The sequence below is a fragment of the Somniosus microcephalus genome, chromosome 15, assembly GCF_052327205.1.
Source record: "Somniosus microcephalus isolate GS21.2 chromosome 15, FLI_Smic_1.0, whole genome shotgun sequence".
NCBI classification, from domain to species: domain Eukaryota; kingdom Metazoa; phylum Chordata; class Chondrichthyes; order Squaliformes; family Somniosidae; genus Somniosus; species Somniosus microcephalus.
Genome location: NC_141001.1, coordinates 122458062 through 122524118, shown reverse-complemented (window position 1 = coordinate 122524118; position 66057 = coordinate 122458062). Strand labels below are relative to the sequence as shown.

The window sequence follows — 66057 nt, the reverse complement described above, 5'->3', positions numbered from 1 at the left end:
TTGCTCCTGTACTCAAACCCTCTTGCTACGAAGGCCAACATACCATTTGCCTTAACCGCCTGCTGCACCTGCATGCTTACCTTCAACGACTGGTGCACAAGGACACCCAGGTCTCGTTGCACTTCCCCTTCTCCCAATCTATTGCCATTCAGATAATCTGCCTTCCTGTTTTTGACACCAAAGTGGATAACCTCGCATTTATCCACGTTATATTGCATCTGCCATGCTTCTGCCCAATCACCCAACCTGTCCAAATCATCCTGGAGTTTCTCAGCATCCTCCTCACAGCACACACGCCCATCCAGCTTTGTGTCGTCTGCAAACTTGGAGATATTACATCTAGTTCCCTTATCTAGATCATTAATATATATTGTGAATAGCTGGGGTCCAAGGACCGATCCCTGCGATACCCCACTAGTCACTGCCTGCCACTCGAAAAAAGACCCATTTATTCCAATTCTTTGCTTTCTATCTGCCAACCAGTTCTCTATCCAAGTCAATACATTGCCCCCAATCCCATGTGCCTTAACTTTACACCTTATCGAAAGCCTTTTGAAAGTCCAAATACACCACATCCACTGGTTCTCCCTCATCTATTTTACCAGTTACATCCTCAAAAAATTCAAGTAGATTAGTCAAGCACGATTTACCTTTTGTAAATCCATGTTGACTTTGTCCGATCCTGTCACTGTTTTCCAAGTGCTCTGCTATTACATCGTTTATAATTGACTCTAGCATTTTCCCCACTACCGATGTCAGGCTTACCGGTCTGTGATTCCCCGTTTTCTCTCTACCACCTTTTTTGAATAGTGGGGTAACATTAGCTACCCTCCAATCCATGGGTACTGTTCCAGCAAGCATAAGCGTGCGCCAGCAAATAAGGTCAGAGTAGGGAAAAATGATAAGACAAAATTAAAGGCTCTTTATCTGAATGCATGCAGCATTCATAACAAGATTGATGAGTTGTCGGCACAAATACAAATAAATGGGTATGATCTGATAGCCATTACAGAGACGTGGTTGCAAGGTGACCAAGGCTGGGAACTGAATATTAAGGGGTATTTGACATTTTGGAAGGATAGACAGAAAGGAAAAGGAGGTGGGGTAGCTCTGTTAATAAAGGATGAGATCAGTGCAGTAGTGAGAAATGATCTTGGCTCAGAAGAGCAAGATGTAGAATCAGTTTGGGTGGAGATAAGAAATAATAAGGGAAAGAAGTCACTGGTGGGCGTAGTCTACAGGCCCCCTAACAGTAGCTATACTGTGGGACAGAGTATAAATCAAGAAATAATGGGGGCTTGTAAGAAAGGTACTGTAATAATCATGGGCAATTTTAATCTTCATATAGATTGGACAAATCAAATTGGCAAAAGTAGCCTTGAGGATGAGTTTCATAGAGTGTATTTGGGATGGTTTCTTAGAACAATACGTTGTGGAACCAACTAGAGAACAGCCTGTTTTAAATCTGGTAATATGTAATGAGACAGGATTAATTAATGATCTCATAGTAAAGGATCCTCTAGGGAAGAGTGATCATAGCATGATAGAATTTTAAATTCAGTCTGAGGGTGAGAAACTTGGGTCTGAAACTAGTGTATTAAACTTAAAGGCATTTACCAGGGTATGAAGACAAAGTTGGCTAAAGTGGACTGGGAAAATAGATTAAAAGGTAAGATGGTAGATAAGCAGTGGCAGACTTTTAAGGAGATATTTCATAACTCCCAGCAAAGATATATTCCAGTGAGAAAGAAAGACTCTAAGAAAAGGATGAACCCATCCGTGGCTAACTAAGGAAGTAAAGGATGGTATCAAATTGAAAGAAAAGGCATACAATGATGCAAAGATTAGTGGTAGGCCAGAGAATTGGGAAATTTTTAGAAACCAGCAAAGGATGACTGAAAAAATAATAAAGAGGGAGAAAATAGATTGAGAGTAAACTAGCAAGAAATATAAAAACAGACAGTAAGAGCTTCTACAAGTATATAAAAAGGAAGAGAGTAGCTAAAGTAAACATTGGTCGCTTAGATGATGAGACTGGGGAATTAATAATGGGAAACAAGGAAATGGCAGAGACTTTGAACAAATATTTTGTATCTGTCTTCACGGTAGAAGACACTCAAAGCATCCCAATAATAGTGGAAAATCAAGGGGCAAAAGGGAGGGAGGAACTTAAAACAATCTCTATCACTAGAGAAAAAGGTACTAGGCAAACAAATGGGTCTAAAGGCTGACAAGTCCCCTGGACCTGATGGCCTGCATCCTAGGGTCTTAAAAGAAGTGGCTGCAGAGATAGTGGATGCATTGGTTGTAATCTTCCAAAATTCCCTGGACTCTGGAGAGGTCCCAGCGGATTGGAAAACCGCAAGTGTAATGCCCATATTCAAGAAAGGAGGGAGACAGTAAGCAAGAAACTATAGGCCAGTTAGCCAAACATCTTGTCATTGGGAAAATGCTGGAATCCATTACTAAGGGAGTAGTAGCAGGACATTTAGAGAATCATAATACAATCTATCCGAGTCAACATGGTTTATGAAAGGGAAATCATGTTTGACAAATTTATTAGAGTTCTTTGAGGATGTAATGCGCAGGGTGGATAAAGGGGAACCAGTGGATGTGGTGTATTTGGATTTCTAAAAAGCATTTGATAAGGTGCCACATAAAAGGTTACTACATAAGATAAGAGCTCATGGTGTTGGGGGTAATGTATTAGATTGGATAGAGGATTGGCTAACTAACAGAAAGCAGAGAGTCGGGATAAATGGGTCCTTTTCTGGTTGGCAAACGGTAACTAGTGGGGTGCCACAGAGATCGGTGCTGGGGCCTCAACTATTTACAATCTATATTAATGATTTGGATGAAGGGACCGAGTGTAATGTAGCCAAATTTGCTGACGATACAAAGATAGGTGAGAAAGCAAGTTGTGAGAGGACACAGAGTCTGCAAAGGGATAGAAACATAGAAGATAGGAGCAGGAGTAGGCCATTCGGCCCTTCGAGCCTGCTCCGCCATTCAACGAGATCATGGCTGATCATCCAAACCCTAGCACCTGGTCCCTACACCGACAGCCACCCCACCCAAGCCCTATCCCCGTAACCCCACGTATTTAATCCCCCCTAACACTAAGGGTCAATTTTTTTTATCATGGCCAATCAACCTAACCCGCACATCTTTGGACTGTGGGAGGAAACCGGAGCACCCGGAGAAAACCCACGCAAACACGGGGAGAATGTGCAAACTCCACACAGACAGTCACCCGAGGCCGGATTTGAACCCAGGTCCCTGGCGCTGTGAGGCAACAGTGCTAACCACTATGCCACCGTTAAGCGAGTGGGCAAAAATTTGGCAGATGGAGTATAATGTGGGAAAATGTGAGGTTGTCCACTTTGGTAGGAAGAATAAAAAAGCAAAATATGTTTTAAATGGAGAGAGACTACAGAATGCTGCGGTACAGAGGGATCTGGGGGTCCTCGTACATGAAACACAAAAAGTTAGCATGCAGGTACAGCGAGTAATTAGGAAGGCAAATGGAATGTTGGCCGTTATTGCAAGGGGGATGGAGTATAAAAGTACGGAAGTCTTACTACTGTACAGGGTGTTGGGCGTACAGTTTTAGTCTCCTTATTTAAGGAGGGATATACTTGCATTGGAGGCAGTTCAGAGAAGGTCACACAGTTCAATTCTGGGGTGGAAGGGGTTGTCTTATGAGGAAAGGTTGAGCAGGTTGGGCCTATACTCATTGGAGTTTAGAAGAATGAGAGGGGATCTTATTGAAACATAAGATTCTGAGGGGGCTCGACAAGGTAGATGCTGAGAGGATGTTTCCCCTCATGGGGGAATCTAGAATGAGGGGGAATAGTTTCAGAATAAGGGGTCGCCCTTTTAGAACTGAGATGAGGAGGAATTTCTTCTCTCAGAGGGTCGTAAATCTGTAGAATTCTCTGCCCCAGAGAGCCGTGGAGGCTGGGTCAGTGAATATATTGGAGGCTGAGTCGGTGAATATTTTCCAGGCTGAGATGGACATATATTTGAGCTACAGGGGAGTCGAGGGTTATGGGGAACAGGCAGAAAAGTGGCGTTGAGGTCAAGATCAGATCAGCCATGATCTTATTGAATGGCGGGGGCAGGCTTGAGGGGCTGAATGGCCGACTCCTACTCCTGCTTCTATTTATGTTAGAAGGCAGCTCACCACCACCTTCTCAAGGGCAATTAGGAATGGGCAATAAATGCTGGCTTTGCCAGCGACGCCCACATCCCAGGAACGAATTTTTAAAAACACACATTGCAGCACAGGGCACTCGATAATGTGACCACACCTACCCAACTTGGGGTCATCGTGGTTATGGTTTAATAATCTCAGATCTTAAGTTCTGATTCTGGGTCCCATGCCAGTGATTTGATGGGAGGGATCAGAAGAGTTTAATTTAAGTCTAGCAGTGAACGAATGAATAACATTAAGAATTAAGAAGCGGCCAGTGAGCTCATCGAACCTGCTGCACCAATTTTTTAGACTGAGTCTGAAGGTTGTGTGTTCAGGTCCCACTCCAGAGACTTGAGCACTTAATTCTGGCTGAGACTCCCAGTGCAGTACTGTCGGAGGTGCTGTACTGTCGGAGGTGCTGTACTGAGGGAGTGCTGCACTGTCGGAGGTGCTGTACTGAGGGAGCGCTGCACTGTCGGAGGTGCTGTACTGAGGCAGCGCTGCACTGTCGGAGGTGCTGTACTGAGGGAGCGCAGCACTGTCGGAGGTGCTGTACTGAGGGAGCGCTGCACTGTCGGAGGTGCTGCACTGAGGGAGTGCTGCACTGTCGGAGGTGCTGTACTGAGGGAGTGCTGCACTGTCGGAGGTGCTGTACTGAGGGAGCGCTGCACTGTCGGAGGGGCAGTACTGAGGGAGCGCTGCACTGTCGGAGGGGCAGTACTGAGGGAGCGCTGCACTGTCGGAGGTGCAATACGGAGGGAGCGCTGCACTGTCGGAGGTGCTGTACTGAGGGAGTGCTGCACTGTCGGAGGTGCTGTACTGAGGGAGTGCTGCACTGTTGGAGGTGCTGTACTGAGGGAGTGCTGCACGGTCAGAGGTGCAGTACTGAGGGAGTGCTGCACTGTCAGAGGTGCTGTACTGAGGGAGTGCTGCACTGTCGGAGGTGCTGTATTGAGGGAGTGCTGCACTGTCAGAGGTGCTGTACTGAGGGAGTGCTGCACTGTCGGAGGTGCCATCTTTCAGATGAGACATTAAACTGAGGCCCCGCCAGCCCTCTCAGGTAAACGTAAAAGATCCCGTGGCACTATTCGAAGAAGAGCAGGGGAGTTCTCCCCGGTGTCCTGACCAATATTTACTTCAACCAACACCAGTAAAACAGATGATCTGGTCATTATCACATTGCTGTTTGTGGCAACTTGCTGTGTGCATATTGGCTGCCGTGTTTCCTACATTCCAACAGTGACTATAAAGTGCTTTGGGACATCCTGAGGTTGTGAAAGATGTTGTAGAAATACAAGTCCCTTCATTTATTTTCCATGTTCTTTAATGCCCTTGCTTCACAAGTAAGGATCTCTCTCCCTTTTAACCATCTCATTTGATTCTCCATTTTGTCTGCCCGGGCAATGTGTCCCACCATCTCGAAGACGGTTGTCTGGATTCCCTTTTAACCAGTTTAGCTCCAATTCATAGAATCTGCCCCCCGTGTTGTGGATTCCCCTGCTCGAGGGAGGAATCATCCCTCGATCGACCCAGTCTCTGCCCTTCATTCCTCTAAACACCGCGACCAGCTCACCCCTTAACCGCCTCACCTCTAGTGAGTTTACCGTTCAATCCACTCAGCCTGCTTCTCATTCCAACCCTCTCTCCCCTAATTCACCGAGTAATGATCTGTCAGGATGGAACCTTACCCCAAGGCATTCTATTCCTAACCAGCAGTTTATGTTTCCAGCTCATTCTTACACGCATCTCAAGTGACACATGAATCATGTATCAGGGTCGCCAGGAACTGTGTGGGTTGGGCTCATCTTTCCAGGTCACAACTGCCTTCAGGATCTTCATTGATCAGTAGCCCGGACGACTACAAGCATGTCCCTGAGGGGATCGCCCAGCGCTACCCTGGCTGTTTGGACCTCTGCGAGAAAGCCGGTGCCCGAGTGTGGCTCCACGCGCAAGATAATCTCCGTGAGCGGCGGTACTTTGAACGGTAATGCCCTGCCTCACGCTTCCCCTTGGCCAGGGCAGCAGCAGGCAGGAGCAGGACACTTCCTGAGCAGCCCCATCTGCTGGCAGTCGAGCCTAGTGCAGGGCCGGGGGCTGAGAGGCGCAGCGCGCCCAGCGAGCGCTCTGTGCCCTGGGGGAAATCTCTCCCGCTTCCACCAACTGCAGGGAGATCTTGTCCGCAAAAGGAAGGTAAGTCTCCGCTTGCCTCTGCTGATCGAGGGATCCACATTGAGGTATTTTCGCTGGATTAGTGAGGGGTTCATGTTATTTAGAGACTTGGGAAACTGCTTTTATTTCCTAGACCTGAGAACATTAATTTAATGACCTTCTAAAGGCCTCCAAGATTATGATTGGTCCTGATGAGACAAATACTGAGACAGTGTATCCACTGGTCAGTGAGATAGTAAAAATTTTAAAGGGACCGCACACCTAAATAAAAATTAGAGGGAACATTGACAACAACAACAACAGCTGGCATTTATATAGAGCCTTTAACCTAGTAAAACGTCCCAAGGCACTTCACAGAAGCGTTCTCGAACAAAATTTGACGCCGAGCCACCGAAGGAGATGTTAGGACAGATGAACAGAAGCTTGGTCAAAGAGGAAGGTCTTAAAGGAGGAGAAAGGTGTTTAGGGAGGGAATTCAAGCTTAGGACCCAGGCAGCTGAAGGCACGGCCGCCAATGGTGGAGCGATTAAAATCAGGGATGCACAAGAGGCCGGAGTTGGAGGAGCGCAGAGATCTGGGAGGGTTGTGGGGCTGAAGGAGATTACGGAGATAGGGAGGGGGCGAGGCCGTGGAGAGATTTGAACACAAGGATGTGAATTTTTAAATTGAGGCATTGTTTAACCGGGAGCCAATGTAGGTCAGCGAGCACAGGGGGTGATGGGTGAATGGGACTTGGTGTGAGTTAGGACACAGGGCAGTGAGCACAGGGGGTGATGGGTGAACGGGACTGGGTGTGAGTTAGGACACGGGGCAGTGAGCACAGGGGGTGATGATGGGTGAACGGGACTGGGTGTGAGTTAGGACACGGGGCAGTGAGCACAGGGGGTGATGGGTGAATGGGACTTGGTGTGAGTTAGGACACGGGGCAGTGAGCACAGGGGGTGATGGGTGAACGGGACTGGGTGCGAGTTAGGACACGGGGCAGTGAGCACGGGGTGATGGGTGAACGGGACTGGGTGTGAGTTAGGACACGGGGCAGTGAGCACAGGGGGTGATGGGTGAACGGGACTGGGTGTGAGTTAGGACACGGGGCAGTGAGCACAGGGGGTGATGGGTGAACGGGACTGGGTGTGAGTTAGGACACGGGGCAGTGAGCACAGGGGGTGATGGGTGAACGGGACTGGGTGTGAGTTAGGACACGGGGCAGTGAGCACAGGGGCTGATGGGTGAACGGGACTCGGTGTGAGTTAGGACACGGGGCAGTGAGCACAGGGGGTGATGGGTGAACGGGACTGGGTGTGAGTTAGGACACGGGGCAGCGAGCGCAGGGGGGTGATGGGTGAACGGGACTGGGTGTGAGTTAGGACACGGGGCAGCGAGCGCAGGGGTGATGGGTGAACGGGACTGGGTGTGAGTTAGGACACGGGGCAGTGAGCACAGGGGGTGATGGGTGAACGGGGCTGGGTGTGAGTTAGGACACGGGGCAGTGAGCACAGGGGGTGATGGGTGAACGGGACTTGGTGTGAGTTGGGACACGGGGCAGTGAGCACAGGGGGTGATGGGTGAACGGGACTTGGTGTGAGTTGGGACACGGGGCAGTGAGCACAGGGGGTGATGGGTGAACGGGACTGGGTGTGAGTGACGACACGGGGCAGTGAGCACAGGGGGTGATGGGTGAACGGGACTGGGTGTGAGTTAGGACACGGGGCAGTGAGCACAGGGGGTGATGGGTGAATGGGACTGGGTGTGAGTTAGGACACGGGGCAGTGAGCACGGGGGCTGATGGGTGAACGGGACTGGGTGTGAGTTAGGACATGGGGCAGTGAGCACAGGGGGTGATGGGTGAACAGGACTGGGTGCGAGTTAGGACACGGGGCAGTGAGCACAGCGGGTGACGGGTGAACGGGACTGGGTGCGAGTTAGGACACGGGGCAGCGAGCACAGGGGGTGACGGGTGAACGGGACTGGGTGTGGGTTAGGACACGGGGCAGTGAGCACAGGGGGTGATGGGTGAACGGGACTGGGTGTGAGTTAGGACACGGGGTAGTGAGCACAGGGGGTGATGGGTGAACGGGACTGGGTGTGAGTTAGGACACGGGGTAGTGAGCACAGGGGGTGATGGGTGAACGGGACTGGGTGCGAGTTAGGACACAGGGCAGTGAGCACAGGGGGTGATGGGTGAACGGGACTGGGTGCGAATTAGGACACGGGGCAGTGAGCACAGGGGGTGATGGGTGAACGGGACTGGGTGCGAGTTAGGACACGGGGCAGTGAGCACAGGGGGCGATGGGTGAACGGGACTGGGTGTGAGTTAGGACACGGGGCAGTGAGCACAGGGGGCGATGGGTGAACGGGACTGGGTGTGAGTTAGGACACGGGGCAATGAGCACAGGGGGATGATGGGTGAACGGGACTGGGTGTGAGTTAGGACACGGGGCAGTGAGCACAGGGGGTGATGGGTGAACGGGACTGGGTGTGAGTTAGGACACGGGGCAATGAGCACAGGGGGTGATGGGTGAACGGGACTTGGTGCGAGTTAGGACACGGGGCAGTGAGCATGGGGGTGATGGGTGAACGGGACTGGGTGCGAGTTAGGACACGGGGCAGTGAGCACAGGGGGATGATGGGTGAACGGGACTTGGTACGAGTTAGGACACGGGGCAGTGAGCACAGGGGGTGATGGGTGAACGGGACTGGGTGTGAGTTAGGACACAGGGCAGTGAGCACAGGGGGTGATGGGTGAACGGGACTGGGTGCGAGTTAGGACACGGGGCAGTGAGCACAGGGGGTGATGGGTGAACGGGACTGGGTGCGAGTTAGGACACGGGGCAGCCGAGTTTTGGAAGAGCTGAAGTTAAGGTAGGGTGGAATGTGGGAGGCCAGACAGGAGTGCGTTGGAATAGTCAAGTCTAGAGATAACAAAGGCATGGATGAGGGTTTCAGCAGCGGATGAGCTGAGGCAAGGGGCGGAGACGGGCGATGTTACGGAGGTGGAAATAGGCGGTCTTTAGTTATGCCGCGGATATGTGGTCGGAAGCTCATCTCGGGGTCAAACACGACCAAGGTTGCGAACAGTCTGGCTCAGCTTCCAGTAGTTGCCAGGGATGGAGTCGGTGGCGAGGGAACAGTTTGTGGCGAGGACCAAAGACAATGGCTTCGGTCTTCCCAGTATTTAGTTGGAGGAAATTTCTGCTCATCCAGAACTGGATGTCGGACAAGCAGTCTGACAATTTAGAGACTGTGGAGGGGTCGAGAGAAGTGGTGGTGAGGTAGAGCTGGGTGTGATCAGCGTACATGTGGAAACTGACGCTGTGTTTTTGGATGATGTCACCAAGGGGCAACATGTAGATGAGAAATAGGAGGGGCCAAGGATAGATCCTTGGGGGACCCCAGAGGTAACAATGTGGGAGCGGGAAGAGAAGCCATTGCAGGTGATTCTCTGGCTACGATTAGATAGATAAGAATGGAACCAGGCGAGTGCAGTCCCACCCAGCTGGACGATGGTGGAGAGGCGTTGGAGGAGGATGGAGTGGTCAACTGTGTCAAAGGCTGCAGACAGGTCAAGAAGGACGAGGAGGGATAGTTCACCTTTGTCACAGTCACAAAGGATGCCATTTGTGACTTTGATGAGAGCCGTTTCGGTACTGTGGCAAGGGCGGAAACCTGATTGGAGGGAATCAAACATGGAATTGCGGGAAAGATGGGCATAGATTTGGGAGGTGACAACACGTACAAGGACTTTGGAGAGGAAAGGGAGGTTGGAGATGGGGCGGTAGTTTGCAAGGACAGAGGGGTCAAGGGTGGGTTTTTTTGAGGAGAGGGGTGATGACAGTAGATTTGAAGGGGGGTGGATAGTACCCGAGGAGAGAGAACTGTTAGCAACATCAGCTAACATGGGGTCAGGGAGAGAAGTTGGGTGGTCAGTAGTTTTATGGGAATACATAGAAGATAGGAGCAGGAGTAGGCCATTTGGCCCCTCGAGCCTGCTCCGCCATTCAATGCGATCACGGCTGATCATCCAAATTCAGTACCCGGTCCCTGCTTTCTCCCCATATCCCTTGATCCTTAGCCTTAAGAAATATATCTAACTCCTTCTTGAATATATTTAATGAATTGACCTCTACTGCCTTCTGTGGTAGAGAATTCCACAGGTTCACCACTCTCTGGGTGAAGAAATTCCTCCTCATCTCTGTCCTAAGTGGCTTACCCCTTATCCTTAGGGGTAAGGGAGCGAGGGAGCAGGAGGTGGGTCTCATGGACAAGGTGAGCGTGGAGAGAGCACGATGGGAGATGGGATAGAATCTAGAGAAAGTTGTGAGTTCAGGGCTAGGGCAGCGGGGAACATTAGAGGAAGTTTGACCTGGTAGGCTAGGGGAAGGGAGGGAAGCGACAGAGGCAGCTGACCAGATGGTCTCAATCTTTGTGACAAAAAGGTCCATGAGCTCCTCACACTTATTATTGGAGGTGAGGGTGCAACGTCCTGAGGTCGTGAAAGGCGCAATAGAAATGCCAGTCTGTCTGTCTTTCCTTTCCTTCTGATCTATCTCCCTTTTAAACACCTGCAGTAGTTATGCACTTATGGGCAATGTGTCCCACCTTCTCTCAGCCCTTTGTGTGAAGACGTTTGTCTGGATTCCCTTTTAACCAGTTTAGCTCCAATTCATAGAATCTGCCCCCCGTGTTGTGGATCCCCCTGCTCGAGGGAGGAATCATCCCTCAATCGACCCAGTCTCTGCCCTTCATTCCTCTAAACACCGCGACCAGCTCACCCCTTAACCGCCTCACCTCTAGTGAGTTTACCGTTCAATCCACTCAGCCTGCTTCTCATTCCAACCCTCTCTCCCCTACTTCATCGAGTAATGATCTGTCAGGATGGAACCTTATCCCAAGGCATTCTGTTCCTAACCAGCAGTTTAAGTTTCCAGCTCATTCCTACACGCATCTCAAGTGACACATGAATCATGTATCAGGGTTGCTAGAATCTGTACATTGGGTTGGGTTGAATGAGTCATTTGAGCAAGAAGTAGCCTAGTGGTTATGTCACTGGACTGGTAATCCTGAGGCCTGGACTAATGATCCATGAGACATAAGTTCAAATCCCACCACGGCAGCTGGGGAATTTAAATTCAGTTAATTAAATAAATCTGGAATAAAAAGCTAGTATCAGTAATGGTGACCATGAAACTATCGGATTGTCGTAAAACCCCAACTGGTTCACTGATGTCCTTTAGGAACAGGAGGAGGCCATTCAGCCCCTCGAGCCTGTTCCGCCATTCAATGAGACCATGGCTGATCTGCGACCTAACTCCATCTACCCGCCTTTGGCCCATATCCATTAATACCTTTGGTTAACAAAAAGCTATCAATCTCAGATTTAAAATTAACAATTGATCTAGCATCAATTGCTGTTTGCGGAAGAGAGTTCCAAACTTCTACCACCCTTTGTGTGTAGAAGTGTTTCCTAATTTCACTCCTGAAAGGTCTGGCTCTAATTTTTAGACTCTGCCCCCTAGTCCGAGACGCCCCAACCAGCGGAAATAGTTTCTCTCTATCCACCCTGTCTGTTCCCTTAATAACTTGAAAACTTCGATCAGATCACCCCTTAACCTTCTAAATTCTCAGGAATACAACCCTAGTTTGTGTAATCTCTCCTCGTAACTTAACCCTTGGAGTCCGGGTATGATTCTGGTAAACCTACGCTGCACTCCCGCCAAGGCCAATATATCCTTCCTAAGGTGCGGTGCCCAGAACTGCTCCCAGTGCTCCAGGTGTGGTCTAACCAGGGTTTTGTACAGCTGCAGCATAACTTCTACCCCCTTAATTGCCCTCTGAAATGGCCTCGCAAGCCACTCAGTTGTACAAGGTGGCAACTAGGGATGGGCAATAAATGCCGGCCTTGCCAGCGACGCCCGCATCCTGTGAATAAAAAAATAATTGCAAATGTCTGAATAATGGGTGTGTAAATGGCAATGGATAGCGTGGAGGTTGGTTTATTAATGTTTGAGGGTCAGGGACAGATGTTACAGAGCCTTCCCTTTCAGAGAGGACATGGTCGCTGGCCAAGGCCGGCATTTATTGCCCATCCCTAGTTGCCCTTGAGAAGGTGGTGGTGGGCCGCCTTCTTGAACTGGGAGCGGGTTTGGTACAAACTGAGTGTCTCGCTCGGCCATTTCAGAGGGGCAGTTCAGAGTCAACCACCTCAGTGTGGGACTGGAGTCACATATAAGCCCAGACCAGGTAAGGACGGCAGGTTTTCTTCCCTAAAGGACATCAGTGAACCAGATGGGATTTTACGCCAATCCGATAGTCTCATGGTCACTTTTGCTGATCCCAGATGGCTAAATGTAGCGACATGGTTCTCCCTAGTGGCAGAAATTTCGATGTGGGAGTTCTGTTTATGGTCTGACTGTATTTTTGATTTTATATGTTGTTTTTAAATTTGGCTGTGAGCATGGGAAAGGAATGAGTAAGGCAGTGAGGGCAGAGTAGGATGAGTGAGGAGGTCACAGCACCTAAATAAAGAAAAGCAATAGGGACAGAATGAAACAGTTGAGAGAAAGGGACGGAATTTACTGGGGAAATGTCGGCAAGTTTAACGGCGCTCGCCGTTATTAGTGTGTAAATAACCCGGCAACTTGTGGTGAGGGAGAGACACCCCGTGGGTTGCGAATCGCCACAAATTGCTGGACGATTTGCCTCGCGGAAACGGCAGCTCGCCCTCAACCACCTCGAGAGTTTCAGGAAATTGCTGCATTTGCACATTAATTACCCATTAAACTCACGGCAGAAAGTTAGGGCTGGTACTTAACAGCGTAAGGACACTTTTAATGAGGAGATTTATGTTCCTGCAACGCCACTCAACCTCTCCGGCCCAGAAAGTGAACAATTTAATCGGTGGAGTCTCATTCCTACAGGTAGTAAATTGTTCTTAGAGGTTTTTAAAATTTAAATTTAAAATGTTTTAATTTTGTTCTTTTTTTTCCTTTCTGTCTCTTTTTCTCTCTCTCTCTCTCTCTCTCTCTAAATCCAATCTTTCCCTCTCTTTATTTCTCTTTCTGTACCTGATCTGACTCAAATTCACCCGATTTCCTTCTCCGTCGTTCCTCTGTTTCTTTCTCAAAATTGAAAACAATTGCAAGGATATGGGGAAAGAGCTGGCACAGACTCGATGGGCCGAATGGCCTCCTCCTGTGCTGTACTATTCTATGATTCTATGAATCCTGAAATCTCGTTGGCCGAGGAGATAGACTGTGGCTCCCGTCGTTCACCGAGGTCCCAGATGCCCCGTTATCAGAAACAGAAGATAGGAGCAGGAATAGGCCATTCGGCCCCTCGAGCCTGCTCCGCCATTTAATGACATTATGGCTGATCATCCAAACTCAGTACCTTGTCCCTGCTTTCTCCCCATATCCCTTGATCCCTTTAGCCTTAAGAAATATATCTACAGTAACTCCTTCTTGAATATATTTAATGAATTGGCCTCAACTGCCCTGTGTGGTAGAGAATTCCACAGGTTCACCACTCTCTGGGTAAAGAAATCCCTCCTCATCTCAGTCCTAAATGGCTTACCCCTTATCCTTAGACTGTGACCCCTGGTTCTGTACTCCCCCGCCATCGGGAACATCCTTCCTGCATCTAGTCTGTCTGGTCCTGTTAGAATTTTATAAGTTTCAATGAGATCCCCTCTCATTCTTCTAAACTCCAGCGAGTATAAGCCCAATCGACCCAATCTCTCCTCATACGTCATTCCTGCCATCCCAGGTATCAGTCTGGTGACTTCCAGCAAGTTACGGCGCAAATTATATTCGAGCTGAAGAGTGAGGGAAACAGTCTAACTAGCGGGGCAGCGAGATGTCCCACTCCAGCCAATTCTGGGCCATAGTCTGTTTCGAAGTGTACATTAAGAGAATGATCCATCGCAACTGCTCCAACCTCGCCTTTCACTTTTTGGCCGTGCCGACTCACCTGGTCTCTCGTTGGATTTCTCACTAACAATCTTCCCGAGGAGCTAGCGTCCACCACGGGCGCATGACTCGTGTTACGAGGTTAAGCTAAGGCAGACAATTCATTTCTAGTAACGATGCATTTTGGAAATTCAGAAGATATTGTTGTTAAGGGAATTCTAACTTGTCCATCAACCCAAGATCTGGTCTAGATTCTGATGGAGCTTTTCTAACATGCTGGTAATAAATGATTGTTTTCTTTCTGAAGCCATGGTTTGTGCCCAATGTTTCTTTAGGAGAAAGACCCCATTAAGATAAAAATAAAATTAAACCTTGTGGAGATAAAAGGGCATTTCATCAAACTAAAGTGTAAAATCACGTTGCACCTCTTTGCTCCGACGTATTCCGTTTATCGTCAGGAATGCGAGGAGCTGAAACAGACCAACAATTGGCTGGCCAAGGAATTGCACACGGAAAGAGTTCTGCTCCGATCCGAGAGTGAACGGACCATGAGAAACCTGAGAGTCTTAAATCAGGAATTGCACGCTACGGTCAAAGAGGTATGTAACCCGGACGCGTCTCCGATGCCCCTCCACCCCGTCCTTGGCAAGGCCGCGACTCACTGTAGAATTGGGTGAGATCCTGGCGATCGCAGACGGGGCCTCATTAATTTTAAATCGGAGATTAATGGATTTCTGTTAACCAAAGGTATTAAGGGATATGGGCCAAAGGCGGGTAGATGGAGTTAGGTCGCAGATCAGCCATGATCTGATTGAATGGCGGAACAGGCTCGAGGGGCTGAATGGCCTCCTCCTGTTCCTGTGTTCCTATCAGTGAAGGTAGCTATGACACGTGGGGGGTGGGGGGGTGGTTGTAATTTTAACCAAACGCACGCGGTGGGATACTGAGGCCAGCGGATCGACTGCCCGTTTTACACCCCACCCAGTTTTACTTTCCCCACTGTTAGATCTTCCGTGGCATTGCTCGCGGTTAGTGCCGGGCCTGGAGAGCATCCTCTGGTGCTTACCATCATCCCACCGCCGCCTAAGTAATTAGGAAGGCAAATGGAATGTTGGCCTTTATTGCTAGGGGGATGGAGTATAAAAGCAGGGAAATCTTACTACAACTGTACAGGGCGTTGGTGAGACCACATCTGGAGTACTGCGTACAGTTTTGGTTTCCTTATTTAAGGAGGGATATACTTGCATTGGAGGCAGTTCAGAGACGATTCACTCAGCTGATTCCGGAGATGAAGGGGTTGTCTTATGAGGAAAGGTTGAGCCGGTTGGGCCTATACTCATTGGAGTTTAGAAGAATGAGAGGGGATCTTATTGAAACATATAAGATTCTGAGGGGGCTCGACAGGGTAGATGCAGAGAGGATGTTTCCCCTCGTGGGGGAATCTAGAACTAGGGGGCATAGTTTCAGAATAAGGGGTCACCCTTTTAAATCGGAGATGAGGAATTTCTTCTCTGAGGGTTGTGAATCTTTGGAAAACTCTACCCCTGAGAGCTGTGGAAGCTGAGTCATTAAATATATTTAAGGCTGAGATAGACAGATTTTTGAGCTACAAAGGAGTCAAGGGTTATGGGGAGCGGGCAGGAAAGTGGAGTTGAGGCTAAGCTCAGATCAGCCATGATCTGATTGAATGGTGGAGCAGGCTCGAGGGGCCGAATGGCCGACTCCTGCTCCTATTTCTTATGTTCTTATGTAAAGGGACCAGCAATTCCACCCCCCTCACCCGGGACTGTCCGGCTCACTAACACCGTGACTAACAAACTCACCAACTTCAGAAAACGCAAGGTGCAGCAACCCAGTCTGCTCGTCTGAGGCTTAAAGGAGAAAAAAATAAAAGGTTCACATCTCAGCCGCGCCTTCGCCAATCTCCGAGATACGTCCCGAAGCCTTTCGCAACCAATGAAGCGCAGTCACTGTTGTTACGTAGACAAAACATGGCAGCCGCGTTGTGCACAGCAAGATCCCACGCCTGGCAGCGCGAGAGAGAGAAAGAGAGAGAATATCCAGTAAATCTCCTGTTTTAGTGATGTTGGTTGAGGGATAAATATTGGCCCCAGGACGACAGGGAGAACTCCCCTGCTCTTCTTCGAAATAGTGGCCGTGGGATATTACACATTTACCTGGGATGGGCAGGCGGGGCCTCGGTTTAACGTCTCATCTGAAAGTGTTTCTTGAGTGTGATATTTAAGTGTCGTATCGATCACAAATTTAAATCAATGACACTTTCCGCAGCAAGCTATCCCCTGAGAAGGCGAATACTGAGAGATGGTTGCCACTGGTTGGTGAATCAGTAACAAGGGGCACAGACTGAGGGTCCTCACTGGGAGACTGAAGGCGGGAGTTTGAGGACAAGTTTTCTCACCGGAGGTTATTGGAACAGGGGATGGTTTATCACAGTGGGGAGGGGGGTGATCGAGGCGGAAACTAGAACTTTACTTAAAAGGGAATTGGATAAGTATTTAAAAAGGATACAGGGAAAGGGAAGGGAATTGGGATTAGACCAGACAGCACTAGTTGAAGGGCTAGCACCGACACAGGCACGATGGGCCGACTGGCCTCTCTGTTGTTTCATGGGCCATTCCCCTTCAAATCTCTGCAGCTGCAGTTTTTGAACTGGCCACCGGGTGGTGGTCACGAGCAGCCTGGAGTGACTTTCCCTTTAAATCATTCTGTTCTCCTCCTTCAGGGAACTCACCTTCGCCCAAGACACAATCCCCATCCCTACCCACGCCACCCCACGCCTCACGAAATAACTGTCTGAGGGTCAGTACTGAGGGAGCGCTGCACTGTCGGAGGGGCAGTACTGAGGGAGCGCTGCACTGTCGGAGGGGCAGTACTGAGGGAGTGCTGCACTGTCGGAGGGGCAGTACTGAGGGAGCGCCGCACTGTCGGAGGGGCAGTACTGAGGGAGCGCTGCACTGTCGGAGGGGCAGTACTGAGGGAGTGCTGCACTGTCGGAGGGGCAGTACTGAGGGAGTGCTGCACTGTCGGAGGGGCAGTACTGAGGGAGTGCTGCACTGTCGGAGGGGCAGTACTGAGGGAGTGCTGCACTGTCAGAGGGGCAGTACTGAGGGAGTGCTGCACTGTCGGAGGGGCAGTGCTGAGGGAGTGCTGCACTGTCGGAGGGTCAGTACTGAGGGAGCGCCGCACTGTCGGAGGGGCAGTACTGAGGGAGTGCTGCACTGTCAGAGGGGCAGTACTGAGGGAGTGCTGCACTGTCGGAGGGGCAGTACTGAGGGAGTGCTGCACTGTCAGAGGGGCAGTACTGAGGGAGTGCTGCACTGTCGGAGGGGCAGTACTGAGGGAGTGCTGCACTGTCGGAGGGGCAGTACTGAGGGAGCGCCGCACTGTCGGAGGGGCAGTACTGAGGGAGTGCTGCACTGTCGGAGGGGCAGTACTGAGGGAGCGCCGCACTCCCGGAGGGGCAGTACTGGGGGAGTGCTGCACTGTCGGAGGGGCAGTACTGAGGGAGCGCTGCACTGTCGGAGGGGCAGTACTGAGGGAGCGCTGCACTGTCGGAGGGGCAGTACTGAGGGAGCGCCGCACTGTCGGAGGGGCAGTACTGAGGGAGCGCCGCACTGTCGGAGGGGCAGTACTGAGGGAGCGCTGCACTGTCGGAGGGGCAGTACTGAGGGAGTGCTGCACTGTCGGAGGGGCAGTACTGAGGGAGCGCTGCACTGTCGGAGGGGCAGTACTGAGGGAGCGCCGCACTCCCGGAGGGGCAGTACTGAGGGAGCGCTGCACTGTCGGAGGGGGCGAGGTGGTGGAACAGGATCGATGGACCAGCTGCTCTTTGTTTCTGGGTATATTATTGACTCTGTCGGCCATGCATTCAACCTCTCTTCCCTCAACCCCCACCTCCTTCTTCCCTATCCCTCTGCCCCTCTCCTCCAACACCCTTCCCCCTCTTCCTCCCTCCCCATCCCTGTTTCCCCCTCACCCCTCGCATCTCTCTCCCTCTCCTCCCCGTCCCCTCTCCTCCTCTCCCTTCGCCCCTTCTCCCCCTCTCCCTCGCTCCCTCTCCCTCCCCTTCCCTCTCTCCCCCTCCCCTCTCTCTCCTCTCCCCTTCTCTCCCTCTCCCCTTCTCCTCCTCTCCCCCTCTCCCTCTCTCCCTCTCCCCCTCCCTCTCTCCCCCCCTCCCCTCCCCCTCACTCTCTCCCCCCTCTCTCTCCCTCCCCCTCTCTCCTCATCTCCCCCTCTCCATCTCTCCCTCTCCCCCTCCCTCTCTCCCCCCTCCCTCTCTCCCCCTCCCCCTCTCTCCTCATCTCCCCCCTCTCTCTCTCCCCTCCCCCTCTCCCTGTAGCTGAGGCTGAGGACCTCGGAGGTGCAGGAAAGGGCAGTGCGCTCGGCGAGGCTGGAAAGGGAAGCTGCCACTAGCCGTGAGGAGGCAGACTGCGCTCGGAGACTGGCTGAATCGCAAGAACAGGAGGTGCGAGAGGAGAGAAACAAACTGCAAGCTCTGAACATCAGACTCCAGGAGGAGATTGGGAATCTTCAGGATAAGGTAAAGAGCGGCCCCCTCGGGTAAAAAGCCTTCCTGCCATTTTTGCCCCAAGCCCCATCCACACAGGTCTGGGGCAGGAGTGGCCACCTTCCCCCCGATCCCCCTCAGCACTAATTCCCTGGGGTTCGGTCTTTTCAAACACCCCCAAACATCACAGGTAGTCTCGGGGAGAGCGCAGCAGATGGCGGACTTTGAGATTTGTTAAACGGCACAAAGTGAAGTCAGTGCTAACGAAGGTTTTCTCTCTTTTGAAAAAATAAGAACATTTTGGGTTTTATGAATGAGGAATAGAAGATTTAATGATGAATTTGCACAAAACACTGCTTAGGCCACAGTTAGAGACTGTGGGCGGTTTGGGCCCCATTCGAGAAAGGACATTAAAACCACAGAGAGCGGATGGTGTAGATTCACCGGATGTGAAACTAGAGTTCTGAGGAGAGATTGGAAATAGAATCATAGAATGGTCACAGCACAGAAGGAGGCCATTCGGCCCGTCGAGCCTGTGCCGGCTCTCTGCAAGAGCACTTCAGCTAGTCCCACTCCCCCGCCCTTTCCCCGTAGTCCTGCAATTTTTTTCCTTCAAGTACTTATCCAATTCCCTTTTGAAAGCCGTGATTGAATCTGCCTCCACCACCCTTTCAGGCAGCGCATTCCAGATGCTAACCACTCGCTGCGTAAAAATGTTTCTCCTCATGTCGCCTTTGGTTCTTTTGCCAATCACCTTAAATCTGTGTCCTCTGGTTCTCGACCCTTCCACCAATGGGAACAGTTTCTCTCTCTCTACTCTGTCCAGACCCCTCATGATTTTGAACACCTCTATCAAATCTCCTCTCAACCTTCTCTGCTCCAAGGAGAACAACCCCAGCTTCTCCAGTCTATCCACGTAACTGAAGACACTGGGACTGTTCCCACTGGAGCAGAGTCGGCTGAGAGGAGATTAATCGATGTTTTAAAATTAGGAAGTGTTTTAATAGAGTAAAGAGGGAGTGACTGGACTCTCTCTCCTCCCGCTCTCCCTCTCCCCATCGCCTTCACCTCTGGCTGGGGAGTCAGGGACAAGGGGCCATCAATTTCAAGTTGTCACTCAGAGAGTGAGGTGATAGGTTCGGAGAAATGTCTTTACACAGAGGGATGTTGGAGCTTGGAATGCTTTACCACAGGGAGTGGCTGAGACACCGACTGATGTAAAAAGACGACTGAGTGCTTGGTTTGAGTATAAAACAAGGCTTTAATCAACTGTTTCACAACCATGAGATTCTAGTTACATCACTAGTTCCTGGTTACAGAAACATCCTGAGCAAGCTGGGCCCACGCCCGAGTATTTATACTCCTTGGACGGCGCCACCAGATGGCCGCCCAGTGTTATTTCATGAGTCATGATAAGATTCATGACACCGGCCATTGCAGCTTTAAAACGAAAAACTAAATTGATACAAAACTTTGGGGAGAGAGTGGGGCAGTGGGATTAGTTTGGGATTGATACAGGGCTATGGGGAGAGAGCGGGGCAGTGGGATTAGTTTGGGATTGATACAGGGCTATGGGGAGAGAGCGGGGCAGTGGGATTAGTTTGGGATTGATACAGGGCTATGGGGAGAGAGCGGGGCAGTGGGATTAGTTTGGGATTGATACAGGGCTATGGGGAGAGAGCGGGGCAGTGGGATTAGTTTGGGATTGTTCTAGCAAAGAGCCGGCACAGACACGATGGACCGAATGGCCTCCTTCTGTGCTTTAACCCTCTGTGCTCTGTGGCTCCAACAAAATTAAATAATTTGGTCCATCCAGCCTGTTTGGTTACCATGGCAGCTGTATCTCCTTAATCCAAATCCCTGCCTTTGCTCCATATCCCTTAATGCTCTTAGTCACAAGCATGTATCTATCGCCTTTTAAACTCCTCATTTGGCTCCTCGTGTTTAATTCTCTCCATGGCCTCGCCCCTCCCTATCTCTGTAACCTCCTCCAGCCTCCCCCCGCCCCCCCCCCCCCCCCCCGCAGATCTCTGCGCTCCGACGACTCCGGCCTCTTGTGAATCCCCGATTTTAATCGCTCCACCATTGGTGGCCATCTAGAAGGCCCTGGGGTTTCCTGCTTAAATCCCTCCACCTCGCCAATTCCCTCTCCTGCTACAAGACGCTCCTTAAAACCTCCCTCTTTGGACAAACTTTCGGTCACCTGCCCTAATATCTCCTTATGTGGCTTGGTGTCAAATTTTGTCTGATAATCGCACCTGTGAAGTGCCTTGAGCTGCTTCAGCACGTTAAAGGCGCTGTATAAATGCAAGTTGTTGTTGTTTCACCTTTGACCTTATCAGACTGTTGTTCCTCTTTGTTTGAAGGAATTATTTTTGTGGATTTACTGATAATCAGCTTAGCTCCAATTTTAGCATCCTGCTCTGGATTTCCACGTTGGAGGGAAGAGTTATTCCCTTTCTACCCTGTCGAACCACCTCATTATTTTAAACAGATCTTATGTCCAAGGATTACAACTCAAGTTTGACCACTCTCTCCACATTACTCAATCTCTTCATAACAACCTAAGAATTAGGAGCAGGACTCGGCCACACGGCCCCTCGAGCCTGCTCCGCCATTCAATAAGATCATGGCTGATCTTCGACCTCAACTCCACTTTCCCGCCCGATCCCCATATCCCTCGATTCCCCTAGAGTCCAAAAATCTATCGATCTCTGTCTTGAATATACTCAACGACTGAGCCTCCACAGCCCTCTGGGGCAGAGAATTCCAAAGATTCACCACCCTCTGAGTGAAGAAATTCCTCCTCATTTCGGTCTTAAATGGCCGACCCCTTATCCTGAGACTGTGCCCCCGAGTTCTAGACTCTCCAGCCAGGGGAAACAATCTCTCAGCATCTACCCTGTCAATCCCCCTCAGAATCTTGTATGTTTCAATGAGACCACCTCTCATTCTTCTAAACTCCAGAGAGTATCGGCCCAATCTCTCATCCTAGGACAACCCTCTCATCCTAGGGACCAGTCGGGACCAGTCCCAGGAATCGTCCGGCTGAATTGCCACCAACATTCTCTCTTTGCTTACTATTGGCTCCCAACACTCATGCATCATGGTTACATCAAGATAAGAAGGACCCCTTTTGCCTTTAAGGAGTATACGCTTGTTTCGTCATCATTAAGTACCTCCTTAAACAGATTGCACTGTTGGTCAGTTACTTTACTGACTATTCCAGCCAATCCCTTCCACATCCCTTCAATAAAAGAAATGAATGACTTGTATTTCTCCAGCATCTTTCACCACCTCAGGACGTCCCAAAGTGCTTCACAGCCAATGAGATACTTTTTGAAGTGTGGTCAAATCAAATCAAATCAAATCAACTTTATTGTCATTGTTAGTGCACAAGTGCAGTACAATGAAATGTAGGCTTGCGGCTCCCGAGAGTGTACATTTAGATTAAGACATTTAAACATTCAACATACATTTGGCTTGTAATACATTAACATAAACCTAACCATAATAAAGTGCATTGGCAGATGTGCAGGCTTTAGAGTTTATTTGTGGAGTTCAGTAGGATGACAGCCCTGGGAAAGAAGCTGTTCCTAAATCTGGTCGTTCGGGTGCGAATGCATCTGTAGCATCTCCCAGCTGGCAGGAGGGCGAACAGACTGTGGCTGGGGTGGGTAGGGTCTTTGATGATGGTCCGTGACCTCCATAAACAGCGTTTCTGGTATATGTGCTCTATGGTCGGTAGCCGGGTGCCGGTAATGCGTTGGGCAGTTTTGACTACCCGCTGCAGGGCTTTCCGGTCATAGTAGCTACAGCTGCCATACCATACTGTGATACAGTTCGTCAGGATGCTCTCTATTGTGCAGCGGTAAAAGTTAGAGAGGATCAGGGGTGACAGGTTACATCCCTTCAGCCTCCTTAAGAAATATAGGCGCTGCTGGGCCTTCTTCACCAGAGAGGAGGTGTTGAGGGACCAGGAGAGGTCTTCTGTGATGTGGACTCCGAGGAACTTAAAGCTGTCCACCCTTTCCACCACAGCCCCATTAATGTGGATGGGGGTGTGACTTCCGCCTTTAGACTTCCTGAAGCCCACAATGATTTCTTTGGTTTTCTTGATGTTGAGGGCCAGGTTGTTATCGGCGCACCACTTCACGAGATGCTGGACCTCCTCCCTGTAGGCTGACTCATCGTTGTTGGTGATCTGGCCTACTACCATGGTATCATCCGCAAACTTGATGATGGTGTTGGAACCATGAACAGCCACACAGTCGTGGGTGAAGAGGGAGTAGAGGAGGGGGCTCAGCACACATCCTTGTGGGGCCCCCGTGTTCAGGGTTGGGGGGGGAGGTGTGGTTACCTAATTTGACAGACTGGGGTCTGTTTGTTAGGAAGTCCAGGGTCCAGTTGCAGAGGGAAGTGTTCAGGCCAAGAGTTTGGAGTTTGGTGGCCCGCTTGTTGGGGATGATAGTGTTGAATGCTGAGCTGTAGCCTATGAACAGCATTCTGATGTAGGTCTCCTTACCATCTAAGTGATTCAGTGCCGAGTGTAGAGCAGTTGTGATTGCATCCTCCGTTGATCTGTTTGCACAATAGGCAAACTGTTGTAATGTGCGAAACGTGGCAGCCAATTTACACACAGTAAGATCCCACAAACAGCAATGTGATAATGACCAGATAATCTGTTTTTGTGATGTTGATTGAGGGATAAATATTGGCCAGGACACCGGGGAGAACTCCCCTGCTCTTCTTCGAAATAGTGGCCATCGGATCTTTTACATCCACCTGAGAGCAGATGGAACCTTGGCTTAACGTCTCATCCGAAAAACGGCACCTCCGACAGTGTAGCGCTCCCCCAGTACTGCCCCTCTGACAGTGCGGCACTCCCTCAGTACTGCACCTCCGACAGTGCAGCACTCCCTCAGCACTGCCCCTCCGACAGTGCGGCACTCCCTCAGTACTGACCCTCCGACAGTGCAGCGCTCCCTCAGTACTGCCCCTCCGACAGTGCAGCGCTCCCTCAGTACTGCCCCTCCGACAGTGCAGCGCTCCCTCAGTACTGCCCCTCCGACAGTGCAGCGCTCCCTCAGTACTGCCCCTCCGACAGTGCGGCGCTCCCTCAGTACTGCCCCTCCGACAGTGCGGCGCTCCCTCAGTACTGCCCCTCCGACAGTGCGGCGCTCCCTCAGTACTGCCTCTCTGACAGTGCGGCGCTCCCTCAGTACTGCCCCTCTGACAGTGCGGCGCTCCCTCAGTACTGCCCCTCCGACAGTGCAGCACTCCCTCAGTACTGCCCCTCCGACAGTGCAGCGCTCCCTCAGTACTGCCCCTCCGACAGTGCGGCGCTACCCTCAGTACTGCCTCTCTGACAGTGCGGCGCTCCCTCAGTACTGCCCCTCCGACAGTGCGGCGCTCCCTCAGTACTGCCCCTCCGACAGTGCGGCACTCCCTCAGTACCGACACTGGGAGTGTCAGCCTAGATTTTTGTGCTCAAGTCTCTGGAGTGGGACTTGTACCCGCGACCTTCTGACTCGGAGGCGAGAGAAAGTGCTGCCCACTGAGCCACGGCTGACACTTTACCAAATCCAAACCCTTGGTTTTTGGGACCCTCATTTCCCCCCTTCAAGCCTGACCTCAAGGTCCCGATTCCCAAAACGCCGCCAGATTGCTCAATATTTTGGTTAATTTCTCATGACTAAATGGAGCTAAATATGATCTTTAGCTAACAGACAGGCAGCATCGGCTGACACTGACAGAGGAGAATTACTTTGAAAGCAAAACAAAGTTGGAGCGGAGTACAAGGGAAAACCAGCTGAGGTTGGAAGAGATCAGGAACTCGGAGCGCGAGCGGGATGAAGAGAGACTTCGGACCAAGGAGCTGATGGAAGAAGTTTCTAAACTCAAAGACAAGTACGAGTTTTTCTGTTCCTTCCTATTTGTGCGAGTAAATATCCTTCTCCTCATTACTGGTGATTTCAAACTCCCCCCAGCCCCTCTCCTCACTCTGCACATTCATTCCCTCACACACACACCGAGGCCTCATCAGCTCTGATCGGTGATCGCGCCACTTCCTTATCTCCCCCGATTCTGCTCCAAATCCTGCTCCAGCCATGAGAAATCTACTTCCAGCTCCCTCACCAATTCAAATCGCTTTATTGGCATGATAAGTTACATCTTATGTTGCCAAAGCATCAAAATACATTTATGGTTTAGCACATAAGCACATAAACTCCCCCTCCTCCCTTTCTCCCTCCCCCTGTTTCCCCCTCCTCTCCCTCTCCCCCTCTCGTCCTTCTCCCCCTCTCCTCCTTCTCCCCTCTCCTCCTTCTCCCCCTCTCCTCCCTCTCCCCCTCTCCTCCTTCTCCTCCCTCTCCCCTTCTCCTCCTTCTCCCCCTCTCCTCCTTCTCCCCCTCTCCTCCCTCTCCCCTCTCCTCCTTCTCCTCCCTCTCCCCTTCTCCTCCTTCTCCCCCTCTCCTCCCTCTCCCCCTCTCCTCCTTCTCCTCCTCTCCCCTTCTCCTCCTCTCCTCCTTCTCCCCCTCTCCCCTCTCCTCCCTCTCCTCCCTCTTCCCTTCTCCTCCTTCTCCTCCTTCTCCCCCTCTCCTCCCTCTCCCCCTCTCCTCCTTCTCCTCCCTCTCCTCCCTCTCCCCCTCTCCTCCCTCTCCTCCTCTCCTCCTTCTCCTCCCTCTCCCCTTCTCCCCTCTCCTCCTTCTCCCCCTCTCCTCCTTCTCCCCCTCTCCTCCCTCTCCCCCCTCTCCTCTGTCTCCTCCCATTACCCCCTCTCCTCTCTCTCTCCCTGTCTCCCCTCTGACCTCTCGTCGCCATATCACACTCCCAGCTTCCTGGCCTTTGACCAGGATATATTGTTCCTTTGTCTCCGAGTCTCCTCATCACCATTCAGTCTCCACATTCACTGATTCCCCTCCCCCCATACAACGCCCAGCATCCTAGAGTCTTAAAAGAGGTGGCTGCAGAGATAGTGGATGCATTGGTTGTAATCTACCAAAATTCCCTGGATTCTGGAGAGGTCCCGCAAATGTAACGCCCCTATTTAAGAAAAGAGGGAGACAGAAAGCAGGCAACTATCGACCAGTTAGTCTAATAGCTGTCATTGGGAAAATGCTGGAGTCCATCATTAAGGAAGTGCTAGCAGGGCATTTGGAAAATCCTAATATAGTCAAGCAGAGTCAGCATGGTTTTATGAAAGGGAAATCATGTTTGACAAATTTGCTGGAGTTCTTTGAGGATGTAACGAGCAGGGTGGATAAAGGGGAACCAGTAGATGTGGTGTATTTGGAATTCCAGAAGGCATTCGATAAGGTGCCACATAAAAGGTTACTGCACAAGATAAGAGCTCACGGGGTTGGGGAAATATATTATGTTCGGTATTGCGCCCTCAGATGTGAGGACATCAGGCTTCAGCACGATTCTCACATGGTCCAATCGTCTGCTGCCAGGTCTTGCTCGACAATAAATAATAAACTGGCACCAGTGACCGTGAGGCTGTCGGATTGTTGTAAAAACGCAACGGGTTCACTGACGTCCCTTTCGGGAGGGAAACCCGCCATCCTTACCCGGTCTGGGCCTACATGTGACTCCAGTCCCACCTCAAGGTAGTTGACTCTTCACAACTCTTTGAAATGGCAGAGCAAGACAACCTGTTGTGTCAACACCCTCCCTAACAGCACTTTCACCACACGGACTCCAGCGGCTCAAGAAGGCAGCTCACCACCTTCTCAAGGGCAACTAGGGAATCAAACCCAAGGCCTTCTGTGTGGCTTAGTACAAAACCATCAGTTCTTGCACCCATCGAGGCAAACTCAGCGAAAAAAATCAGACTTTATATTTATGTGGCCGTCTTTCGGATGAGACGATAAACCGAGATCCCAGGGCACTATTTCGAAGAAGAGCAGGGGAGTTCTCCCCAGTGTCCTGGGGCCAATATTTATCCCTCAACCAACATCACTGAAGCAGATTATCTGGTCATTATCCTTATCTGAGGAAGGATGTTCTTGCCATGGAAGGAGTGCAGCGAAGATTCACCAGACTGATACCTGGGATGGCAGGAATGACGTATGAGGAAAGATTGGGTCGATTAGGCTTATACTCGCTGAAGTTTAGAAGAATGAGAGGGGATCTCATTGAAACTTATAAAATTCTAACAGGACTAGATGCAGGAAGGATGTTCCCGATGGCAGGGGAGTCCAGAACCAGGGGTCACAGTCTAAGGATAAGGGGTAAGCCATTTAGGACAGAGATGAGGAGGAATTTCTTCACCCAGAGAGTGGTGAACCTGTGGAATTCTCTACCACACAGGGCAGTTGAGGCCAATTCATTAAATATATTCAAGAAGGAGTTGGATATATTACTTAAGGCTAAAGGGATCAAGGGATATGGGGAGAAAGCAGGGACAGGGTACCGAATTTGGATGATCAGCCATGATCTCATTGAATGGCGGAGCAGGCTCGAGGGGCCGAATGGCCTACTCCTGCTCCTATCTTCTATGTTTCTATGTAAGAAGGCAGCTCACCACCTTCTCAAGGGCAACTAGGGAATCAAACCCAAGGCCTTCTGTGTGGCTTAGTACAAAACCATCAGTTCTTGCACCCATCGAGGCAAACTCAGCGAAAAAAATCAGACTTTATATTTATGTGGCCGTCTTTCGGATGAGACGATAAACCGAGATCCCACGGCCACTATTTTGAAGAAGAGCAGGGGAGTTTTCCCCGGTGTCATGGGCCAATATTTATCCCTCAACCAATATCACTAAAATAGATTATCTGGTTATTATCTCATTGCTGTTTGTGGGAGCTTGCTGTGCACAAATTGTCTGCCACGTTTCCTACATTACAACAGTGACTACACTTCAAAAAGTACTTCATTGGCTGTGAAGTGCATTGGGATGTCCTGAGGTGGTGAATGGCGCTGGAGAAATGCAAGTCTTTCGTGCTTTCAATGTGTCAGCCGTGGCTCAGTGGGCAGCACTCTCGCCTCTGAGCCAGGAGGTTGTGGGTTTAATCCCCACGCCACAGACTTGAGCACAAAAATCTAGGCTGACACTCCCAGTACGATACTGAGGGAGTGCTGCACTGTCGGAGGTGCGGTTTTTTGGATAAACCGAGGCCCCGTCTGCCCTCAGGTGGATGTAAAAGATTCCACTATTCCGAAGAAGAGCAGGGGAGTTCTCCCCGGTGTCGTGGGGCCAATATTGCCTCAATCAACATCACTTAAAAACAGGTCATTGTCACATTGCTGTTTGTGGGAGCTTGCTGTGCACAAATTGGCTGCTGTGTTTTCTACATTGCAACAGTGACTTTTTAAAAATGTATTCATTAAATGTGGGCATCGCTGGCAAGGCCTGCCTTTATTGCCCATCCCTAGTTGCCCCTTGAGAAGGTGGTGGTGAGCCGCCTTCTTGAACCGCTGCAGTCCATGTGGTGATACTTCTTTGTAGCACTTCGGCCATTTCAGAGGGCAGTTAAGAGTCAACCACATCGTTGTGGGATTGGAGTCACATGTAGACAGTAGACTTCCTCCCCTAAAGGACATCAGTGAACCAGATGGGTTTTTACCACAATCCGATAGTTTCATGGTCACCATTACTGACACTAGCTGTTTATTCCAGATTTATTTAATTACCTGAATTGAAATTCCCGAGCTGCCGTGGTGGGAGTTGAACTCACGTCTCACGGATCATTAGTCCAGTAATATAACCATGATGCCACTGTACCCTCTATATTATGCTGTCAGAAGGCCTTGACTACACTTCATTGGCTGTAAATAACAACAACTAGTATTTATATAGCGCCTTTAATGTAGTAAAACATCCCCAAGGCGCTTCACAGGAGCGATTATCAAACAAAATTTGACACCGAGCCACATAAGGGGATATTAGGGCAGGTGACCAAAAGCTCGGTCAAAGAGGTCGGTTTTAAGGAGCATCTTAAAGGAGGAGAGAGAGGCGGAGAGGTTTAGGGAGGGAATTCCAGAGCTCAGGGCCTCGGCAATGGTGGAGCGATTAAAATCGGGGGATGGTAAGAGGCCAGAATTAGAGGAGGGCAGAGATCTCGGGGGGTTGTGGAGCTGGAGAGGGTTACAGAGATTGGGAGGGGGCGGGGCCATGGAGGGATTTGAAACCAAGGATGAGAATTTTAAAATCAAGGCGTTGCCGGACCTGGAACGAAGGTAGGTCAGTGAGCACAGGGGGTGATGGGTGAACGGGACTGGGTGTGAGTTAGGACACGGGGCAGTGAGCACAGGGGGTGATGGGTGAACGGGACTGGGTGTGAGTTAGGACACGGGGCAGTGAGCACAGCGGGTGATGGGTGAACGGGACTCGGTGTGAGTTAGGACACGGGGCAGTGAGCACAGCGGGTGATGGGTGAACGGGACTGGGTGTGAGTTAGGACACGGGGCAGTGAGCACAGGGGGTGATGGGTGAACGGGTCTGGGTGTGAGTTAGGACACGGGGCAGTGAGCACAGCGGGTGATGGGTGAACGGGACTGGGTGTGAGTTAGGACACGGGGCAGTGAGCACAGGGGGTGATGGGTGAACGGGACTGGGTGTGAGTTAGGACACGGGGCAGTGAGCACAGGGGGTGGTGGGAGAACGGGACTGGGTGTGAGTTAGGACATGGGGCAGTGAGCACAGGGGGTGATGGGTGAACGGGACAGGGTGTGAGTTAGGACACGGGGCAGTGAGCACAGGGGGTGATGGGTGAACGGGACTGGGTGTGAGTTAGGACACGGGGCAGTGAGCACAGGGGGTGATGGGTGAACGGGACTGGGTGTGAGTTAGGACACGGGGCAGTGAGCACAGGGGGTGATGGGTGAACGGGACTGGGTGTGAGTTAGGACACGGGGCAGTGAGCACAGGGGGTGATGGGTGAACGGGACTGGGTGTGAGTTAGGACACGGGGCAGTGAGCACAGGGGGTGATGGGTGAACGGGACTGGGTGTGAGTTAGGACACGGGGCAGTGAGCACAGAGGGTGATGGGTGAACGGGACGGGTGTGAGTTAGGACACGGGGCAGTGAGCACAGCGGGTGATGGGTGAACGGGACTGGGTGTGAGTTAGGACACGGGGCAGTGAGCACAGGGGGTGATGGGTGAACGGGTCTGGGTGTGAGTTAGGACACGGGGCAGTGAGCACAGCGGGTGATGGGTGAACGGGACTGGGTGTGAGTTAGGACACGGGGCAGTGAGCACAGAGGGTGATGGGTGAACGGGACTGGGTGTGAGTTAGGACACGGGGCAGTGAGCACAGGGGGTGATGGGTGAACGGGACTGGGTGTGAGTTAGGACACGGGGCAGTGAGCACAGGGGGTGGTGGGAGAACGGGACTGGGTGTGAGTTAGGACACGGGGCAGTGAGCACAGGGGGTGATGGGTGAACGGGACAGGGTGTGAGTTAGGACACGGGGCAGTGAGCACAGGGGGTGATGGGTGAACGGGACTGGGTGTGAGTTAGGACACGGGGCAGTGAGCACAGGGGGTGATGGGTGAACGGGACTGGGTGTGAGTTAGGACACGGGGCAGTGAGCACAGAGGGTGATGGGTGAACGGGACTGGGTGTGAGTTAGGACACGGGGCAGTGAGCACAGGGGGTGATGGGTGAACGGGACTGGGTGTGAGTTAGGACACGGGGCAGTGAGCACAGGGGGTGATGGGTGAACGGGACTGGGTGTGAGTTAGGACACGGGGCAGTGAGCACAGAGGGTGATGGGCGAACGGGACTGGGTGTGAGTTAGGACACGGGGCAGTGAGCACAGGGGGTGATGGGTGAACGGGACTGGGTGTGAGTTAGGACACGGGGCAGTGAGCACAGTGGGTGATGGGTGAACGGGACTGGGTGTGAGTTAGGACACGGGGCAGTGAGCACAGGGGGTGATGGGTGAACGGGACTGGGTGTGAGTTAGGACACGGGGCAGTGAGCACAGGGGGTGATGGGTGAACGGGACTGGGTGTGAGTTAGGACCTGGGGCAGTGAGCACAGGGGGTGATGGGTGAACGGGACTGGGTGTGAGTTAGGACACGGGGCAGCGAGCACAAGGGGTGATGGGTGAACGGGACTGGGTGCGAGTTAGGACACGGGGCAGTGAGCTCAGGGGGTGATGGGTGAACGGGACTGGGTGTGAGTTAGGACACGGGGCAGTGAGCACAGGGGGTGATGGGTGAACGGGACTGGGTGTGAGTTAGGACACGGGGCAGTGAGCACAGAGGGTGATGGGTGAACGGGAGTGGGTGTGAGTTAGGACACGGGGCAGTGAGCACAGGGGGTGATGGGTGAACGGGACTGGGTGTGAGTTAGGACACGGGGCAGTGAGCACAGGGGGTGATGGGTGAACGGGACTGGGTGTGAGTTAGGACACGGGGCAGTGAGCACAGCGGGTGATGGGTGAACGGGATTGGGTGTGAGTTAGGACACGGGGCAGTGAGCACAGAGGGTGATGGGTGAACGGGACTGGGTGTGAGTTAGGACACGGGGCAGTGAGCACAGTGGGTGATGGGTGAACGGGACTAGGTGTGAGTTAGGACACGGGGCAGTGAGCACAGGGGGTGATGGGTGAACGGGACTGGGTGTGAGTTAGGACACGGGGCAGTGAGCACAGGGGGTGATGGGTGAACGGGACTCGGTGTGAGTTAGGACACGGGGCAGTGAGCACAGGGGGTGATGGGTGAACGGGACTGGGTGTGAGTTAGGACACGGGTCAGTGAGCACAGGGGGTGATGGGTGAACGGGACTGGGTGTGAGTTAGGACATGGGGCAGTGAGCACAGGGGGTGATGGGTGAACGGGACTGGGTGTGAGTTAGGACACGGGTCAGTGAGCACAGGGGGCGATGGGTGAACGGGACTGGGTGTGAGTTAGGACACGGGGCAGTGAGCACAGGGGGTGATGGGTGAACGGGACTGGGTGTGAGTTAGGACACGGGGCAGTGAGCACAGCGGGTGATGGGTGAACGGGACTGGGTGTGAGTTAGGACACGGGGCAGTGAGCACAGGGGGTGATGGGTGAACTGGACTGGGTGTGAGTTAGGACACGGGGCAGTGAGCACAGCGGGTGATGGGTGAACGGGACTGGGTGTGAGTTAGGACACGGGGCAGTGAGCACAGGGGCTGAGGGGTGACCGGGACTGGGTGTGAGTTAGGACACGGGGCAGTGAGCACAGGGGTGATGGGTGAACGGGACTGGGTGTGAGTTAGGACACGGGGCATTGAGCACAGGGGGTGATGGGTGAACGGGACTGGGTGTGAGTTAGTACACGGGGCAGTGAGCACAGGGGTGATGGGTGAACGGGACTGGGTGTGAGTTAGGACACGGGGCAGTGAGCACAGGGGGTGATGGGTGAACGGGACTGGGTGCGAGTTAGGACACGGGGCAGTGAGCAGAGGGGGTGATGGGTGAACGGGACTGGGTGCGAGTTAGGACACGGGGCTTTGGGACATCCTAGAGTTGTGAAAGGCTCTTTCTTTAACACCTCTGAACTTCCTTTGTCCCGGCAGAGCGGCTGCCTGGAGGCAAGCGGCAGCAGCAGCTGAAGCAGCCTGCGATGAAGCCTCTCGGCTGCAGTTTGAGACGGAGAGGTGCAGGAGGCTGGTTGAGCATGAGATGGAGGAGAAGATCAAAGGGTGCGACCTGTGGCGTCGCAAGCACAATTTCCTGAGCGACACCCTGAGGAGTCAAGAGGAAGAAAAGGCTAAAAGGAAAAATAAAGCTGTAGGTTTTATTTTTCCCTCCATATCGGGTAAACTGTCACAGAAGTTCCAACATGGAAACAGGCCATTCGTCCCATCCAGTCCGTGTCGGCCTTTACCCTTCACACAGGAAAATAGACCTAATCACGTTTACCCGCCCTGTTCCCATCTCCCTCCAACCCCCTTTCCTCCATCCACCTCCCCAATCTGATCCTCAATGTTGACAATAGATTCTGCCTCCACCACTAACCCTGGGAGTGAATCCCACAGCCTCACAACTCCCTGTGTGAAGAGGTTTCTCCCGTCCTCTCTTCCAACGTTTGATCTTGTATCTCTGGCCCCTCGTTCTTGACCCCTCGGCCACTGGAAACCATCTGCTTCTCTCTACCTTGCCCGTAGAGTCATACGCCTAGAAATTGGGTTGGGGCGCCAAAGTGGCGCAAAAGTCGGCAGAGCGCAGGATTTAGTGCAGCGATCGGAGTGATACCTATCGCCAGAAATTCAGTTTCAGTGCCCCTCGAGGGACACGGGGCGAGGCTAGAGGCGCTCCGCGTCCCTCTTAGGGCGCTGAAACTGATTATCGCAGCACAACGTGCCGCAGCGCCACATGCTGCGGCACGGCACGCTGCGGTACTGCAGGCCTTCCTCCCACTGTTAAGGGGGAGGTGCCTGCAACAGCGCGATCCCCGCTCGCGAGTGCCGGCAAATGAGCCCGGCACCAAGGAGAAGTGCCGGGCTCTCGGGAAACAGCCGGCAATGCCGCGGGGGGGGGGGTTAGGAGGCCGGGGACGGAGGTGCAGGCAGGCGGCCGCCAAAAAAGCGGCCGCCCTGCACCTCCACCTTAACTTGCGCCGCTGCCGGCACAGTAAGGCCCCGTGAACCGGGCGCGGGTAGCGAGCGGCGCAACTGCGGCGTTCGCTACCAAATATCGCGAACGGGGCACGAATGGGGCGCTGCGCACACCGATGACGTCATCGGTGGCGGCGCAGCGCAAATGCCTAACGCCACCATTAGCGCCCCTGCTGAATATTGCCGCAGACGCAGCCAGTGGCGCTACAGCCACTGACTGCCTCTTTAGGCGCTAACAGGTGGTGCTACTCACCCAATTTCTCCCCCAGGGAATCTTACAGCACAGAAGGAGGCCATTCGGCCCATCGTGCCTGTGCCGGCTCTTTGAAAGAGCTCTCCAATTAGTCCCACTCCCCCCTGCTCTTTCCCCACAGCCCTGCAAATTTCTCCTTTTCAAGTATTTATCCAATTCCCTTTTGAAAGTTACTATTGAATCTGCTTCCACCGCCCTGTCAGGCAGCGCATTCCAGATCACAACAACTCGCCGCGTAAAAAAAATGTCCCCTTATCTCCCCCTCTGGTTCTTTTGCCAATTTCTTTCAATCTGTGTCCTCTGGTTACCGACCCTCCTGGGCTCCATCCTTCGAATACATACATACTTTGGTTCTGTCTTCACAAAGGAGGACACAAATAAACTCCCAGAGATGTCGGGGATCATAGGATCTAATGAGAGGGAGGAACTGAAAGAAATCAGTATTTGTAGGGAAATGGTGTTAGGGAAATTGACGGGATTGAAGGCCGATAAATCCCCAGGGCCTGATAATCTACATCCTAGGGTACTTAAGGAAGTGGCCCTAGAAATAGTAGATGCATTGCTGGTCATCTTCCAAAATTCTATAGACTCTGGCACAGTTCCCATGGATTGGAGGGTAGCTAATGTAACCCCACTATTCAAAAAAGGTGGTAGAGAGAAAACGGGGAATTATAGACCGGTAAGCCTGACATCGGTAGTGGGGAAAATGCTAGAGTCCATTATAAAAGATGTAATAGCAGAGCACTTGGAAAACAGTGACGGGATCGGACAAAGTCAACATGGATTTACAAAAGGTAAATCGTGCTTGACTAATCTACTGGAATTTTTTGAGGATGTAACTGGTAGAATAGATAAGGGAGAACCAGTGGATGTGGTGTATTTGGACTTTCAGAAGGCTTTCGATAAGGTCCCGCATAAGAGATTAGCGTATAAAGTTAAGGCACATGGGATTGGGGGCAAGGTATTGACTTGGATAGAGAACTGGTTGGCAGACAGGAAGCAAAGAGTTGGAATAAACGGCTCTTTTTACGAGTGGCAGGCAGTGACTAGTGGGGTACCGTAGGGATCGGTCCTAGGACCCCAGCTATTCACAATATATATTAATGATTTAGATGAGGGAACTAGATGTAATATCTCCAAGTTTGCAGACGACACAAAGCTGGGTGGGCGTGTGTGCTGTGAGGAGGATGCCGAGAAACTCCAGTATGATTTGGACAAGTTGGGTGATTGGGCAGATGCATGGCAGATGCAGTATAATGTGGATAAATGCGAGGTTATCCACTTTGGTGGCAAAAACAGGAAGGCAGATTATTATCTGAACGGCAATAGATTGGGAAAAGGGGAAGTGCAACGAGACCTGGGTGTCCTTGTGCACCAGTCGCGGAAGGTAAGCATGCAGGTGCAGCAGGTGGTTAAGAAGGCAAATGGTATGCTGGCCTTCGTAGCGAGAGGATTCGAGTACAGGAACAAGGATGTCTTGCTGCTGTTGTACAGGGCCTTGGTGAGACCACATCTTGAGTATTGTGTGCAGTTTTGGTCGCTTTATCTGAGGAAGGATGTTCTTGCCATGGAGGGAGTTCAGCGAAGATTCACCAGACTGATACCTGGGATGGCAGGAATGACGTATGAGGAGAGATTGGGTCGATTGGGCTTATATTTGCTGGAGTTTGGAAGAATGAGAGGGGATCTCATTGAAACTTATAAAATTCTAACAGGACTAGACCGACTAAATGCAGGAAGGATGTTCCTGATGGCAGGGGAGTCCAGAACCAGGGGTCACAGTCTAAGGATAAGGGGTAAGCCATTTAGGACTGAGATGAGGAGGAATTTCTTCACCCAGAGAGTGGTGAACCTGTGGAATTCTCTACCACAGAAGGCAGTGGAGGCCAATTCATTAAATATATTCAAGAAGGAGTTAGATATACAATGTTTAAGGCTAAAGGGATAGAAGCATAGAAACATAGGAGATAGGAGCAGGAGTAGGCCATTCGGCCCCTCGAGCCTGCTCCGCCATTCAATGCGATCATGGCTGATCATCCAAATTCAGTGCCCTGTCCCTGCTTTCTCCCCATATCCCTTGATCCCTTTAGCCTTAAGAAATATATCCAACTCCTTCTTGAATATATTTATCAAGGGATTTCTCTCTCTCTCACGCTCTCTCGATATTCCTCCCTCCCCTTCTGTAAATCAGTGAAAGTGACCCTGAGGCTTTCGGATTGTTGCAAAAACCCATCTGGTTCACTAATGTCCCTTTAGGGAAGGGAACCTGGTCTGGGCCGATATGTGACTCCAGACCCACAGCAATGTGGATGTCTCTTAACTGTCCTCTGAAATGGTCCAGCGAGACACTCAATTTGTATCAAACCCGCTCCCAGCGGTTCAGGAGGGCGGCCCACCTCCACCTTCTCAGGGCGAGTAGGGATGGGCAATAAACGCCGGCCTTGCCAGCGACGCCCACATCCCCAGAGTGAATTCTAAAACACGGTTGCTGTTTCCTGTTCCCTAGTGCCAGGCCAAATTCCAGACTTATTTCCTGTGCAGGACGGAATGTGAGCAGCGAGTCAGTGTCGCAAAAACACACGACGGAAGCCCCAGGAGTTTTGTGGTAAGTGGACTATTAACTATTTTAAGAACTCTTGTTATCTGTGTTCAGCAAAATTATGTTTCTTTTGGCTCCCAGCTTGTAAAAAATGCATCTGTGGCCGGGTCGGATGTGGGTCTGTGTTCATAGAATCACAGAATGTACAGCACAGAAACAGGCCATTCGGCCCTACTGGTCCGTGCCGGTGATTTTGCTCCACACGAGCCTCCTCCCACCCCTCTTCATCTCACCCCATCAACATATCCTTCTATTCCTTTCTCCCTCATGTGTTTATCCAGCTTCCCCTTAAATGCTTCTATATTATTCACATCAACCACTCCCTGTGGTAGCGAGTTACACATTCTCACCACTCTCTATCTTATATTTATGGCCCTGAGTTCTGGTCTCCCCCACAAGTGGAATCACTCTCTCTGTGTCTACCCTATCAAACCCTTCATAATGTTAAAGACCTCGATCAGGTCACCCCTCAGCCTTCACTTTTCTAGAAAAAAGAGCCCCCGCCTGTTCATCCTTTCCTGATTGGTATAACCTCTCAGTTCTGGTATCATTCTTGTAAATATTCTCCAGTGCCTTGACATACCTCCTCCCCCGCCATTGTCTATCTCATTTAATACTCTCAGTGATGTTGCCCCTCAATCACTTACTTTCTAGACTATGACGCTTAATCTTCCCTGACCTTTCCCCATCACTCACCCTCCTCGCAGTCGGGATCAATCTTGCTGCTCTCTTTTTCCCACGCACGTCCGCCAATTCACTTTTATTGTGTGTTTGTTTCGGAGAGTCAGTAAATGACATGGAGTAATGTTGAACATGTAAGTTGTATCTGTGGATTATTTCAGGAAGGAGAGACAGTGCAACTTACTTTGCCTGTTGTTGAAACTGATGACCGGCAGCAATTAACAACTCCAGAAAGGTAGGCTTCAGAAGTTTGAACATCGAAACAACCAGCCAGTTCCCTTTTGTAACGGGCGCCCATGTCACGGACTGACAGAAATGACGGACAGGAAGAGGCCAGCTAGCCTGCCCCGACTGTCAAACCCCATGTCTGGCACAGTCCCAGAACCACATACTTTCACCTCCGTGATATTGCCTCTCTTTGTCAGCTGTGGCTCAGTGGGCAGCACTCTCGCCTCTGAGTGAAAAGTTTGTGGGTTCAAGTCCCCACTCCAGAGACTTGAGCACAAAAATCCAGGCTGACACTCCAGTGCAGTGCACTGTCGGAGGGGCAGTACTGAGGGAGTGCCGCACTGTCAGAGGGGCAGTACTGAGGGAGTGCCGCACTGTCAGAGGGGCAGTACTGAGGGAGTGCCGCACTGTCGGAGGGGCAGTACTGAGGGAGCGCTGCACTGTCGGAGGGGCAGTACTGAGGGAGCGCCGCACTGTCGGAGGGGCAGTACTGAGGGAGTGCCGCACTGTCGGAGGGGCGGTACTGAGGGAGCGCCGCACTGTCGGAGGGGCAGTACTGAGGGAGCGCCGCACTGTCGGAGGGGCAGTACTGAGGGAGCGCTGCACTGTCGGAGGGGCAGTATTGAGGGAGCGCCGCACTGTCGGAGGGACAGTACTGAGGGAGCGCCGCACTGTCGGAGGGGCAGTACTGAGGGAGCGCCGCACTGTCGGAGGGGCAGTACTGAGGGAGCGCTGCACTGTCGGAGGGGCAGTACTGAGGGAGCGCTGCACTGTCGGAGGGGCAGTACTGAGGGAGCGCTGCACTGTCGGAGGGGCAGTACTGAGGGAGCGCTGCACTGTCGGAGGGGGCAGTACTGAGGGCACCCCACACTGTCGGAGGGGCAGTACTGAGGGAGTGCCGCACTGTCGGAGGGGCAGTACTGAGGGAGCGCTGCACTGTCGGAGGGGCAGTACTGAGGGAGCGCTGCACTGTCGGAGGGGCAGTACTGAGGGAGCGCTGCACTGTCGGAGGGGGCAGTACTGAGGGCACCCCACACTGTCGGAGGGGCAGTACTGAGGGAGTGCCGCACTGTCGGAGGGGCAGTACTGAGGGAGCACCGCACTGTCGGAGGTGCCCTCTTTCAGATGAGACGTTAATCCGAGGCTCCATCTGCCCTCTAGGGTGGATGTAAAAGATCCCGTGGCTCTATTTTGAAGAAGAGCAGGGGAGTTCTCCCCAGTGTCCTTGGCCAATATTTATCCCTCAATCAACATCACTAAAACAGATTATCTGGTCATTATCACATTGCTGTTTGTGGGAGCTTGCTCTGCGCAAATTGACTGCCGTGTTTCCCACATTACAACAGTGACTACACTTCAAAAAGTACTTCATTGGCTGGAAAGCGCTTTGTAACGTCCAATGGCCATGAAAGTCTGTCTTTCTTTTGATGTCAATAACCCTGAAACCATTGTCTGTGCCTTTTTTCACCTCCAAGGTTTGATGTCTCAGACACTTTCCATCCCCCTTTACCTGCCCCACTCCTCGACTTCAACATGGGGGTTCTTGTCTGAAAATTCCTCCAAGGCCACGCCGGCACAGATCATCCATGATCTCACTGAATGGCGGAACAGGCTCGAGGGGCTGAATGGCCTCCTCCTGTTCCTTATGCCCACCCCTCCCCCACTCTGGCCCACCCATTGTGACACGTGCACCTGCCAAGCTCCATGATAATTAGGGAATCTCCCCCGGACTCCGGCGATGGACGTTCCCCATGGGTGGAACTCCAGGACCCCTGGTCCCACTAACTGGGCTTTAAGCCAATGGCGGGTTTTTTATTGAGTCGCTAACAGAGAGGTGCAGTTTCCCGAAGGTTTAAAGAGGTTTTCCTTTGGCAGGTTGACGTACTGCATGGCATCACCCGGCAGCCCGACCAAAGAGAGTCGGACCCAGGGTTATTTCAGCGATCTCCCACCTGTCAAACACCAGGAAATATCGTGTCCCAGTAAAGGCCGGAAGGTGGTTGATTATTTCTGGCTTCCGGCTGACGACGGAGATTAAGGTAAAAGGAGACAGCAGGCAGGATGGAGTCTGAACCATCAGTTCTCGAGTTGAGACACCATCATCAAGCACTCCCCGCTGCATTATTTTTACGATTTGCAGCCAAAACATGGTATATTATTCATCCCTCAACCAACATCACTAAAACAGATTATCTGGTTGTTTATTTCATTGCTGTTTGTGGGATCTTGCTGTGCACAAATTGGCTGTGTTGGAATCATAGAATGAGAGCACAGGAGGCCATTCGGCCCATCCTGCCGGTGCCGGCTCTTTGAAAGAGCTCTCCAATTAGTCCCACTCCCCCTGGCTCTTTCCCCACAGCCCTGTGAATATTTTTCCTTCAAGTATTTATCCAATTCCCTTTTGAAAGTTACTATTGAATGTGCTTCCACCGCCCTTTCAGGCAACGCGTTCTAGATTCCCATCATCATTTATAAGGGTGCAGTTTACACCCTACTAGATATGCTCGCCCGATCTGGAGTGTGCTGTTCCTACACAATTTTTTGAGGTCATAATTATGCATCGCCACAGCTGCAGATTTTGACAGTCTCAGGGAGCACTCTAACGGTAGGAGTGGAGACCCCCCGAATTTTAAAAAATTAATTCATGGGATGTGGGCATTGCTGGCAAGGCCGGCATTTATTGCCCATCCCTAGTTGCCCCTTGAGAAGGTGGTGGTGAGATGCCTTCTTGAACCGCTGCAGTCCGTGTGGTGAAGGTGCTCCCACAGTGCTGTTAGGGAGTTCCAGGATTTTGATCCACCGACGATGAAGGAACGGCCGATATATTTGCGAGTCAGGATGGTGTGTGACTTGGAGGGGAACCTGGAGGTGGTGGTGTGCCCGTATACCTGCTGCCCTTGTCCTTCTAGCTCACGAGCGACCCAGGCATGCCTCAATCATGCAGTACCACGGAAAGAGTTAAATACGGCAATTGGGATGCTTTCAAAGAAGGGTTGTCCTCGGAGGGGGAGCAATGCAGGTTCACCAGAATGATACCGGGGCAAAAGGGTTAAATTATGAGCACAAGTTACACAGACTGGGCTTGTATTCCCTCGAGTTTAGAGGATGAAGGGGTGATATAATCGAGGTGTTTAAGATGATTAAAGGATTCGATCGGGCTGAGAGAAAGAAACTATTTCCTCTGGTGGGGGGAGTCCAGAACAAGGGGGCAGAACCTTAAAATTAGAGCCAGGCCGTTCAGGGGTGATGTCAGGAAGCACTTCTTCACACAAAGGGTGGTGGAAATCTGGAACTCTCTCCCCCAAAAAGGCTGTTGAGGCTGGGAGTCAATTGGAAATTGCAAGACTGAGGGCGATAGATTTTTGTTGGTTAAGGGTATTAAGGGATGTGGAACCAAGACGGGGAAATGGAGTTGAGATACAGATCAGCCACGATCAAAGTGTCAGCACCCTCGCCTCTGAGTCAGAAGGTTGTGGGTTCATGGCCCCACTCCAGAGACTTGACCACAAAATCTAGGGCTGGTCCTTCTCTACAGTGCTGAGCTATTCCTGTTCCTATGCACCAAGTGATTGTGACATTAAACCCTCGACTCACGGTCTGTGCTTTCCACCTTCCAGGCGAAGATAAGCAGCAAAAGGAAAGATGAAATGTGAACTATTAAAGTGCAAAATGCTGTAACAGCTGGGCCAGAAAAATCCTGGGACACTGGAGAAATAAAGTCAAGAACTTGCTATACTCGGGCAGAAATGAAAGCTCTCAGCACAGCAAAGCCACCACATCAATGTGGGACTGAAGAATCTCAGATTGTGCGTCAAGCATCGAGTCTACAGCCCAGAAACAGGCCATTCGGCCCCTCTGCTCCGTGCTGGTGTTTCTGCTCCACATGAGCCTCCTCCCACCCCTCTTCATCTCACCCCATCACCATATCCTTCTATTCCTTTCTCCCTCGTGTTTATCTCGCTTCCCCTTAAATGTATCTGTGCTATTCACCTCAACCACTCCCTGTTGTAGCGAGTTCCATATTCTCACCACTCTCTGGGAAAAGAAATTTTTTCTGAATTCCCTGTTGGATTAATTAGTGACGATCTTATATTTATGCTCCCCAGTTCTGGTCTCCCCCACAAGTGGAAACATCTTCTCTACGTCTACCCTATCAAAACCTTTCAGAATTTTAAAGACCTCGGATCAGGTCACCCCTCAGCCTTCTCTTTTCTAAAGAGCCCCCGCCTGTTCAATCTTTCCTGATTGGTATAACCTCTCAGTTCTGGTAACATTCTTGTGAATCTTGTTTGCACCTTCTCCAGTGCTTCGATATCCATTTTTGTAATATGGAGAGCAGAACTGTGCACAGTGCTCCAAGTGTGGTCTAACCCAGGTTCGATAGTGACTGTGGATCTCGATTCTCAGAAGGACAGACGGGGCCTTCATTAACTAATAGCAACTCTTCACTATGAGACTCCTGTACAGTTTATCAGCCACTGCTATCTTGATGACTACAAAATTAAATATTTTACACACAATCATCTCCCCGTGTCCCTGTTCAGTTTTACGAGGACAGGAGTGTTTACACCAGATAATGGGCTGTGTATTATTCTGCTGCGAAAGATGCAGCTGTCTCTTTTCGGTCAAATCGCTGTAAATAGGCACAGTGTGAGGTCAAAGGCCAACATATCCGGAGGTCAATTAGAGCAGAATTGTTTCTCTGTAGATTGGTGGAAGTGACTGGATTTCCCGGACTTCAGGAGGAGAGATTACACAAACTAGAGTTGTATTCCAGGGATCCAGTCAGAGTTATAACGGCACAGGAGGCCATTCGGCCCATTGAGTCCGTGCCAGCTCTCTGTGGAGCAATCCAGTCAGTCCCATTCCCCCGCTCTATCCCCGTAGCCCTGCAAGTTTATTCCCCTGGCGTGCCTATCCAGTCTCCCCTGGAAAACATTGAGTGTGTCCACTTCCACCACTTCCGTCGGCAGCGAGTTCCAGGTCCTCACCACTCGCTGCATAAAAAAGTTTTTCCTCACGTCCCCCCTGTATCTCTTGCCCAAAACCTTAAATCTGTGTCCCCTAGTCCTTGTCCCATCAACTAGTGGGAACAGCCTTTCCCCATCTAGCCTATCCAAACCCGTCATAACCTTGTACACCTCTATCAAATCCCCCCTCAACCTCCTTTGCTCTAATGAAAACAAATCCAGCTTCTCCAACCTGTCCTTGTAGCTAAGATCCCCCATCCCCGGAACCATTCTGGTAAATCTCCTCTGCACCCTCTCAAGGGCCTTCACATCCTTCCTAAAGTGCGGTGACCAAAACTGGACGCAATACTCCAGTTGTGGCCTAACCAGCACTTTATAAAGGTTCAGCATAACTTCTCTACTTTTGTACTCAATACCTCTATTTATGAAGCCAAGATTCCATATGCTTTGCTAACTACTCTCTCAATATGTCCCTGCACACTCTTTAAAACTGTGTCATTAAGTGTATATTGCCTCTCCCTGTTCCTTCTGCCAAAATGCATCACCTCACACTTCTCTGTATTAAATTCCATCTGCCACTTGTCTGCCCATTCTGCTGGCCTTTCTATGTCCTGTTGCAGTCGATTGGTATCATCCTCACTGTTTGCCACAGCCCCAAGTTTGGTGTTGTGGTAAACCACTGTTTGTATTCCTGTTTGTCCTGTTTGTATTCCACTGTGTACATGCCTGGACATGCCTCGCTGACTCCTCCCACAGGTCCTAGTATAAAGGTGACTGCTCCCCAGCCCTTAGTATCATGGACCGGTCGACCACGCGAGGCAGACCTCCATTCTGTTGTTAATAAAAGCCTTTAGTTACTCTTCTAACTCTCAGTCTTTTATGAGTAATTGATAGCGCATCAATTTTATTAACAACATTTTTATAATGGAGAAGATCCTCACACCAGCATGCCTGGACTTAGATCATCGGGAGGCGGACTCATCCACCAAGTTTACTCACTGGCTTAAGTGTTTCGAAAAATTCCTGACCGCCTCCGAAGCAATCAAATCGGACGAGGACAAACTGGATGTCCTGACCTCCAAAGTGAACCACCGAGTGTACTCGGTCATCCAAGACGCGACCTCGTACGCGGACGCTATCAAGCTCCTCAAGGACCAGTACACGCGCCCAGTGAACGAAGTGTACGCCAGGCACCTCCTGGGGAGTCGTAAACAACAACCTGGGGAATCGACCGTGGAATACCTTCAGGCACTGTCTGTGCTTGGCCGGGCCTGTGGTTGTAAGGATGTAAAGGCCGCCGTGTACACAGAGGAACTTATCCGGGATGCTTTTGTAGCGGGCCACAGATCCAATTACACCCGACAGCGACTGTTGGAGCAGAGTAACCTCGACCTCAACAAGGCCTCTGAACTCGCACTATCGTTGGATGCAGCCTACCAGGGCATGGATGCCTACTCCTCTGCACCGTGGACGCCGCGGGGAATGACAGCCTGGGACACGGTAGGACCGCCTCATAGCGCCGTGCCACCCCAGCCACACCCCAACAACGGCCCAACTACCGCAGCAGTGTCCCAAGGCCAGACAGCAGTGCCCCAAGGCCAGAAATGCTACTTCTGTGGCCAGGCAAAACACCCCAGAGCGCGCTGCCCGGCGAAAAACGCGATCTGCTCGGGCTGCGGGAAGAAGGGACACTACGCTAGCGTCTGCAGGGCCAAAGCCACCCCGAACCCCAGCAGCGCCGCGTGTGGGCCATGCGGGCCGCCATCTTGGACCTCCCTGGCCATGTGCGAATCACCGGTACAGCAGCCATTTTGGACGCCTCCAGCCACATGGGGATCATGGACGCCGCCATCTTGGACGACAGCCGGGACGCAGCAGGCCCCCGACACCGCCTCATCTGATACCCGCAGCGACACACCGACCCCTACGCTGGCATCCGTTACACTGGACCAAGCGAGACCGCACCAACTGGCCAGTTCCACAATGGACATTAAGGTAAATGGTCACGATACAATCTGCCTTTTTGACTCTGGGAGCACGGAGAGCTTCATCCACCCCGACACGGTGCGGCGTTGCTCTCTCCCAGTCCTGCCTGCGCAACAGCGGATTTCTATGGCCTCCGAGTCCCAGTCGGCAGACATCGGCGGCTACTGCGTGGTGACACTCGTAGTAGACGGGACCGTGTACGATCATTTTAAACTTCTGGTCCTGCCTGACCTCTGTGCTGCCGTCCTGCTGGGGTTAGATTTTCAGTGCCACCTTAAAAGTGTTACGATGGCGTACGGTGGACCCCTACCCCCACTCACAGTCCGCAGCCAGCAGCTTCCAAACTGCCCGCCGCGCACCAGGTGCAACCTCTCCAAACTCAGAGTCACCCCCCCCCAACTGTTTGCTAACCTCACCCCCGACTGTAAGCCCATCGCCACAAAGAGCAGGCGATACAGTGCCGGGGACAGGGTTTTCATTAAAACCGAAGTGGAGCGGCTCCTGAAAGAAGGGATTATTGAGGGCAGCACCAGCCCCTGGCGAGCCCAGGTTGTGGTCGTTAAGACCGGCGAGAAGCAGCGCCTGGTCATCGACTACAGCCAGACAATAAATCGCTACACCCTGCTGGACGCCTACCCACTCCCCCGTATAGCTGATATGGTCAACCAGATCGCGCAGTACCGCGTCTTCTCGACCATTGACCTGAAATCAGTGTACCACCAGCTCCCCATCCGCCCTGAGGACCGCCAGTACACTGCCTTTGAGGCAAACGGCTGCCTCTATCACTTCCTTAGGGTTCCCTTTGGCGTCACCAACGGGGTCTCCGTCTTCCAAAGGGAGATGGACCGGATGGTAGATCAAAATGCGTTGCAGGCCACTTTCCCATATCTGGACAATGTGACCATCTGCGGCCGTGACTTGCAGGACCATGACGCAAACCTCGAAAAATTCCTCCGCACCGCCCAACTCCTAAACCTGACATATAACAAGGAGAAGTGCATATTCCGCACAAACCGCCCCGCCATCCTTGGCTGTGTTGTGGAACACGGAGTCATCGGCCCCGACCCCGACCGGATGCGTCCCCTTATGGAACTTCCACTGCCCCACTGCCTCAAGGCCCTGAAGAGGTGCCTAGGGTTTTTCTCCTATTACGCCCAGTGGGTCCCCTACTATGCGGACAAGGCCCGTCCGCTGATCAAGTCCACCTCTTTTCCCTTGACGGCAGAGGCCCGCTTAGCCTTCCACCGTATCAAGGAGGACATTGCCAAAGCCACCATGCACGCAGTGGACGAATCCATCCCCTTCCAGGTGGAAAGCGACGCGTCCGACTTTGCCCTGGCCGCTACCCTCAATCAGGCGGGGAGACCCGTGGCCTTCTTTTCACGAACCCTCCAAGGCCCGGAGACCAGACACTCCGCTGTTGAGAAGGAGGCCCAGGCGATTGTGGAGGCTGTGCGTCATTGGAGGCACTACCTGGCCGGAAAACGATTTACCCTGCTCACTGACCAGCGTTCAGTTGCTTTTATGTTTAACAACAAGCAGAGGGGCAAAATCAAAAATGACAAGATCTTGAGGTGGAGAATCGAACTTTCCACCTACAACTACGAGATCTTGTACCGGCCTGGGAAGCTAAATGAACCCCCGGATGCGCTATCGCGTGGCACCTGCGCCAGCGCGCAGATCGATAGACTGCAGGCCCTCCACAATGACCTCTGCCACCCGGGGGTCACCAGGTTCTTCCACTTCATCAAGGCCCGCAACCTGCCTTACTCTATTGAGGAGGTCAGGACCATGACCAGGAACTGCCAAGTCTGCGCTGAGTGCAAACCGCACTTTTATAGACCAGACAGGGCCCACCTGATAAAAGCCACTCGCCCCTTCGAGCGCCTGAGCGTCGATTTTAAAGGGCCTCTCCCCTCCTCCGACCGCAATGTGTACTTCCTCAATATTATTGATGAGTACTCCCGTTTCCCGTTCGCCTTCCCCTGCCCGGACATGACCAGTGCCACGGTCATTAAATGTCTGAACAACCTCTTCACCCTGTTCGGCTTCCCCAGCTATATCCATAGCGACCGGGGCTCATCGTTTATGAGCGACGAACTCCGTCAGTACCTGCTAACTAGGGGTATTGCCACAAGCAGGACCACCAGTTACAACCCCCGGGGGAACGGACAGGTGGAAAGAGAAAATGCGACAGTTTGGAAGGCCGTCCTGCTAGCCTTAAAGTCTAGGGGCCTTCCAACCTCCCGCTGGCAGGATGTGCTCCCCGATGCGCTCCACTCTATTCGGTCACTGCTCTGCACTGCCACTAACGCCACCCCTCATGAGAAAATGTTTGTCTTCCCAAGGAAGTCCACATCGGGGACATCGCTACCGCCATGGCTGACGTCCCCAGGGCCGGTCCTACTGAGAAGACACGTGAGGACCCATAAAACGGACCCCCTGGTCGAGAGGGTCGACCTCCTCCACGCCAACCCCCAGTATGCTTACATCGCATACCCGGACGGGCGGGAGGACACAGTCTCCATAAGAGACCTTGCACCCTCGGGGGCCGCAGTAACCCACTACCCACTACCACCCCCCCCCACGATCCGATATCCAGCCCCAGCAGACGGCAGGCCTGGGCCCCGCGACCCGCTCGACATCTACGAGGACGACACGCCTGTGCCACAGCCTACGCTGGACTCGACGCCGGAAACTTCACTACCCCTGCCGTCGCCACGCAGATCACAGCGGCAGACAAGACCTCCGGAGAGACTCCAATACACTAACTTTTAATACACTTCACCCCGCCGGACTCAATTTTAAACAAGGGGTGAATGTGGTAAACCACTGTTTGTATTCCACTGTGTACATGCCTGGACATGCCTCGGCTGACTCCTCCCACAGGTCCGAGTATAAAGGTGACTGCTCCCCAGCCCTTAGTATCATGGACCGGTCGACCACGCGAGGCAGACCTCCATTCTGTTGTTAATAAAAGCCTTTAGTTACTCTTCTAACTCTCAGTCTTTTATGAGTAATTGATAGTGCATCAGGTGTCATCGGCAAATTTAGAAATTCTACTCTGTATTCCAATATCCAGATCATTTATATATATCAAAAAAAGCAGTGGCCCCAGTACTGACCCTTGGGGAACACCACTGTCTACCATCATCCAGTCTGAAAAACAGCCATTTACCACAACTTGCTGTTTTCTGTCCTTAAGCCAATTCCTTATCCAAGCTGCCACTGACCCACCCATTCCATGAGTCTCAATTTTGTTAACCAGCCTTCTATGTGGTACTTTGTCAAACGCCTTCTGTAAATCCATGTAGACAACATCCATTGCATTCCCTTCATCAATCCTCTGTTACTTCATCAAAAAATTCAATTAGTCAAACACGATGTGCCTTTAACAAATCCTTGTTGGCTCTGCTTAATTAGCTTAAACCTCTCCAAGTGCCCGTTAATTTTTTCCTTGATTATTGTTTCTAAAACTTTACCTACCACTGATGTTAAACTGACCGGCCTGTAGTTACTAGGATTGTCCTTACACCCTTTCTTGAACAATGGTGTCACAACTGCCACTTTCCAATCCTCAGGCACCTCCCCCGCATCTAGGGAAGATTGCAAAATTATGGCAAACCCTTCCGCTAGCTCCTCCCCCAATTCCCTTAGCAACCTGGGATGCAAGCCATCTGGACCAGGCGACTTGTCCACTCTAAGCATACTCAGCCTTTCTAGTTCATCCTGTCTATCAATTTTCACCCCTTCCATTGCTTCTACCTTTTCCACTACCGATATTTTGTCAGCATCCACCTCCTTAATAAACACCGATACAAAGTACTCATTGAGTATTCTAGCCTTGCCCTGTGCCTCTAAGCATATATCACCTTCTTTGTCTCTAATAGGCCCCACCCCACCTCTTACTCCCTGCTTACTGTTTACATGCTGGTAGAGGATTTTTGGGTTCCCTTTTATGTTAGCCACCATTTTACTCTCATATTCTCTCTTTGCCAATCTTATTTTCATCTTCACATCCCCTCTCAACTTACTGTATTTGGTCTGGTTCTCCCTTGAAGAATTCACCTGACATTCATCATACACCCTCTTTTTTGTTTCATCATCTTCTCTATCTCCCTCGTCATCCAAGGAGCCCTTGCTTTGGTTCCCTTACCCTTCCCTCTTGTTGGAATGTACCTAGCCTGTACTTGGAACATCTCCTCCTTAAAGATCACCCATTGTTCCGTTACAGTTTTTCCTGTCAGTTCCATTTTACCCTGGCTAGATCCTTTCGCATCCCATTGAAATTAGCCCTATTCCAGCTTAGAAGTTCCACTTTAGATTGTTCCTTGTTCCCCTCCATTGCTAATCTAAATCTTATACGATGATCACTCGTACCCAAGTGTTCTCCCACAGACACTTGGTCGACCTGGCCCACCTCATTCCCCAGCACTAGATCCAGCAATGCCTCCTTCCTAGTTGGGCCAAGAACATATTGGTCAAGGAAATTCTCCTGAACACATTTCAGAAATTCCACCCCCTCCTTTCCCTTTACCCAAGCATTATCCCAATCGATATTTGGGTAATTAAAGTCCCCCAATATCACCACTCTATAGCTCTTGCATATCTCTACGATTTCCCTGCAGATTTGCTCCTCTACCTCCCTCACTATTTGGAGGCCTATAGAATACCCCCAATAGTGTGATCATACCCTTTTTGCTCAACTCTAACCAAATGGATTCTGTCCTTGTCCCCTCAAGAACATCCTCCCTTTCCAACACTACATCTTCCTTAATCAGCACTGCCAGCCCACCTCCCTTTTTTCCTTCTCTATCTTTTCTGAACACCTTGTACCCTTGAATATTAAGTGCCCAGTCCTCACCATTTTTAAGCCACGTTTCCGTTATTGCCACAACATCATATTGCCACACAGCTAATTGTGCTTGTAGCTTACCAACCTTATTCACCACACTTTGTGCGTTTACGTACATGCAGAGATTGATAGAATTTTGGACTGTAGGGGAATCAAGGGATATGGGGATCGGGCAGGAAGGAGGAGTTGAGGTTGAAGATCAGCTGCAATCTTATTGCAGGCTCGAGGGGCCAAATGGCCGACTCCTGCTCCTGTTTCTTACCTTCTTATTAATCTCCAGGGCACTGCTGTGAGCAAAACTGCAGAGAAAAATCATAGAGGCGTTGAAAAAAGGTGTGTTTTCTTCACGTTCTTTGAAGAGTTTTGTTTATGAGTTACAATAATATTGGAGATGGGGAATAGAAAAGGCTGAAATAAAAACAGAAAATGCTGGAGATACTCAGCAGGTCAGACAGCATCTGTGAAGAGAGAAACAGAGTTAACGTTTCAGGTCGATGACCTTTCGTCAGAACTGGAAAAACGCAGGAAATGGAACAGATTTTTAAGCAAGTTGTAGGGGCTGGGAAATGGGGGAGGGGATGAAAGAACGAAAGGGAAGGTCTGTGATAGGATAGAAGGCAGGAGAGGTTAAGGGGCATTAAGAGATATTCAAGGCGAGAGGAGATGGTAATGGGACAGGTAAAGGAACAAAGGATGGCTCTAGATGGGGTGTGAATTGCGCTGGCAGAATGAGGGACAGCTGCCATGTGGGAGAGAAGAACAAAGGGCACAAACAAAAAGTGTGGATAAAAAATATATACGATAGGGGCCGAGGTTATGATCTGAAATTGCTGAACGCGATGTTGAGTCCAGAAGGCTGTAAAGTGCCTAATTGGAAGATGAGGTGCTGTTCCTCGAGCTTACGCTGAGCTTCCGTGGAACAATGTAAGAGGCCGCGGACGGTGAGGTCAGAGTGGGAGTGGAGCGGAGAATTAAAGTGACAGGTGACCGGAAGCTTGGGGTCCCCCTTATGGACTGAACGGAGGTGTTCCGCAAAGCGGTCGCCCAATCTGCGCTTGGTCTCCCCAATGTAGAGGAGACATCGTGAGCAGCGAATACAGTATACTAAATTGCAAGAAGTACAAGTAAATCGCTGTTTCACCTGGAAGGGGTGTTTGGGGCCTGTTTGACCGACAGTCAAGAAACATCCAATCAGTTAACCAAGAGTCTGTTCGCTTTCCGATTGGTTGTGTGCAGGGGTGGGGGGTGCACCGCGAGGATGGATGTGTCAGGCGACCAATGGCGGGAGTGTGGGGGCGAGCGGTCATGTGGTGAAACTTCCAGAATATAAACCTACTCAAATGTAACGGGCCCTTGCATTTAGGAGAGGGAAAGCATTGTGCTGAGAATAACGACAGCTTTTAGTTTACAAAACTAGCGTCGCGCCACACCGTTGAAAGCAAAATAATTGAGTTTCTTCCCTCCCCCACACTGGTTAAGGCAGCCAAACCAGAGAGAGCAGGCGTTTCCAAGTTGGATCGCGCTGTGGCGAGCTAGCTGGCCTCACTGAAGTGGTATTGGGGGCCTACGGGAGAGGAGGTAGGAAATCAGCCAGCGTTCTCACTCACTTGGCTATCTAGTGACTCCTGCTGCAAGGTGCAGGAGTACAGACAGTGGATGAAGACGGGACCAGAGTCCGCTCCCTGATTCAGAGCGACGTAGGCAATCTCACGCTGGCCGGTTTTAATCCTGAAAGCCAGAGGATGCCCCCCAAGGGGGGGGGGGGGGGGCTCACCAACAGACTAGTCTCCTGCTGTGAGGAAAGCAACTCGTCTCCATAGCAGATTGCTCACCAGCCAAGGGAAACCCGCACTTACCCCTCTCTGATTTAAAAAGAGGAACTGGGATATGGTTACTCGTATCTGACGTGAAACTGCAAACTTAGTGAGTTGCAGAAAACCAGATTGAGCAATTTTTGGTCTTAGATTCATACAGCGTAGGAGGCCATTTGGCCCATTGGGCCAGCTCTTTGAAAGATCTCTCCAAATAGTCCCACTCCCCCCTGCTCTTTCCCCATAACCCCGCCACCTTCTCAAGGGCAATTAGGAATGGACAATAAATGCCGGCCTTGCCAGCGACGCCCACATCCCATGAACGAATTAAAAAAAATCTACTTACACCATCTTCGCAAGTGGATTGATTTATCCTGAATGGTGTCGAGCTTTTGAACAAAAAATGTAAAAATTCTCCTCTTCCCCTCTGGTTCTTTCGCCAATTATCTTAAATCTGCGCTCTGGTCACAGACCCTCATTACTGTAACATTCCACAAATACAATTAGTGAGAAATTAAGACGCCATTGCTCAGCTCGTGAATTAACCACTATATTTGGGCAGATGAATTGCTCCAACCTAAAAAAGGATTTCTTGAGTCATAATAAGCCTTTAGCAAAAACAGGAAGCTGCAAGTTTCTCTTCAACTAACTCGCGCGCCAACCTTCAAATCACAGGCAAAATATGCTCAGGTTTACAGATCACTGGAGTCCAAAGTGAATCACACCACAACCACTTTTATTGTGTTGGTACAAGCCCAAAGTCTCGGTTAGAAAGTGTTTCTGGTACAAAAAGAGTGTTTTTTTTTTATTAAACTGAATGATGGTTCTCTGTTGCAATGAGCAAACCTGGAATTGCAGAGAAACTATTCAACATAGGAACAGTCGGAGGCCATTCAGCCCCCCCCGAGCCTGTTCCACTATTTAATGAGATCATGGTTGATCTGTATCCTAACTCCATCTACCAGCCTTGGCTCGAAAAAATTAATCCTATATAAAGCTGATGTACTGAAGAACTGCACCAGGAGCTCTCATGGATTGTTTTAACGTGAATACTTTTGACACTGCCTGAACGCTCTAATCCAAGGTTGGAGGGTCGCAACTGCACAGCACCGCAGCCCAGGGCTCTACTATATTAGTGAACCCTTACATTAAAGTTTACTTTTGATCCTGTTAATTTGCATTTAGGTTCAACAGATTGGTTTGGATACAAGATTTATCCACCATTGTCAGTTTAACGGGAACATTGCGCTGGACTTGTCAAACATTACTGCAAGTTGGGGATTAAACCTTTATCCACAAGTTCTATAAAATGAAGGGTAGTTGGAGTCAAGATACAGATCAGCCATAATATAATTAAATGGTAGAACAGGCTAGAGGGGCTGAATGGCTGACTCCTCTAAAGCTGAAGTACTGAGAATCTGTAACATGCACACTCAATCAGATTTTTAAATAATAAACTGGACACTGCTCATCTTCTGGAACGGGGACAAGATCCCTTCCACCTCATGATTATGTCTCCAAATGAAATCAATCGAGTTCTCACCACCCATCATTACAGATTTGTTTACCATATGGTTACGTGGGAGGAAAGATTACAAGAACAGCATGAATCTTGCAGCAGGGACAAGTGAAACATCCCAAGCGATAATGACGAGCGAGCTTTGGTGATGCAAAGAAATAGATTCATCACTCGCGGAAGTCAGCCGGCACCCGGGACACTGCCACGCAAATGTCCACTCTGTCCCACAATACCCGGGGGAAGCCAATCAGGAAGAGGCACACACCACTTTATAAAACAAGATCAATTAAGCCTCTTGTAGTCTATTATCCTCTGCAATTAAATCAGCCTGGTAACTAATGGACACCTCACAAGAGTGCCCCTTTAGAGATTAAGCTAGTATTACAAATCCTCACGCTATGCCAAACCCAGCTCCTTATTTTCAGTAGCGTTCCTCAACTTAACCCCATATTCTCATGTTCAATGGAGCCATCCTGTAACATGTTAGGACACTGTAGTGCAGTCCAATATTACTCGGCTAAAATCCTCAAGATTTACCCAAGGATCCAGACTTTTGCAACATTAATTTTAAAAGATATTCTTTAATAACCAAGTGATGTCATTGGGACTACTTCACAGTAGTTTTATTGAACCTTGTCAAGGCAACTCCAACCCCTTGATTAGCTCAGTTACTAAGTTGTTAGTGGAGTATATTTTCCACAAGACTTCTGCTCAAATCTGCCTCCTCCCCCACCATGACCCACAAGTAGTAAAGGCTGGTATCGGTAGAATTTTACATCTTACCAGCTGATCGCATCGGTGAGTTTGGTTCCTACCTCTAGGCACTGGGCCAGGTGTTTAAGACTTAGTGATGGAGCTTACAGACCACTTGCTAGAGTTCATCCGACTCACCAATACAAAACTCTGAAGTCTGGGATTCCCACCTCCGAAACAGAGGCAGGAATCTATTATCCGAGTTCGTTAGGAGTTAACTTCAAGCGATAGTTTTTCAATTTTAAAGTATTTGAATTTTAGATGAAAAATGAAGTTCAAACCGAACGATATTGAGCTGAAGGAAGCAGGTGCCCCCCCCTAGTCTAGCCTTGGCAGAAATGTGAAGTTGGTAAATGTACACACTGAGCATCCAGGAATGTTGTAACTCTTCCATGTGTCAATCCATCTAGCGCGACCAGAAAGAAACTCAGCATTAACCTCAAAGCACCAAAGTATGTGCATTAACCCTATGGAAATGCAGTTTATTCAGCATGTTACGAGTCATGTCTGCTGCCACGAGGGGCCATCAATGTCTTGTGTGTCACCACCACCCCCCTCCATGCAGAAAGCATGTGCATCCATGGATTAAAAAAAAATTAAGAGTACAACTTTAAAAGCACCTGACCGTGCATGAAAATCAGATTATTGTAGGTCTCCCATGATGGCCACAGCAATGGGAAGCTCAGGAGGAAGAACACCCTCCCCAAATGTCCTGTGACCACTTGGATAGATCATCAGGGGGCAAGCAGACAGCTGGCTCTTTGGTGACAAGACTTGGGTGCCCCATAATAAAAAAAGTGTCTTCAATTTCCATACAAGAAACACTGAAATAAACACCAGCAGGAAAGGGGAGGTGTCAAGTATCACAATGTTTATTATAGGTACAAGTTACTTGTATATAAAATCAGGGCATGTGAACAAGTAGTGAACACAACTTGATAAATTAAGTAGGCTTCATTGTTACCATCACATACAAGGGGTCCAAAGAAAGGTCAGTTCCATTAATCTCACCATTGAAGTTTTTTCCCCCCCATCTTAAACAAGTGCTTCAAGGTCATTTTTACCACGTCACAATTTAGTTATTGTGCCAGTAAAGTAGAAATTAAAGACTTGTGCATTTGCCCAGGATGTAGGATTGAAGCAGTTAACCCTGGCCCAATAATGGAGGTAGAAATTCAGGCAAATTAATGTCACAGCTGCAACCCACCGATTACAGTTTCCAATTTATTGAAGGTTTTTTTTTCTTAACAATCCAAAAGGGAGGAAAAAAAATCAAATATTGCAACGACTCAAGTATTTTGCTGAGCAAAGTGCATTTCTACAGTGTCTTGGTGTTGCTATTCAGTTCATTATCAACCAATTGTAGAACAGCAGCCAACAGCATCGTCTTCATTATAACGACTGCTTGCACGGAGTAAATTTAGGGTTCAGTTATTGCATGCTATTCACAGGCCATGAAGTTGCCTAAAAAGGTATGGTAATCTTAAGATTCAATGGTACACTACGCTTAAGACATACACTAAAGGTTATGCAGAAGAAATTGAGCCATGAACATGCTCCTGCGCTAAATACTGCCAACAGTGGAATGAATCTCTGCAGCGGTTGGGACGAACGCAGTTACATCACAGCAACAGTATATTTGCACAATTTTAAGGCTTTGGCCGGTTTTCAGTCACCTTCCTCCTCTTCGGATTCTTCCTCCTCTGCTGTTTCCAGCCAGGTTAGCCACTGATTCACCTAGAAGTCAGATCAGGTTCGGGTTGGTTAATCAAAGTAACTCAGCAGAGACTGAAACCGCAAGACTTTACAGATTCATAGAAACTTGCAGTACACGAGGCCATTCGGCCCGCCGTTTCCCGTGCTGGCTCTTTGAAAGAGCAGTCGTGCTCAGTCCCACGCTCCCTCACTTTTTGTCCGTAACCCTGAGAGTTCCTCATCCCCCAGAACCCATCCAACTCCCTTTTAAAATTATTGATGTAATCAGCTTCCACCACCTTTTCAGATCCCAACAAGTGAAAAAATGCCGCTCATCTTCCCTCTAGATGTCTGCAATCAGACTTGATGCGGCCACATTGGTTTCAGCATCAGCTCGGGTCAGTTGGCAAAATTCACACCTACGGAGGTAGTCACAGGTTTGAGTCTGACCCCAGGAGACTTCAGTGCAGGACCAAGAGCGTCACAGTCTGGGGCACCAAGACCCCTTGGATAAGGTGGTTACAACCTAGGCCCTTGCTGGTCTCATCTCAGCAATTTGTGGGAGAAAAATAGGATCAATGTCCAGGCCAACGTTCAGACATTACAACAGATAAATTGGTCAGTTATTTCACCCATTTATGGGGCATCTTGTGTCCACCTGCACTTTAAAGCAATCCACTGCCTGTAAAAGTGCTGTAGGACATCCCAAGCAGATACAAGGCAAAGGAATTGGTCCACATTTAGCAGCTTTTACTTGACTAGTTTAAGTTACTAACCCACGGTTATAGTCTCAATAATCAGAAGGTTCAAAAGACCCTTTACTTGCATCCTAAAAGTAAGGCGGCAAGGGGGAGAAACAGGATCTACAAACGTGAAGGTTCCGGTGTTATTTCAGCAGAATCCTGCTCACCTCCCAAAGTCAGTCCTAAAGAACAGATACCCAATGTACACGGAGCACACACACTCCCAGTTACCTGGAATAAAGCTTTGCCTTTTCCCGGGAACTCCTGGCTGATATCTTCTTTCCACGCTAAGAAGGCTTCCTCTTCTATTATTTCCATGTCATAAAAGTTCACAAAAAAGCGCAGTAACATACCTGAAAGCCAAGAAGCAGTTCACATGTAAACATCAAATGCCATGCAGAACAAGACAATTTCAATGCCAGTGTCCAACTGGACAAAAGGGGGAGAGAAATGGAAAGGGGGGGGTGAGGAAGGGAAGGGCAGAGAAATGGAAGGGGGGGGGGGGGGGTGAGGAAGGAAGAGATGGAAGGGCAGGAGAGAAAGCCTGTCTGAATCTTACCTTTAGGGAAGTTATGATTGTAGCAATGCACCTGCAATGCATATAGGGCGCTAACCTGCAGCTCAGTGTGGTCGTGCAGGAACTTCTGCATTACTGGCTTAAAGGACAGGAGCAGCTGCTTTTCCGGTTCCAGCACTTCTTTGGAAGGAACACCTGTTGGGTCAGCACTTTCAGCTGGGGCCATCTTAGAAATGTGCTGCAGGAAGCTGCAAGAGCAAAGTTCCTTACAGTTAATGGAGACTCCTGTAACCAGCCCAGCAAATCAACTGCAACCCAACTTCCTTAGAATCAGAATCAAGGTTATTCATCCCATTGTGCCTGTGAAAGCTGTCCAATTTAGCCCCATAACCTTGCAAGTTAGTTCTGTTCTAGTCACTATGAAACAGCTTATTCATCAACACAGACACACCTTAGTTTCTGATGAGGAGTTATTAAATTGGTTTTCCATGGGATAAAAATTGCCACGCTGTGTTGGTATTTAGCCAAATATAATCCCTTAAGGGTTAAAGCTTCATTTAAAGCAAGGGCATGGAGAGGCCGAGTTGGGAGACCCCACCTGAAGTCAGAGTTCAAGCTCTCCAGGACCAGAGTACACCAGCTAGGCTGACACTTCAGTGCAGCACTAAAAAGGAGTGCTGCTTTGCTGAGGTACCGTCTTTCAGACAAGACTTGCATGCTCAGGTGGATGTAAAAGATCGCACGACACGGGCAGTGATCGTAAGGCAATCTGGTGCTTTGGGGAGCAGAAATTGGCTGCTCCACATTCCAGGCTCAATATAGTGTTTACAACCTTCTCCCTCTTCCCAAATGGCCAGAAAACAATTGCTGTCACGTACCTGGTTAAAAGAATGTTGACAAATCCTTTATCTGTATGCAATTTGGGAGAAATGTTATCCTTGATCCACTTATAAATGGCTTGAGGGGCTGGGTCATTCTGGATCTGTTCTGCCAACTCTTTCTCCAATTTTAGTAGCGGGAACAGGAAACTGAGTCCTTTCCCCTCCAGAATCTCCAACATGCGATCCTTATTTTGGTCAATCTCTGTTTGAGAGAAAGTGTAAGTGGACCATGTACTAGAACACTGTACAAGTACATTGTAACTGGACAAATTCAATTTGGGAAGACCAGATTTTCATAGCAGATATCAAGCAACCAACGCTTTGATTTAATATACCTGCCCCCCCCCCGCCCAATATTTTAATTTAATACACACCCACAAATTTCAAGATACAAAAGGCTTCCAAAAAACAGAAGGGGGAAGTATTAGAACAGCCCCAAACTATTCTACAGGAAACTCTTTGATGGTATCCGGCACCGACATGTTGCCGGTTGATTAAAAATTCCGGATCACGGAGAGGGTTATCCACCGAGGCTATTTTTAACAAAGATTTTTTTATTTTTTAAATCAAGAAATGTGCAGTATACAGTAATTGGGTACTCACCTACAGAATGTTGTGTTAAATGGATGGTGGAAGATGCTTAAGTACAGTACTGCCAGTTGAGGGTAATGCAAGGCAATGACTACCAGCAGCGTGGTAGACACAGTACCCCTGTAAAATGGCGCATCAGAAGAGACTACCGGCAGCACGGGAGAGTCAGACTCCTGTTAGAGGTGTTCCGACTGCGCCAAGAAGCCAAGTAGTGGCAGTTTGGAGAACTACCCCCAGACTGACTCGGCAACATTGCCGGTTATTGAGGTGTTGTTTTCGGAGCGAGAATTTTGCCGGTTAATAGAGAATTCCAGATATTTAGGTGCCGTTTAAACAAGTTTCCTGTACTATGCAAAATCAAATGCCTGAGGTGGATTTAGAGTAACTAACTGATGAGATGACCAACAAACATTTCACAGTAACCCAGCTTTAAAAAAAAAATTCCAATCAAGTCTCTGGATGAAAGCTCAGATGAAAATTTGAGTCGGGGGAAAAAAAGTTAGCCGTACAAATCAAGTCCCATTGCTTTCAACAGATAGTCACAGCTCTATGCCCTTGGCCACTCCTTTCAAGGACAGTCACTCAATTACAAGAGTGGGTTGAATTCTTTTCCCAATTAATTCCCCGTCCCACCCCCCCCCACCGTGCGAGACAATCGACCCATGGAGCACACACCTGGCAGCATCTTCTGCATGTTGACCTTGCTCTGTTGAAAGAGGTCAGTCAGCCACTCTCGATCCTTCAATTTGGCAAGCTGCTGTAGGCAAAGCAGGAATAAGGGGAATTGGGTTCCATTCTCAAAGGGCTGGGCAAGCTCCAACAGGGTCACAAGCTCAGAGATGACGGCACGTGCTGCATACTGGGCCAAGTACGATTTCACCAGAGGGATATCCCCCTCTAGCTTGGGGCACTGGTCCAATACATTCAGGAAAGCCTGTAACCAATGTTAAATAAGTAAATTTATATAGAGTAAAATATATCCCAATGACTGCACAAAGATGCAATACATGAACAGAACACTGAATAATATCTTGCAAGAACAGGTATTAGAGCAGGTAAAGAATGGTCACCCTTTGTGATAACCAGCTTGATTAAAACATGCATTGTAGAGGACAGATTATAGTCAACTTAAGCTTTAAAAACCCAGATGGCTCCCAGTCAAGGGTCAATCATTAAACGTTAACGGGTACGCCAAGATAACATGGCTACAATAGAAAAAAAGAGCACCTGCTTTAAGATGCGACAGATTTTGTTCACAGCACTTAGGTACAATTTGGTCTAGGGGCAGGAAGAGAATAAAGCAAACTGAAGTAGCAAGCCTCCAGTTACCAACTTGGATCCTCCAAAAAGAAACTTCAACAATTCCACTAGATTAAAAAAAATCACTTACTTGCATGAAGTTTTCTCCAGTAACAAGCCCCTCCTGTCTGAGTGAATTGATCAGAGTGCTGGCTTGTTCTTTGTCCTCATCAGAGCGATCTAATGTGTGAACCATCATCTTGCTCAACATTTCCGGCAGGAAAGGCTTTGGAGCCCTCATCTCCTTCACTCCATTGACAGCGTCTTTAACGTTAACATTAGTCAGGTACTCCGTTAGGATAGTCTCCTGCAAAGGAATTAACCGAGAAACTCAGTAACGGCAACGATAAAACTACCGGATTGTCGTAAAAGACCATCCGGTTCACCAATGTCCTTGGGAAGGAAATCTGCCGTCCTTACCCGGTCTGGCCTATATGACTCCAGACCCACAGCAATGTAACTGCCCTCTGAAATGGCCCAAACAACTCGGTTGTACCAAACCACTACAAAGTATTGTGAACAGCAGTTCACGGTGGCAGTTTACCACCACCTTCTCAAGGGCAATAAATGCCAGCAACACCCACATCCCAGTAAGGTGCACATTGCAGCTCGGCATCCCACGGCAACCTTCCTTTTTAAGAAGGGGGCTGCACCGTCACAAACTCGGGGTGAACATTTGTAATACTTTCGCCCCTTATAGGGAAGTGTACAGCACCATTACAGGCACTATTCGGCTCTGGTGGCTTCACAAGCATTTGCTCGAGCACGGGCTAACTAACCAGCTGAGTGGCGCTGCAGTGGTGTTGGATATCTTTCAGAACTCAGGAGAGTGCCCCCCCCCCCCCACCCAAACACCATCAGCCCAGCATCCTCGGTGGGTCGATTGGGCTTGTACTCACTGGAGTTTAGAAGATTGAGGGGATTTCATCGAAACCTATAAAATTCTGTCAGGCCTGGACAGACTAGATGCAGGAAGGATGTTCCCGATGGCAGGGGAGTCCAGAACTAGGGGTCATAGTCTAAGGATAAGGGGTAAGCCATTTAGGACAGAGATGAGGAGGACTTTCTTCACCCAGAGAGTGGTGAACCTGTGGAATTCTCTACCACAGAAGGCAGTGGAGGCCAATTCATTAAATATATTCAAGGAGGATCAAGGGATATGGGGAGAAAGCAGGGACAGGGTACTGAATTTGGATGATCAGCCATGATCGCATTGAATGGCGGAGCAGGCTCGAGGGGCTGAATGGCCTACTCCTGCTCCGATCTTCTATGTTGCTATGTTCGGCAGCCCTGCACAGCCGGCTCAATGGCCTTTAAACGGAAAAACCACACATGCGTGGAATTTTGAATGGGCCGCACAAAAAGGGAACATTGTATGGCGTGTTTAAAACCACTGACTTACAGCTCATCGTATACATGTCTCCACATGCAGGCCCACCATATTCTGTCTCTACTCAATTGGGTGGGGGGGGGGGGGAATGTTTGAAGCTAGTTTAGACAAGTATTCCCCCCCACCCCCCAGAATTTAAGTCACCCATAGTCACTCACAGTCAGTTTTATCAGTTCTTCTTTGGAAGGTGCTTTCTTGTTCTTCACAGGCTTCTCCTGAATCAAGGGTGGATTTGTTTTGAGACCTAATTGAGGGGGCTAACAAGCAACACACATTACTACTCAAACACGACACATGCAGGTGTTTACAGAAATCACGTCTTACAGTACAGCCACTCAAAAATGACAACCAGTGTTAGAATGTACCAACAGGCATGAGCAATTAAACAAGGAACAGTAAAGCTGACAATTGTTTAACCCACTCCCAGTGTGAAGGCCTCTCCAATATTTAATGACATCTTCAGTATAGCAAGATACACCACTTAGGTTTGGATCCACTTCTCAACTCTTAAAGGGGGAGTGCAGCAAAGGGAATTTGATTTAAAGCTAGTTTACGAGCTACTGTTCTACAGAAGGCCCCGCAGCGAAACAAACCATACCTGCCCCAGTGGCGGTGTCTGAGTACGAGGTGGCTGCGCACTTGGTGGGATCATAGTTGGTGTTTGTGGTTGAAGCTTGTGCACCAGATTTTTATTCAGCAAAAATGACTGTGCAGGCCTCAAACTGATCTGTAAAGAAACAGGCAAACCTTACCATCAGCAGCACATCTACAATATACACACAACAGTTAGTACTGCATGCAAACATGTGACACTTCAAAAAGGTTCAATATAGGTCTGAAGATCAGCTGGTTACTGCGTCAGGCTCAAACTCAAGTGGCTGCCCTCATCTTTCAATTGCGCTCACAGGACACTGGCCAGCTATTCGTAACGGGGGGGGGGGGGGGGGGGAAAGAAAAGCAAGGGGGCCAGGGGGAAGAAGAGGGGAATGGGCAAGGAAGGAAGGACATGGTAAGTTGAATAGTAAGAATGGCCTGCCAGATTAGTCCTCGCAATAACGCGTCTTTCGTTAATCATCGGGCACCGAACCAGTAAATATGTCCAGATTACCTCATTGATCTGTCCTTTCTTTATGAACCGGGGAGGCATGCCCTTGGATTGTGCTGGTTGCTGGGGCGAGTGTCCCTGGTTTTGTCCATGGTAATGCTGGTTCTGTCCCTGTAATAGAACAGTCGCTTGTGTGTGCCAACACTACCCACTGCCAGGCTCAGCCTTAACAGGACAAACACTCAACTAGTAGCCAAGCGGGTCCTGGACACCACTCCTTCCAACATCGGTGCTTTCTTGTCCATCAGCAACCAGGGCCCAGAAGCTGGCTCCCAGAGAGACAGGCACATCCCAAGTGGCAGGAAAGCCCTCTCCTGGCACGGTGGAAACTGAATATACAAAAAAAAAGCAAAGGACAGCCTCGAACATGCACTCCACAAGACCACAGCTGCTCTGCAACCACAGCAGCATGAAGCCAGTGGTTTGCAGACATGCATCTTGGTTAAAGTCTCCATTTTAAAATTAGATTATTTGCCTGCCAAATGAGTTTCCAGGATTGTGTTTATTTCTGTGCAGCCTTAGCATGCACCCCTTAATGCATCATAGCACGAAAGGTGGAACAGTAAGTAATATTGCATCAGTACATTTCTACAAGATGTGTCTTGCAAGTTTCAAGTATTGCACAATGACAGCTGCTTCCCATACATTTCACGCTTACTAATACCTACTCTAAAAAGCCTTTGCATCATTCCAATTAAACCAGAAATTTGGGACACCAAAGCTGTAGCTAATCAGACACATTGTTCAGTGGGGTGCCTGACAGCTGATGGGACTTATTCTGTGTCCTGCACAGGTTAAGCCACCATAAGGGAGTCTCATACCACTAAATTCCAGCCCGGTCTTAAAAACACAAGTCTTCAACTGCACATGGCCCAGACCAAACAACTTCCCTCCTTCAAGCTTTTATTTTTGGGGGGGGGGGGGGGGGGTGGAGGGAGGAAAAGAGAAAGTAGCTACACAAATGGCTTTCCCCAACTTTAATCTAGATTCATTACACCCACCTACATAGTACAGCATCAAGTTTAACATCCCATTAACTTGCACACAAATGTTACTACAGAAGCTGCATCAAATGCAGCAAGATAAAACATCACAGAAGCAGTTTTCCATTGAGTTACTGGGATAGGCAGTGCACATTACCAAGTGGTTGGCATGACAATCTTCATAGTCCAACAAAAGGGAGAAAAACAAAATACAAAGGTTCTGAACATAAATTATTACCCGTCTGTTCAAACAACCTCATTCCTCACCTGATTAGATTTAAGGAAAGACTTGCTTCCCATTTCCCCAAACTGCGACTGAGGTGGTACATGCCCACCATGCCCATTAAAAAGTTGGTTGGAACGATGTCGTCCCATGGTAGGTGAGAATCGGTCTTGAATTACTCCTGGACCAGTACCAATTCCGCTACCTGCGAGGCAAGAAAAGTCAGAAAGCACACGATCAGGTCTGGGAGAAGTATTTAATTTGTACAGTCCAGCAGACAAACACCATGATCCTAAAATCAGAGACCAATACTTACCCGGCATTTGTCCAAACATATCAGCAAGCCCTCCAAGTGGGTCTCTGTCAAACTTCCTTCCTGGTGGTATAAAAGATCCCTCCAGAAAGAAGTCGTTCCTCATTCCTTGAGACATAGGAGGAATAAAAACTCCCAAATCCTGCACAGAGAGGCGAGAGAAGTGTGAGCTGAAGCTCGACAGAAACGGAATCCAAGGCGCAAAAGTTCCAAATTCAGAGCCACGTGACAACCCACCTTTACTGTATCTTGACGAATCTGGTTTATCATCTTTGGTCCATTGTCAATAAAAGCCTTGCGAGGAACCCAGCGGTGCTCACGCAACTCCACAGTATCCTGCTCGGGGCAGAGGGGAGGAAAGAAGTTCAGCTTTTCACCTCCGCATTAGCATTCAAAGCAGCCCAAATTCAAAAGCAAACAAGTTACCTGCAGCAGGAAACGAATCCTAGCTGGCAATTCCTTATTTTGCATCAAGGAACGCATCCGGGCAAAGTACTGATCCATTAGAGACTAGAAAGAGCATAAAGTATTGAATCAAACATCGTTACATGCGAAATATTTTAATGCCGACAACACTTTAGTACATCAGCATTCAATTGGGTACTGTAGATGTGTGTGTGTGTGTGTGTGCTAGGCCGATGTAGCAGAGCCTGCTCTCCAATCGTCTTGGATCCCCTGCCATTGGACCAAGACCTTGCTCGGTCAAGCCCGTGTGGTAGCTGGTGTGCAACGGCCACCCCACGTTAAAAGAATTCGCACAGGCATCTTCCACACTTTAAAATGAAGTTCGGGACCTGGAACGTCAGGACCCTCAGACAACCCCAGCACTGACAGAGACTGTAGGTCCCGCATTGGACTCGTCACCTGAGAACTCAGTTTTAGTGTGGAAGCAAGTCATCCTCGGTTCCGAGGGACTGCCTAAGAGAGGGTACTGTAGCAGTGGCTGTGTTATTGGACAATATTCCACAGCAGCATTAAATGGGGAATTTAAAATTAGTTAATTAAATAAATCTGGATTTAAAAAAGCTAGCATCAATAATGGTGACCACGAAGCTACCAGATTTTTAAAATTCGTTCATGGGATGTGGGCATTACTGGCAAGGCCAGCATTTATTGCCAATCCCTAATTGCCCTCAAGGTGCTGGCGGTGAGCCACCTTCTTGAACCGCTGCAGTCCGTGTGGTGAAGGTGCTCCCACAGTGCTGTCAGGGAGGGAGTTCCAGGATTTTGACCCAGCTACTATGAAGTAACAGCGATATACTTCCAAGTCAGGATGGTGTGCAACTTGCAGGTGATGTGTTCCCATGCGCCTGCTGCTCTTGTCCTTCTCGGTGGTAGAGGTCACAGGTTTGGGGGTTGCTGCAGTGCATCTTGTAGATGGTAAACACTGCAGCTAGTGTGGCAGTGTCATTAAAAACCCATCTAGTTCACTAATGTTCTTTAGGGAAGGAAATCTGCTGTCCTTACCTGGTCTGGCCTACAACTCCAGACCCACAGCAATGCGCTTGACTTTTTTTTTTGTGTTAACTGCCCTCTGAAATGGCCGAGCGAGTTACTCATTTGTACAGGGATGGGCAGTAAGTGCTGGGCTTGCCAGCGACACCTACAGCCCATAAATGAATAATAAAACATTCAATTGAAGCTATTTACTCAACATGTCCTAACACTTCCACCTGCTTGAAAGGACATCAAGTGAAGGGCAACAGTCTTGTTCGTGACCGTAAACACTTCCGAAAGCCACAACTATTCAGCTCCAGCTGCACTGGAGCTCCCTCCAACTAGTGCCAGCTTTAGATGTATACAAATCAAGGCAAAGCACAGAGCAGCGCCAGAATCTTCAATGCTCATCAGCAGCTCCACACCCTCAAAGCAGAAAATAAAAACTGGAATGGTCAAGACGAGGGCTGAAACACAGCCGGAGCTCAAGGCTACATCAGCTCTCGCAACCTTCGCAAAGAATCCTTTCCTTAAAAAAAGGAACTTTCACCTTGACGAATCTAGATTATTCACATCTGGCTCTGAAATGGGGGAGCAGAGCTGCAGTCCTAAGACATCCAAAACTTTCAACCCTTCTCCCCCAGGGCTTCCAGGAGGATCTCCTGGAATGCACAGGGCTGTACATATGAGGGATGGTGCAGGGCTACAGTGCACTGACCTGGCAATAAAGACAGGGTTGGGAACCAATTGGTAATCCTAATACATTACCATTCCCCTGAATCAATTAAATAATGTACACAAAACCACAGCCTACAACTTTACCTTGGCCTTTTCATGGTCTAGTCTAGGTCCTACTGTCCTCATTATCTGACAGAGGCACTCCAAATCCTCCCCCATATCCTTAAGTTGGACTCTCTTCTTCTTTTCCAAAAGCTGGGAACAGAAAATAAAATGGTGCAAAAGCTTTATTATTTACATAAATTTAAATTGACCGGAACGGTGAGCGATTTATCTCAGAATTTATTTGGGTACCGTAACATCCATTGAGAAAAGAACTGGATTTATAAATCTGCAGGACATCTTAATGCTTCACAACCAACAAATTATCCAAGTGAGCCCTGGGCAACTGAAAGTGTGGTTGCTTATGGTGGGCACACAGGTACTGGAGGATGTTACAGGGAGAGGAGGCAGCGTTTAAATTTTAAATCAGGCACCGAGGGGGAGGAGTGTTAATCGTTCCTGCACAACTATTAACCAGACTCCTGATGAGGTGCCAATGGGCAAGCAGGATTTTAACAGGGCAGGTTGTTTTGGCAAAGTTGGGCAAATAGGAGGCCAGAAAGGAGGCCATTGGAAGAAGTCCATTCCTGGTGAAAAGCATGGTTACAGGTTTTAGCAGCAGAGGCAGGCAATGTTGTGCAGGCGGAAACAGGCCATCTTGGTGAACAACAGGATGTGGGATTTGATGCTCAGCTCAGGGTCAAAGAAGACACCGATTTCAAAAGGTTCTAAACCATGAAACGAGATAAGAAAGCTATGACAAGTGTGAAGAGGAAAATCTAGCTGGCACCCACTTAAGTTTATTACTGGCCTTAACCAATCATTCTATGTTTCAGCTCGTGGCCTCACACAAGAGATCATGGAACACCCATTACCCCCATTCTTCCCTAGCATCACCCACTCAGTCTTCCACAGGGCATCCATTTCAAGGCCTTCAGTTTTCAAATTTCTCCATCTCCACAACCACGTCCCAGCATTCCCCTTCCATCTCATCTTTTGTCTCTATGCCCCATCTCTGGAACTCCAAACCCCTCCAGCGCTTTTCAAAAGCCCCTTAAACCCTTCAATCACTTTGTTCCTCCCACTGACATCTCCCCATCCCCG

The 66057-nt window shown here is 50.0% G+C and overlaps 2 protein-coding genes and 1 non-coding gene across 3 annotated transcripts in view; 1 reads left to right on the top strand and 2 right to left on the bottom strand.

Annotated features, from left to right (window-relative positions):
- The first annotated feature begins 6064 nt into the window (after positions 1-6064).
- On the top strand, positions 6065-39311 carry LOC147107200 (uncharacterized). Its single transcript, XM_086007544.1, has 8 exons — positions 6065-6388; positions 14607-14870; positions 18632-18832; positions 24522-24709; positions 32301-32514; positions 36101-36199; positions 37036-37109; positions 38978-39311. The coding sequence occupies exons 1-8, from the start codon at positions 6065-6067 to the stop codon at positions 39138-39140; spliced, it is 1527 nt and encodes a 508-aa protein (XP_085863670.1). The 3' UTR covers positions 39141-39311.
- Positions 39312-51439: 12128 nt separating this feature from the next.
- The window catches only part of LOC147107198 (eukaryotic translation initiation factor 4 gamma 2-like), a 15069-nt gene continuing 451 nt past the window's right edge, over positions 51440-66057 (bottom strand). The window contains exons 3-15 of the mRNA XM_086008376.1: positions 64996-65106; positions 63163-63246; positions 62974-63072; positions 62740-62878; positions 62468-62628; positions 60711-60839; positions 60271-60369; positions 58814-59029; positions 58099-58357; positions 56830-57034; positions 55994-56199; positions 55666-55787; positions 51440-54733 (exon numbers count right to left, since the gene is read on the bottom strand). Of these exons, the coding sequence (XP_085864502.1) occupies positions 54665-54733; positions 55666-55787; positions 55994-56199; positions 56830-57034; positions 58099-58357; positions 58814-59029; positions 60271-60369; positions 60711-60839; positions 62468-62628; positions 62740-62878; positions 62974-63072; positions 63163-63246; positions 64996-65106 (1899 nt within the window). The 3' untranslated portion in view covers positions 51440-54664. The remainder of the gene's footprint in view (positions 54734-55665; positions 55788-55993; positions 56200-56829; positions 57035-58098; positions 58358-58813; positions 59030-60270; positions 60370-60710; positions 60840-62467; positions 62629-62739; positions 62879-62973; positions 63073-63162; positions 63247-64995; positions 65107-66057) is intronic.
- LOC147107199 (small nucleolar RNA SNORD97) lies at positions 60991-61194 on the bottom strand. Its single transcript, XR_015081281.1, has one exon. It is a non-coding gene; the product is annotated as a small nucleolar RNA SNORD97 (small nucleolar RNA).

Excerpts from the sequence above, each read along its gene's own strand:
- LOC147107200 (XM_086007544.1), top strand. The coding sequence starts at position 6,065 with ATGTCCCTGAGGGGATCGCCCAGCGCTACCCTGGCTGTTTGGACCTCT. Across the intron at positions 6,389-14,606 it reads ATCTTGTCCGCAAAAGGAAG|GAGAAAGACCCCATTAAGAT; the intron begins GTAAGTCTCCGC and ends ATGTTTCTTTAG. Across the intron at positions 36,200-37,035 it reads GAAGCCCCAGGAGTTTTGTG|GAAGGAGAGACAGTGCAACT; the intron begins GTAAGTGGACTA and ends GGATTATTTCAG.